This window comes from Nicotiana tomentosiformis, chromosome 2, assembly GCF_000390325.3.
Source record: "Nicotiana tomentosiformis chromosome 2, ASM39032v3, whole genome shotgun sequence".
Classification (NCBI taxonomy): domain Eukaryota; kingdom Viridiplantae; phylum Streptophyta; class Magnoliopsida; order Solanales; family Solanaceae; genus Nicotiana; species Nicotiana tomentosiformis.
The window spans coordinates 99,728,844-99,800,932 of record NC_090813.1 but is presented as its reverse complement, the minus strand read 5'-3'; the positions used below and the strand labels follow the sequence as shown (position 1 = coordinate 99,800,932).

General features: G+C 41.2%; 4 protein-coding genes across 4 annotated transcripts; all 4 read right to left on the bottom strand.

Moving 5' to 3' along the window:
* Nucleotides 1-23,903: 23,903 nt before the first annotated feature.
* Nucleotides 23,904-24,488, bottom strand: LOC138905315 (uncharacterized). Its single transcript, XM_070193828.1, has one exon. It carries the CDS (start codon nt 24,486-24,488, stop codon nt 23,904-23,906), a length of 585 nt encoding a protein of 194 aa, XP_070049929.1.
* A 449-nt stretch (nt 24,489-24,937) lies between these two features.
* LOC138905314 (uncharacterized) lies at nt 24,938-25,684 on the bottom strand. The gene is made up of 2 exons (XM_070193827.1): nt 25,678-25,684; nt 24,938-25,560 (listed from the first exon to the last, which is right to left on the bottom strand). Exons 1-2 carry the CDS (start codon nt 25,682-25,684, stop codon nt 24,938-24,940), a joined length of 630 nt encoding a protein of 209 aa, XP_070049928.1.
* Nucleotides 25,685-61,899: 36,215 nt separating this feature from the next.
* Nucleotides 61,900-62,211, bottom strand: LOC138905313 (uncharacterized mitochondrial protein AtMg00860-like). The gene has a single exon (XM_070193826.1). It carries the CDS (start codon nt 62,209-62,211, stop codon nt 61,900-61,902), a length of 312 nt encoding a protein of 103 aa, XP_070049927.1.
* Nucleotides 62,212-62,622: 411 nt separating this feature from the next.
* On the bottom strand, nt 62,623-64,110 carry LOC138905312 (uncharacterized). The gene is made up of 3 exons (XM_070193825.1): nt 63,903-64,110; nt 63,028-63,131; nt 62,623-62,877 (listed from the first exon to the last, which is right to left on the bottom strand). Exons 1-3 carry the CDS (start codon nt 64,108-64,110, stop codon nt 62,623-62,625), a joined length of 567 nt encoding a protein of 188 aa, XP_070049926.1.
* Between the last annotated feature and the right edge of the window lie 7,979 nt (nt 64,111-72,089).

Below are 72,089 nucleotides of genomic sequence, written 5' to 3'. Positions count from 1 at the left end.
CTTGTTATACATTGGGAATCGAGGAATTTAAATGATACTACAGATGTGGTGCAGGATGTTTCTCCCTGTGAATTTGCTTTAGGATATTGTCGTCGCCTTGTGGAAGGCCGTTCTGTCGTTTCAGCTCAATATCAGTATTACCTAAGGTTTTGAGAGTTGGCATTGATTGTTATGACGATTCGTGCGTTGCTATCGCACAGTGTTTATGTAATTGTAGGATGCTTGTCTATGCATTGAGGCAATGAATGACTTGGAAGGAGGTTTACTCAGTGCATAATTCAGAGATTTGGTATATTATTTCCGGTGGAGGAAAGGCAATCAGACTATAAATGTTCAGGTTTGGGTTGATGGAGTAACGAGACTTGGTATTTTTGAGTGTGGTGGAAATTTTATCTGTGATGTGGTGTCGTCGTACTTGTTGAACGCGTTAAGGTTCGCCGGTGTCATGGTCTTCATCAATTTGCCTTCGGGGAAGAGTAGTGTGACATGGTGCCGGAGAAGCGGTTGTCAGAGACAATGCAGTGTAGTAATTTCGTAATTTAAATGGGTATTTCTTATGCTGACAGCACGAGGAGGATGATCTTCGGGAAGGTTTAAAGTTGGCGGCAATCTGTTGATTCGGGTGCTACAGAGATGAATTTTGACTTAAGGCAACAACTGGGAAATGAAGGGTAAGGAAGGACATGTGGGAGGTGTCTTGCGGTGGTTAAACTTCTAGAAGGCCAAGTATAAGGAAACAGAAGTCGGGTAGTTGCTTAAAGGAGAGGGTTTGACCAAAGTGGGAGAGTGGTAGAGTAACATACGGGTTCTGTGGTGGGATAGCCATACACCTTGGGGGAAGTTAGAGTGATAGGGAATTCATGGTGGACAGTGACTATGTCTAGGTGCTTGATTTGGAATATTGGCTGCTATATTGAGGAAGATTGGGTGCGATAGGAATGAGTTGCTCGATATGAAGAAGGATACAACATGACTTTGGATTGGAATGTATCGTCGAATATTTAGTTGATGTCAATGGGGAGTGAACGAGCTTGTACAGCTGGTGAATGAGCATGGGTTCAGGATGGTTTAAGGATTTCATAGTAATGGTACTTAGTGCAGCATCGTTGGAAGGTGTCGGCATGGACTTTCCACAGGTGAGTCATCTCCTGTGAGCAGGCTGGTAGTTGCGTGGTGTCGATGAAGCCTCTACAAAGGATTTTTCTGGCTATCCAGTAATAGGTCGAATATGTGAATGTAGCTAATGATTCAGAATGTTCATGAAATTCTTGACATAAAGATTTCGAGGAATTTGGCAGGTTGATTGTGCAAAATCATGTTAATGGAGGATAAGGAGTCTCGGTGGGTTCCAGAGTTATGCAATGGTAGCTTCAAGCTAAGTGGGAGAGCCCCACCGTCTATGATTGGATTACATGGTTATCTGCTTGTGAGGTTTCTGGTTATCAGCATATTGGTGGGTTACTACAACTAAAGAAAGAGAACATCAGTGGTGATTTGAGCCAAGGATTTGAGGAATGTGTGCTACAGTTGGTCTTATCGATTCATGTTCGGTCTTTGGGAAGATTTGGAGTTTATACTTTGTGTAGATGAGATTTATAAGGAAAGTGATTCAACCGGGTGCTTCTTTGAGAGGGTGTTCATGTGCTATCAGAGCCTTGGGGTTTGATTATATTCGGGACCAAGTCAGAGTGGGTGACTCTCAACAACGATCCTATTGGATTCAAAAGTTAAAGTGTGGTGGCTAAGGATTTCAAGTCTGTAGTATGGTTAAGTATCAAGTTGTTGCAGCGGATTATAAAAAGGGGCTTGGAGTGTTCTATGTTATCTTCGGTATGCAGTGTAGCAGTGGAAGAATGGGAGAAAATAACTTCGGAATCATAGGGAAATTAACATAATGAGTGTACCCGTTGAAGATGTGAATATGCGCACAAGGAAAGTATGTGATGGTTCGTGGGTTTTGAGACAGCACGGTCTCGTGAAATAAGGTCACTCCGGATGAGTGCGGATTTGGGTTCGTTATGTTTAAATGGAGCTATTATTATTCCTAAGGAAAGTCCAAAGTAAATTAGAAGAAGTCGGATTCGGTTAGCAATGGTTGAATTGGCATGATGGTGGCAATGATCAGTTCCTTCAGTGTGTTAAGTATACATGTGATTTGTGGCGGTACGTGCGAGGTTTGACGGCCGTTGTAATTGATCTTATTTGGAGGCATTCGAGTATTATAGCCTGTTATATGTAGATGGAGCCCGAAAGAATTATGGTGATTTAGACCACCACTCGATGTTTGTATTTTCTGCGGTTATGGGAATTCAGTCACATGGGGAAATGGTTCTCCTGAAATGAGTTAAGTGAAAAGTTTCTATATGATGCATTGTGTACCCTATTGGTGGTTCAAGAGTTATGATGAAATTCTTGTATTCTTGCGTATTGGTATGTTAGGTCCAGTGAACGGCATGGGAATTGGAAGTTGAGGATCAAGGTTGTAGTTGATGTCGACAAGAATGTCACGAGCTCGAATAAGTAGGGAAGAATTCAGATGCTTAGAGTAAGATGGTATTGTCCTTAGCGTCACCTGAGATCGGTGTCCTGTGTAAGAGGCTTTGTGTACTGATTTGCAGTTTCTTGATTTGCTTTTCAGCATTAGTGTGACTGGTGGTATGGATGTGCAGACTTGTTACCTGGTGCGGAGGGTTGTGGGAGTGTATCCCACGGGAAGATTGTATAAGTGTGACATGTAGTCACTTGATTGATTAAAGATTGAAACCAAGTATGGATATTTGGTACTATCGCTAATGTGAGAGTTTAGGCCTGAAAAATGCTCTATTCAGTTGGTTGTAAGTTGTAGAAGTTTGTTCCAGATTCGACGGTTGTTCTTGTATGTCATGGGAAAAAGGTCATTGTGTATCCTTGAGAGGGTATTTGCCCAAGCATGTTATGATCAGAATCGGTTTGGGGTCCGTTGATGGGTCCAGATGTGGATATGTATTCTACACCAGCCTGGTGTGTTCATTTAGCATAGCATTCCTTATGGAGGAGCATTCGGGCATGGGATGTTAATTTTGTCGCCAGCTATTTCATGTACTACTCTATTGTGCCATGTGGGTCGTGAGTCGGCTTGATTAATTGTACAATATGTTGAGGTTAGCGGTGGTGTTATATGAGCAGAATGGCTCTCGAGATGCAGATTATATATCGCACCTTAGTTGTGCTCGGGTTTTATTGTGTATGACGCTACCCGTCTCCTCAGGATTTGTATTATGCACTTGGCGTGCTTATGGTTGATATTCGGGTATTTCGTAAGGTATAAACATTTCTGGCTTGATGGGTATTGCCCACTTATTACTATGTGCGGATCAGGTGGCACGCCACCACAGAGATGTTGTTTGGATCGGGTTGCACAACGTAACGGGTATCATGATTGGATCGGGTTGCACGCCGCAACGGTGTAATGTGTGGATCGGGTTGCACGCCGTAACAGTGTGATGTTGAGTACACTTCCCTATACCTATTCTTGTGTGTTATGCTTCTCAGTTCATGGGGAAGGTTCATAACATCTTTTCGGTTGTTTAAATTAGTTACGTGGGTTGAGTAGTCCTTTCCAGAGTTCGTTTTCCTTATGTACCACATTCGGGTTTGTGGATCGTTGGCACATGGTGGCATCATATGAGACCTTTGGTAGTGTTTGTGGCGGCTTATCGCCGGAACGACTTGTACTGGGTGAGACAAGATTTTTTGGACCTGGGATCAGTGCGATCAGATTTATATGAAGCATATTATAGAGCAGATATCGTTATTTGTTTCATAATGTGGTAATGGTTCTTGTCAAGAAGAGAAACCCAATGATTTGTTGACTCTGCAGTTGGTTATGAATTTTCGTGCATCTCTTCCGTCGTGGCAGTATTTAAAGAGTTGGATCAGGACTTGTACGTGTCATGAAGTGTATTGTGAGCATCAGATTCGTGGAGTTTCGGCTATTGTTATCGGAGGATGTTATTTTGGTCATGTGAATTATGCGGTGCATGGTAAGAATTTAGTAAGGGTATACAATCGTGTTTGGTGCAGTGTGTAGTGATTAATACGGTATTCGTATGTTGGAAACATGTCTAGTAGAGAATTCCGGATGTTGGAATTTGACTCTAAGACTTACTTGACTAAATAAAGAGGAAGATATTCAGATTGGCTCAATCTAATATGCTCAACTGGGTTGTGGTAGCACGGGTAGGCGCACGAGGTGTTGACCAACGATTTCAGAGAACTCCAGAGTAGTTCTAAGCAAGTTCGAGGACGAACGTATGTTTAAGTGGGAGAGAATGTAACGATCGGACCGGTCGTTTTGAGCTCCAGCGCGCCGTTTGGGAGTTTGAGTCTTTGAGTAGTTTCACTTCAGGTATTATGACTTGTGCGCGTGGTCGGAATTTGATTTCGGAAGTTCGGAGTTGATTTGGAAAGAAGATTCTAATTTTGGAAGCTTTAAGTTGGAGGAATTGACCAAAGTGTGATTTTTAAGTAAATGACCTCGAAATCGAGATTTGATTGTTCCAACAGGTTCGTATGGTGATTTTGGACTTGGGCGTATGTCCGGATCGGATTTTGGATGACCCAGGAGCGTTTCGGCGCCTATTGTGGAAGTTGGCATTTTTGGAAAAATTTCATAAATTTGAGTTGAAGTGCATTTCAATGATATCAATGTCCATTTGGGATTCCGAGTCTGGGAATAGCTCCGTATGATGATTCTGGTCTTAGGAGCGCATCCAGAAGTGGATTTGGAGGTCCGTAGGTCATTTTAGGGTCATTTGGGCGAAAGTTGGAAATTTGGTTAATTTTAAGAAGTTTGACCGGGAATGGACTTTTTGATATCGGTGTCCGATTCTGATTCCGAAAGTTGGAATAGGTATGTAATGTTGAATGTGACTTGTGTGCGAAATTTGAGGCCAAACGGACGTGATTTGATAGGTTTCGCCATCGATTGTAGAAGTTCGAAGTTTCAAAGTTCATTAAGTTTGAATTGGAGGGCGATTCATGTTTTTAGCGTTGTTTGATGTGATTTAAAGGCTCGACTAGGTCCGTAATATGTTTTGGGACATGTTGGTATATTTGGTTGAGGTCCCGAGGGTCTCGGGTGGATTCCGGATGGTTAACAGATAGAGTTTGGACTTGGAAGAAATGCTAAGGCAGCTGGTATCTGGTGTAACCACACCTGCGAGGTTTTGGCCGCAGGTGCGGAGCCGCAGAAGCGGACGCGCATATGCGCTTCATGGGGCACAGATGCGGGGATTGTTGGGCAGAGCTGGAGCCACACCTGCGATGGAATTTCCGCAGGTGCGGCTGGTGTACCGTAGATGCCGAAAGTCGGGCTGAACAGAATGTTTTTTAAAGCGGGGTTTGGGTTCATTTCACCCATTTTTTATTTGGTTGGGCGATTTTTGGAGCTCTTGGAAGGGAGAGTTTCTTCATCTATGTCAAGGTAAGTGATTCTCACATATTGCAAGTTAAATACTTGGATTATATATGGATTTAGACTTGAAAATTTGTAAAAATTTGGGGTTTTGGTAGAAAACCTAGAAAATGGATATTTTTGGATTTTGACTGTGAAAATGGGCATGGAATTTGGAATAAATTATATATTTGAGTTCGTGGTGTCATGGGTAAAGCTTATCTTCGAATTTTTTTGGAATCGGAGCACGTGAGCGCGAGGGTGATTTTTATCGACTTTTCAAGCGGAGTTAGGGTTTGCACATTTATTGACTAGTTTTGGAGCGTTGGGCATCGGTTTGAGTTGTTGGAAGGTCTTGGGATCCGGTTATGGAATTTCGGAGCGAGATAAGTCTCCTTTCTAACCTTGTAAGAGGGAATTAACCCCATAGGTGAATCAAATCATTAGGTGCTCCTATTTGTGGGGGCTACGTACGCACGAGGTGACGAGAGTCCGTGCGTAGCTACTATTATGCTTATGTCCGGGTAGTCTAGGACCTATATCATATTGTACTTGCGATGTTGTTCCCTACTTGGAAAATTAATTGTTTAAAACATTTAGAAACTCGATAAAGGAATTGTAAAAAGTTTAAACTTCATTTACTTGACCATTAAATAGGAATTCAGAATTTTTGGAATATTTGCCCCTTAATAAATCTTGAATTGGTTGTTTAATGTACTTTTTTGTGGAGCGGGCTGAACGCCTCGGCAAGTTAAATAGATGCATCTATGGTTCACGCCGTTCAACCCCGGCAGTGCACAGTTTAAATATTTATGTTGGAGCGGGCCGTACGACCTCAACATGATTTGCGCATGATATATTTTTGGAATTGATAATAATTGATATTGCTTTCAATGGCCCGAGATACAAAAAATGTTAAATGACAAAAATAAATTTGGAAATTTCTTATGAACAAAAGAATTGTTTACTTATTTCATGATATTGAGCTTACAACCGTTCTACGTAATCCATGCTTAATTATATCATTGACATTTTATTTTTAGCCCATAGTTAGTGTTAAAGTCGACCCCTCGTCTCTACTTCTTCGAGGTTAGGCGGGATACTTGCGGGGTACGCGTTGATTTACGTACTCGTACTACACTTGCTACACATTTTTGTGCAAGTGCATATATGTCTAGTGGCCTTGTGGGCACAGAGGCGCGATTATTGCGGGGATTTAGGTGAGCTACATTCGACGTTACGAGTCCGCAGGCTGCAGAGTCTCCTTCAGAGTATTTATATTTCTCCTGTCCGAATTTGTATTACGGACAGATGTTGTATTTTATTTTACATTCCTAGTCGAGGCTCATGCACTTGTGACACCGGGTTTTGGGGATATTATGGGTTGCACTGTATTGAAATTGTTGTAAAATACTATTATTCACACTGTAGATTCCATATTTTACTGTTTAATTGAAGAAAAATATGATTTCTAAAATATTAAGATGAGAACCAAATTAAGTATTTATTTTTGGCTAGCCTGACAGCGGTGTCCGGTGCCATCATGACTATTAATAGATTTTGGGTCGTGACACGTGAGTTGTCTATGCGGTTGTGATAGAGAAATTAGCACGAAGTGCCGTGTAAATATGAAAGTGGGGTGAGACCCGTATTTTTTTGATTATGAAATGAGGTGTCACAGGGTGACTTTTATTCGAAAGATATTTATTTAAAGGTAGTATATTCGAAATAAATTTATTAGAAAGTATTATATCTTCAAGGCGTGAACAATAGTGCCGTACAAATAGTGCCGCCAAATCTTCAAGGCGTGAACAATAGCTGCTAACTCAAGGTCATGGACATGATAGTTCTTCTCATGAGGCTTCAACTGGCGCGAAGCATAAGCAATCACTCTACCCTCCTGCATCAGAACACACCCAATACCGATCCACGAGGCATCACAATACACTGTGTAAGAACCAAAAGCTGATGGTAGAAATGAAGCCGTGGTCAAAGCAGTCTTGAGCTTCTAAAAGCTCTCCTCGCACTCCTCCGACCACCTGAAAGGAGCACCCTTTTGGGTCAATTTAGTCAAGGGCGATGCAATATATGAGAAACCCTCCACAAAACGGTGGTAATAACCAGCCAAACCGAGAAAACTCCGAATCTTCATGGCTAAGGACGGTCTGGGCCAACTCTGAACCGCCTTTACCTTCTTCGGGTCTACCTGAATATCCTCAATGGATACCATGTGTCACAAGAATGCCACCGAACTGATCCAAAACTCACACTTGGAGAACTTTGCATAAAGATTCTCCTCCCTCAACCGCTGTAACACAATCCTCAGATGCTGGGCATGCTCCTCCTAGATGTGAGAGTACACCAGGATATCATCAATGAATACAATAATGAATGAGTCAAGATAAGGCTGAAACACATTGTTCATCAGATGCATGAACGCTGCTGGGGCGTTGGTCAGCCCAAAAGACATCACAAGGAACTCATAATGGCCATATCGGGTTTCTAAAAGTTGTCTTAGGAATATCTGAGTCCCGAATCTTCACCTGGTGATACCGTGACCTCAAATCAATCTTGGAGAACACCCTCGCTTCCCGAAGCCGGTCAACTGCCTGTAATCAATGCAGATTCTCATAGTACCATCCTTCTTCTTTACAAATAGAACTGGTGCACCCCAAGGTGACATGCTAGGCCGAATAAACCCCTTATCAAGGAGTTCCTGAAGCTGCTCCTTCAATTCCTTCAACTCCGTTGGTGCCATACGATACAGTGGAATAGAAATGGGCTGAGTGCCCGACACCAAATCAATACCGAAATCAATATCTCTGTAGGGCTGCATGCCCGACAGGTCTGCAGGAAACACATCCGGGAAATCTCGCACCACCGGAACAGAATCAATAGCAGGGGTCTCTGCACTAACATCCCTCACAAAGGCCAGATAAGACAGACAACCCTTCTCAACCATCCGCTGAGCCTTCAAATATAAAATCACTCTACTGGGAACATAGTCTATAGAGCCACTTCACTCAACACTGGCATCGCCAACGTCACAGTCTTAGCATGACAATCTAGAAAAACATGACATGACGACAACCAATCCACACCCAAAATCACGTCAAAATCGACAATACTAAGAAACAAGAGATTGACTCTAGTCTCCATACTCTCAATAGTCACCACACATGACCGATATACACGGTCCACAATGACAGTAAAACTAGAGACTCACGGGGCATATCCTGAAAATGAGCGAAATACGAGAACACATATAAATAAGTGGAACCAGGGTCAAATAATATAGAGGCATCTCAATGGAAAACTGAGACAATACCTGTAATCATATCATCCGAAGCAATGGCATATGGTCTGGCAGGAAGAGTATAGAAATGGGCCTGGCCGCCCCCAGATCGGCCTCCCCCTCTCGGGAGGCCCCTAGCTGACTGGGATCCACCCCGAGCTGGCTGAGCTGGTGGTGAAAAAACTGGTGCTGATGTCATAGAATGGTTCCTCTGCCGACCAGGACCTCCCACTAGGCGGGGACACTGCCTCCTCATGTGACCAAACTCTCCACACTTATAGCAACTCCTCGGTGCTGGGGACTAAAGGGAGACCCGGGCACCAGGATAACTGGTAGAAGGACCTGGCATAGACGAGACCTGACCCGATGGAGCACGGGACAAAATCTGAGCTGGGAGAGCACCGAGAGATTAACGGCCCTGCTAATGACTGTGTGAACCATGTCCAGATGATGCACCACGGTGAACTCGGTGAGCCGTCTGAGCATGTCTGAAAGGACGACCTCTACCGCGGTGGAACTGACCCCTAGAAGGAACACCGCTAAATCCACCCTAACCATGAGGCCTCTTGGCCTCCCTCTCGACCCGCTCCTGGCTGCGAATCATCTCAATATGATGAGCAATGTCGACAACCTCATAAAAAGTAGCACCAAACACTCTCTCTCTAGTCATAAGCAATCGCAGCTAAAAAGTGAGGTCATCTATGAACCTCCTGATCCTCTCCCTGTATGTGGGAACCAACCAGATAGCATGACGGGCCAACTCTAAAAATCTCATCTCACACTGCGTCACGGACATATCACCCCGACAAATCTGCTCGAACTGCCTACGTAGCTCCTCTCTGCGGGACTGTGGCATGAACCTCTCTAGGAATAGACCGGATAACTGCTGCCATGTAAGGGGTGCTGCACCGACCAGCCTACGCTTCTCGTAAGACTCTCACGAACTGAAGGCAGCCCTAGAGAACTAAAAAGTAGTGAACGAGACCCCACTGGCCTCTAGAATACCTGCGGTACGGAATATCCTCATGTACCTATCCAAGAAGCCCTATGTATCCTCTCCCTCGGCACCACTGAAAGATGGAGGCTGGAGTCTCCCAAACCTCTCCAATTGACGTTGCTCATCATCAGGCATGACGGGAACCACATAGTCCTCAGCAGCTCCAACCGGCTGGGCAGGTGGTGCTCCCGGTGTCTGGAATCCCTATACCACTTGCTCTAGTGTGCGGGCCGCGGGAGTCTGAGCACCTCCCCCTGCCTGAGAAGTAGTTGCTGCGGCCAGAACAGAGATCGCTTGAGCAAGACTCGTACATACGGTCAGGAACTTAGCTAAGGCCTCCTGAAGGCCTGGAATCACAATAGGCACAGGTAGTGCCTAAGCTAGCCCCACAGGCTCGTCCACAACGGGAGCCTGCACCTGAACTGGGGCAACTGGTGGATCAGCAGGTGCTACCCTAGCTGCGGTGCGAGCTACACCTCTTCCCCTACCGTGGCCTCTACCGCGACCTCGGCCTCTCGCGGCCTTGACTGGTGGTACTTGTGGCTATCCATCCTGCCCCGTAGTATGCGTCTTCACCATCTGTGAGAGAATTAGAACAACATAAATTTAGTTACCAGAATCAAAAGATTCGCATGACAAGAATTCAAGAATGTGAAGTTTCCTAAGGGTTCGGCAGCCTCTCGAAGATAAGTACAAATGTCTCCGTACTGATCCGCAAGACTCTACTAAACTTGCTCATGACTCGTGCGACCTATGCAACCTAGGATCTGATACCAACTTGGCACGACCCAAAACCTAACCCGTCGTGATGGCGCTTATCGTGATACTAGGCAAGCAAACATTTCCAAAATACTTTCAAAAGTTAACAGAAATGAATTAAGACATTTAAAATGATCGAAGTTTTTCATAAAAACGGGGTAAAACCCAATAGCATAAGTGCGGAAAAATTAGCGCGACATCGGGGTGTCACTGAGTACATGAGCATCTATACCAGGAGCAATCTAATACAACATCTAAGGAATAAAAACTGAAATGCGATAAAGATAATGAAGGAGAGACAAGGCCTACGAACACCATGCAGCTACCTAGATAGTCTTCGGAATCAACTGCTCAACTATCAACACCTACTATGACTGGGAACACCTGGATCTGCACACGAAGTGAAGGGTGTATCGTGAGTACAACCAACTCAGTAAGTAACAAAAATAAATAAGGAACTGAGAAGGTAGTGACGAGCTATACAAATACAATTCATTTTCAGTAGTTTCAGCAAAGAATAGACATGCTTTCAAATCCGGCAGTTTAAGTCAACTCAGTTTTATACAGTTCAAGTTCAGGTGACCCGAATATAAAATCTTTCAGAAATTTCACAACAATGACAGATAGCAACTAAGTGCATCAATAAATGAAAAACAACTACAGCCTCTCAGGGCAACAGTCACTCAACTAGTCATAACAGCTCAATCACTCGACTCTCAGCCCTCAGTACTCACACTCAATAGGTACCTGCGCTCACTAGGGGTATGCAGACTCCGGAGGGGCTCCTTTCAGCCCAAGCACTATATCGCTGCGGCGTGTAGCCCGACCCAATCATATAAGTAGCCATAAGGCTCGTTGCGGCATGCAACCAGATCCACAGTCCATAAATAGCTATAAGGATTATTGCGGTGTGCAACCCGATCCATATACCCTCACATAGCTCACAACTCGGTACTCATGCCCTTATCTCAGTCACTAACCTCTCTAGCCTTCTCGGGCTTTCAGAAATCATACAAATCAGCCAAAAGAGATAATATCAAATATCAACAAGAAAACAAGAAGAAATGGAGATATGACACGTAAGTCAAACTGTGATTGAGTACAAGACATCAAATAGCGGCTAATTGAACAAGAACCCGACCGCTGAGGGTCCCAACAGTGACATCATATGGCTTAAGCACGACATGAATGACAGTCAAATTTCTAGAAGACAGAGAGAACAGGTATTAACAATAAGTTATTCGACTTTATAGACTCACAGGACGGACCAAGTCACAATCTCCCACGGTGCACGCCCACACGCACATCACCTAGCATGTGCGTCACCTCTAAAATAATCACATCATTCCAAAAATCCGGGATTTCATACCTTCAGGACCAGATTTAAAACTGTTACTTACCTCAAGCCGTGCAAAATCCTACTCCAAAATGCCTTTGTCCCTTGAATCAGTCCCCAAATGCCCCGAATCTAGCCACAAGCAGTACGATACAATTACTATTGGCTAAAAGAATCAATTCCACAAGAAAAACATGAAATTGTAAGCCAAAATCCGAAATAGGCTCAACACGGCCCCCGAGACCATGCCTCGAATTCCAACAAAAGTCACAAAATACGAACACTCATTCACTCACGAGTCTAACCATACAAGAATTACTCAAAACCGACCTCAAATCACCTTCCAAAACTTGAAATTATAGCCTATGAAGTTTCTACCATTTCCTCCTAATTTTCCAACTCAAATCCCTAATTAGAAGCTGAAAATAGCAATAGATTCATGAAATATAGTCCAATCTGAGTTAGAACAAATTACCCCAACAATCTCCTTAAAGAAATATCGAAAGATCGCCTCACACCGAGCTCTCCAACTCCCAAAATTGGAATGGGAAATCAACCCTCAAAATCTTATTTTTCTGCCCAGTAAACTCGCTTTTGCGAGCCTTCAACCGCACCTGCGGGAAATCCATCACAGGTGCAAAAATTACTTAAATGGCTGGGACTACATCTGTGAGCTTTGGGCCGCACCTGCAAGCCCGCTCCTGTGGTTTGACTTCCTCTTCTGTGACCCTTGCCCAGGCCGCCCATACCGCTCCTACGACCATCACTCAGCATCTGCGGATGCGCAGATGCGACTCCCTTCTCGCACCTGCGCTCGCATACCTTCTTGACCAAAAGCGCACCTGCACCCTTCATATCGCATTTACGATCCCGCACCTGCGGTCTCCCCACCACAGGTGCAAAACACCAGAAACCAGCAAAGCTTCAGCAATTGCATAAGTCTAATATTTTATTCGCTAAGCACCCGAACACACCCGAGGCCCCCGGGACCTCAACCAAACATACCAACCATTCCTAAAATACCATACGAACTTAGTCGAGCCCTCAAAGCATGTCAAACAACGCTAAAAATACGGATCACCCTCCAATCCAAACTTAATGAACTTAAAACTTCAAATTTCTACAACTGATGCCGAAACCTACCAAACCACATCCGATTGACTCCAAGTTTTGCACATGAGTCATATTCAACATTACAGACCTACTCCAACTTTTGAAATCGGAATTTGACCCCAATATCAAAAAGTCAACTTCCGGTCAAAATCTCTAAAAAATTGACTTTCGCCATTTCAAGCATGAATTAGCTACAGACCTCAAATTCACAGTTTGGACGCGCTCCTAAGTCCAAAATCACCCAACAAAGCTAACGAGATTGACGGAACTGCATTCCGGAGTCGTCTTATTACAGTTCCGACTACGGTTAAAATTTTAAGACTTAAGCTTCCGTTTTAGGGACTAAGTATCCCAAAATACTCCGAAACCAAAAACAAACTTTCTGGCAAGTCACATAAGCAGAAACAAACACGGAAAAGCATAAAATAAGGGATCGGGTATAATACACTCAAAATGACCGGCCGGGTCATTACAGCCTCGTTCAGTGACTTAAGGTCCCGAGAAGCTTCGTAATATGTATTATGACTCGCGTGTGTGGTCGAGTTTGGTTTTCGGAAGATTCAGAATTTAATTTAAAGAACAATTCTTATTTTTTGAAGCTTTAATGGAAAGAGTTGACCAGAGAGTTGACTTTTGCGAAAACGAGCCCAGAATAGAATTTTGATGATGTCAATAGCTTTGTATGGTGATTTCAGGCATAAATTGAATTTTTTATAACGAGTTCGAATTTAGATTCAAGAAATTGGAACAACTCCATTACGCCATTTATTACTCGCGTGCAAAATTTAAAGTCATTCTGGATTGATTTAATACGTTTAGGGAAAAATTATAGAATTTGGAAATTTCATAACTCATAATTCGATTTGAGGCACGATTCGTAGTTTCAGCATTGTTTGATGTGATTTGAGGCCTCGACTAAGCTCGTATTATATTTTGGGACTTGTTGGTATGATTTGACGGGGTCCCGATATAACGACCCGATTTGTCGTTTTAAGAATTTACATTTCGTTCGGTAGCTTAAGGTCTCAAGATGCTTTGAAATGTGTTTTATGACTTGCGAGGGTGGTCAAGTTTGGTTTTCGGATGATTCGGGATTTAATTGAAAGAACAATTCTTGTTTTGGAAGTTTAAGCTGAAATAATTGACTGGATGGTGAATTATGTATGAACGACCCGAAATGGAATTTTGATTATTCCAATAGCTCCGTATGGTAATTTTGGACTTAGGAGCGTGTCCGGAAAAGTTTTTGGAAGTCCGTAGTGAAATTGTGCTTGAAATGGCAAAAAATGAATTTTTGGGAAGTTTGACTGGGGAGTTGACTTTTTGATATCGGAGTCGGAATCCAGTTCTAAAAATTTTCATAGATCCGTTATGGCATTTATGACTTGTGTGCAAAATTTGAGGTCAGTCGGAATTGATTTGATAGGTTTCGGCATCGAATGTAGAAGTTGGAAATTCTTAAGTTCCTTGAGCTTGAATTGGAGTATGATTCGTGGTTTTAGCATTATTTTATATGATTTGAGGTTTCAACTAAGTTCGTATGATATTTTAGGACTTGTTGGTGTATTGGGTTGAGGTCCCGAGGGCCTCGGGTGAGTTTCGAAGTGGTTTCAGATCATTTTTTAACTGCTATTTTTTTTTTTGGATAGCAATGTGCGAAATTTTTGATGCGTTGAGCTAACTTTGGAAGCTTATATCTCACAATATAAAAGGAATCTGGAAATTATCAAAACATAAAAGTTGTAGCTCTTTGATTCTAATTTCTAGAATAATAAACCATTCATAATTCGGACATTTGTATAAAAAGTTATGATCGATTGACTGAAATTGATACTGCAGATTTTGGATACAGCAGTGTGCATCCCCAAAATTTTTTGCTGCACAGGACTGACTTTGGGAGCTTATATATCGCAATATATAAGGAGTTGGGCGATGAGTAAAACATAAAAGTTATAGTCCTTTGTATCTAGTTTGTAGAAATTTAAACTGTTTGGCAGTTGGAGTTGAGTACAAGAAGTTATGGTTGATATACTAGAGGCTATTGAGGAAGAGTTTTGGAAGAGTTTGATATTTTTAGCATAAGCATGTAATGATCCAAAGGTCCATTTTTAGTTCTAGAGATTGAAATTCGATTTTGAGACTTTCGAAATTTTGATAATGAATTATAGGAGTGATATGGAAAGTTTGGTCTAATTTCATCAAGTCGCCATTGGGTTTTTAGCGCGAAACATGAGTTAATTGTTTAACGAGCGAAATTTCTATCACATTGATCAAATGAGCTCCGAATTGAGTTTTGATTGAACGACTAGGTTCGTAGTATTATTTTTGACTCATGGGAAAAAGAATCGTCGAATTCCGAGTTAGTATGATGTAGATAAAGCATTTTTAGTGAAAATAATAACTGTTGGTGCAAGCAAGTTCTGATGTGGACTTTTAGTGACAAAATATGGACTTTTAGTGACGGAAAATGGACTTTGTGACGGATGGACAGAAACGTAAGGACCAAAAATGGTCATTTCCTTCATTTCATTTTAGATTTTTGGAGCATGGTTCTTGGGTGATTTTGAGGATTTCTTCACGACTTCTACTTGGGTAAGTGTCCCATATCCAAAAGTGATTATATTTCATAAATCCATGGTTATATTCATCATTTATTTTGGACTTAAATTGAAGAAATCAAGATTTTTGCAAAACTTTTCAAGAACAAAATTTTTAGATTTGGAGGTCGAGTTTTTATCGGAATTTGATAAAATTGATATGGGTGGACTCGTAATTGAATGGGTTGTCGGATTTTGTGAGTTTCATCGGATTCCAAGACATGGGCCCCATGAGCGTTTTTTGAGTTAAATTTTAGATTTATTTGGAAAATTAGTATTTTCATATGAAATTAATTCCTATAATTAGTATTGACTGAATTGAATTAATTTTGATAGATTTGAGTTGTCCGGAGGTCAATTCAAGCAAGAAGGCAATCTTGGAATATTGGCCTAACGTCAAAAAAGTAAGTATCTTGCCTAACCTTGAGTGGACAAAATTACACCTTAGTCATCGATCCTTATGTGCCATTTGTGAAATGTGAAAAGCCGTGTACGCGAGGTGACGAGTACGTACTCGGGCTTATATGTGCAAATTCTATTGGGTTAAAGTCTTAGGCATTATTGTGTAGTAAATTGGATAATTGTTAGCATTTATTAAATCATCTATTTGCCATGCCTAAATCCTTGTTTGTTGAATTTGCTTTTATATGACAATTTGATGTGATTGTTACTTGAATATTTATGTAAATTTCGTGAGTTTGTTGATTTGATATTTTCTGGAAATAATTATATTATGAATTTTTCATCTGCAAATAATTAATCAACTAAGCTTAAACTGAGGCGTTAATATAATTATCAAGAATTTGGATTAATGAAAGGGTTGCCTTATACTAAGTATTTTCTATCTTTGTTGATTATTTTTGAGGTTTTATATATGTTGTGTGGAGCCTTGGGCTATTTTTGACAAATTTATTGATTTTACTATATCATTGGAATTGGTTGTGGTTATTGGGCAAATTGTGATAGGAATTGATTGTATTGTGTTGTCGTGATAATATTCCGTGTAAATTGTTGTGTGATTTGAGTTATTATTATGAAGATATAAGGGTGACATTTTACTGTTGATATTATGTGGGTATAAGGGTGGCATTTCACTGTGGTTATATGTGTTGGGATATTTCTGGGCGGTGTGATAAGGGTGGCTATTATACGGAGCGATAAGGGTGGCTATAGGAGTGATAAGGTTGGCCCATTAATATTGTCAAGGCGGAGGGATAAGGGAGGCTATTATAGGAGTGGTAATTGTGGCTATAGGAGAGATAAAGGTGGCTATTATTGGTAATTTTTATGTGATGATGTGGGGTTATTGCGTTGATAATTTTCATGTGATGTTGTGATTTTCCTTGTGTTTATTTTTATATATTGTGCAATTTTTCTTGTTATGTAGGTAAACTTGATAATAGTCTGATCTACGTTGAAATTGGGAGCCTACGGCTATTGCCATGCGGATTATGAAATAAAATGTGGGCGCAAGGTGTCGTGAGTAAATAATGATGATATTGGCACGCGAATTGTCCGTGCAGTTGTGATATGAAATGTGTGCACGAGGTGCCGTGAGTAAATGATGATGATATTGGCACGTGAGTTGTCTGTGCAGTTGTGATAGAGAAATTGGCACGAGGTGCCGTGGAAATATGAAAGTGGGTTGAGACCCGTATTTTATGATTTTGAAATGAGATGTCCTAGGGTGACTTTTATTCGAAAGATATTTATTTGAAAGAGATTTATTTGAAAATATTATATTTGAAAGATATTTATTTGAAGGGAGTATATTCAAAATATTTTTTTTTGAAAGTATTATATCCTGAAAATTATTATTTGAAAAATATATAGGTGAAAGATTTATATTAGAAGGGCTTTATTAATTGGTTGTACTTGTATTCATTATTTATCGAGCAATATTTATGGTGTTGTTGTTGCCCTACTGTATATATCACTGGTTGATTATTGTTGCCATCATTGTTATTTGTTTCCTATTATTTCTGTATACTATATTGTACAGGTTATTAGACTAGTGAGTGTCTTGACTGTACCTCGTACTACTGCACTGAGGTTAGTCTTGATACTTACTGGGTACCGACTGTGGTGTACTCATACTACACTTCTGTACATTTTTGTGCATAGCCAGGTATTGGAGATATCGGACTCGGGCAGAGTTAAAGTGTGATCGCAAGGATTCAAGGTAGAGCTGCTTCGTCGTCACAGTCCCTTTCCATTTTATTGTACTGTTAATTATTAATAAAATATTATTGAATATTCGATCCTTGAGATCATTTCATATATTCAGTTAGAGTTCGTGACTCAGTATTACTAGTCTTGGGAGGTTGTTTGTAATTATTTTCGATGTTAGTTTCTATTAAAAAAATGGCATGGATTGTAATTATAACCGGCTTACTTAGTCTTAGAGACTAAGTGCCATCACGACGCCTGTGGTGGGATTTTGGGTCGTGACACCCGAGGGGCTTGGGTGTATTTTTGGATCATTGGTTGAGAGACTAGTAAAGTTAAGAAATTTGGGAGTTTGACCATGGTCAATACCTGTCATGACCCAATTCCATTTTAGGCCGTGATGGCGCCCAACACCATTACTAGGCAAGCCAACACCGAACAATCTAGTGATTTTCCTATTTTAATAAGTTTTTCCCAAGTAAATAACTTTCCTTAATTTACTAGATTTAGTAAGAAACAGATTTAAATTAATAAAATGAAAGTAGCTGAATGTATTTATGGCCATAGGAATAAAACCAAAATCACAAGTCTACTAGTGTGTGCCAAGATGTGGTGTCACAAGTGTGTGAGCTACTAGTAGAATATACAAAAGATATCTACTCTACTATCTGAAATAGAAGAGACATGAATAAATCAAAAGAGAGACTCCGGCTGCTGTTGAACGGCTCGGAAGGGCAGCTCACCGTGTGGTCTCGGACCAAAAGTCAAGCGTGCGCGCCGCACTCATAACCAGATGTACCTGCCTCGGATCTTGCACATCAAGTGCAAAAGTGTAGTGTGAGTACATAAATAACATGTACCCAGTAAGTATCTAGTCTAACCTCGAAGAAGTAGTGACGAGGGGTCGACTTCGACACTTACTATGGGCCAAAAATATAATAGTATGAAGTTCTAATTAAACATGATATATAGAATGATAATAGAACTCAGAGCATGCAAAATAAGTAAACAATCCTTCCACTTCAAGTAAGAACCAAGTCATTTCTCTCGTCTAATCCTTTCACCTTACAAGTCCATGGAACAATATTAAATATAAAGGCGTTCAATATCTTTACGCACGAATTATGCCGAGGACGTACGGCCTGATCCAAATATACATATAGATATAATGTGCACTCCAAAGGGTCGAACGGCCCGAACCATAAATACAACAATTAACTTGCCAAGGCGAACGACCCGCTCCCATGAGATTAGTGGAAATTTACCCCGCTCGCGGAATATACTTGCGAAGCGGTTGAATATAGATTTTCTCAAGTTATCGTAATATTCCTCAATTCTTTTTCAAAATATGAAATTCAGCTAGGAACCTTTAAAATATTGAAATCCTCAACCTCCGCTTTAATCCAAAAAAATTAGTAAGCATAGGCAAGCAATGATATCAACAAAAACATAGCGTAAACCTAAATCTATCCGGACATAAGCATGAATAGTAGCTACGCACAGACTCTCGTCACTTCGTATGTACGTAGCCCCCACAAATAGAAGTACATAATGATTAAGTTCACCTATGGGGTTAATTCTATATTACAAGGTTAGAAAAGATACTTACCTCGTTTCAAGGCCTACTTTCCCGTCCAATAATGTGCTCACCCTCAATTTGGTGCCGAATCAACCCAAAACTAATCAACTAGTATATAAACTAATAAATTCATGCTCAAAAGTTCGTATTCTAACTATTAAAGCGATTATCCAACCCCAATTGAAGAATTCCCAAAATTCACCTCCGGGCCCACGTGCCCGGACTTCGGAAATTTTCGAAGAAAATTGTAACCCATAACCTCATGAACTTAAATATATGATTTTTACAAAATTCCATAACAAATTCCGTGGTTAAATCTCATTTTTGTCAAAAACCTAGGTTTTCGCCTAAACCCATGATTTTCACTAATTTACATGTTATAATATACCCATGAACTATGTATTAAACTCACATTGTGTGGAAATTACTTACCTCAAAGTGCTAGGTGAAATCCCCTCTCCAAGAGCTCCAAGAATCGCCCAACAATGAAAGAAAATGAGCCAAAATAGCCTAAGTCCCATTTTTAAAAGATGATTCTGCCCAGGGGTCCTCATACACGATCGCGGCCAAGCTCTCGTGATCGCGATGGATAAACTGAAGAGCCCGGGAAAAGGCTCTACGCGAATGCGAGAGGACCTACGTGAACGCAATGGACTGGGCCGCCTACTCCTCGCGAGCACGGGGCTCAACACGCGAACACGTAAGGTAATTGGGTTGCCCAGGCCCAGGCTTCTACGCGAACGCGGCCTACTCAATGCGAACGCGAAGGCCAAAGGGCCCGGGCCTCTATAAACTTGTCCATGCGTATACGAACGCGAAGGACAAAAGCCTCCAATCCCCAAATCCTTCACAGCGTACGCGAGGATCTGTCCGCGTTCGCGAAGAAGTAAACCAGAACAGAAAATCTGGTGTTTTCAACTTGACTCCGGGCGGTCCGAAACACACCCGAGCCCCTTGGGACCCCGTCCAACTACACCAACAAGTCTATAAACATAATACGAACTTTCTCGAACTCTCGAAACGCATAAAATTACAACAAAACAAGGAATCACACCCTAAAACGGAATTGAACCAAAATATGAATTCCATGTTTCCAAATTGCTCCGAGCGCACCGAATCATACTTAGACTACTCGGAATGACACCAAATTTTGCGTGCAAGTCTTAAATGAAATTATGGAACTATTCCCTTTCTTGGAATCCCATTTGGACCTCGATATTACAAAAAGCTACTCCAAACCACATTTAAAGAACTTCAAAACCTTCCAAAAACAAACTTTCACTATTAAGCGTCAAAATGCTCCCGGGTCATCCTAAACCCGATCTGAACATACGCCAAAGTTCGAAATCATCATATGAACCTATTGGAAGCGTAAAATTTCCATTCTGAGGTCGTTTACTCAAAACGTTGGCCGAAGTCAAACTTAGCCTTTTTAGCCAACCTTAAGGAACCAAGTGTTCCGATTTCAACCCCAACTCTTCCAAATCCCGAACTAACTATCCCCGCAAGTCATAAACAGTAAAAGCACATACGAGAAGTCTTTTTAGGGGAATGAGGTTCTACAAAGCAAAACAACCGGTCGGGTCATTACATTCTCCACCTCTTAAACAAACGTTCGTCCTCGAACGGGTTCAGAATCATACCTGGAGTGCTGAATAAATATGGATATCTGCTCCGTATGTCCTCCTCGGACTCCCAAATCGCCTCCTCGACTAGTTGGACCCTCAATTGGACTTTTACCGCATAAATCTTCTTGGACCTTAACTGGCGAACCTGCCTATCCACAATAGCAACTGGCTCCTCCTCATAACCAAGGCTCTCATCTAATTGAATCGTGCTGAAGTCTAACACATGTGACAAGTCGGCATGATACCTCCGAAGCATAGACACATGGAAAACTGGATGAACTCCCGATAGACTGGGAGGCAAAGCAACCTCCCCAACTCGTCTCAACACCACAAATAGGCCTATAAACCTTGGGCTCAACTTGCCTTTCTTTACGAATCTCATAATCCCCTTCATCGGCGAGACTTTCAAGAGAACCTTCTCGCCTACCATAATTGATAAATCACGCGCCTTCTGATCCGCGTAACTCTTCTGTCTGGACTGTGCTGTGCGAAGTTTCTCCTGAATCAACTTTACCTTTTCCAAGGCGTCCTTCACCAAATCAGTACCATATAACTTAGCCTCACCGGGCTCAAACGACTTGATGGGAGAACGATATCGCCGACCATATAAAGCCTCAAATGGAGCCATCTCGATGCTGGACTGATAGCTATTATTGTAAGCAATCTCGGCCAAAGGCAAAAACTGATCCCACTGTCCCCCAAAGTCAATCACACATGCCCTCAACATGTCCTCCAAGATCTGAACTATCCGCTCCGACTGCTCGTCGGTCTGTGGATGAAATGTTATGCTGAGCTCTACATGGGTCCCCAACTCACTCTATACTGCTCTCCGAAAATGCGAAGTAAACTGAGGACCTCTATCTGATATGATGGAAACAGGCACTCCATGCAGCCGAACTATCTCTTGGATATAAATCTGGGCCAATCTCTCTGAAGTATATGTAGTCATCATAGGAATGAAATGTGCCGACTTGGTCAATCGGTCTATAATGACCCAAACTCCATCAAACTTCCGCAAAGTCCATGGCAACCCAACTACGAAGTCCATAGTAATGCATTCCCACTACCACTCAGGAGTAGTCATCTGTTGGAGTAGGCCTCCTGGCCTCTGGTGCTCATACTTAACCTGCTGGCAATTTAGACATCTGGCTACATACCCAGCTATGTCTTTCTTCATCCGCCACCACCATTATACTGCCTCAGGTCGCGGTACATCTTTATAACACTTGGTTGAATGGAATATCGAGAACTGTACGCCTCCTCTAGAATCCTCTCCCTCAAGCCATCAACATTTGGAACACTTAGACAACCCTGGAATCGCAGAACACCATCCTTGCCGATATAAACCTCCTTGGAACTACCCTGCAGTACCGTCTCTCTGAGAACTGTCAAGTGCGGATCATGAAACTGTCGAGTCTTAATCTGCTCCAATAGTGAATACTGGGCAACGATGCATTCAAAAACTCGGCTGGGCTTTGAAATATCAAACCTCACAAGTCTGTTAGCCAAATTCTGAATGTTTAAGGATAGTGGTCTCTCCTCCGCTGAAATGAATGCCAAACTACCCATACTCTCTGCCTTCCTTCTCAAGGCATCCGCGACCACATTCGCCTTTCCCGGATGATTAACAATGGTAATGTCATAGTCCTTAAGTAAGTCAAGCCACCTACGCTGCCTCAAGTTGAGATTCCTTTGCTTGAACAAATGCTGCAAGCTGCGATGATCAGAGTAAACCTCACAGGACACCCCATAAAGATAATGCCTCCAGATCTTAAGAGCATGAACAATAACGGCCAACTCCAAATTGTGCACAAGATAATTCTTCTCGTGGGGCTTCAACTGACGTGAAGAATATGCAATAACTCGCCCTTCCTGCATCATTACACAACCCAATCCAATGCGTGAAGCATCGCAATACACAGTATACATCCCCGAACCGGAAGGCAACACTAGGACTGGTGCTGTAGTCAAAGCTGTCTTGAGCTTCTGGAAGCTCGTCTCGCAATCATCGGACCAACGAAACTGAGCACCCTTCTAGCTTAATCTAGTCAAAGGTACTGCAATAGATGAGAAGCCCTCAACGAACCCGCGATAATAACCTGCTAACCCCAAGAAGCTCATGATCTCAGTCGCCGAAGTAGGACGAGGCCAACTCTGAACTACCTCAATCTTCTTGGGATCCACCTTAATACCCTCGCCTGATACAACATGCCCCAAGAATGCCACATAATCTAACCAAAACTCACACTTGGAGAACTTAGCATATAGCTTCTGTTCCCGCAAGGTCTGAAGCACCACTCTCAAGTGCTGCTCGTGCTCCTCCATGCTATGTGAGTAATCAAAATGTCATCAATGAAGACAATGATAAACGAATCAATATAAGGCCTGAACACCCTGTTCATCAAGTCTATAAAAGCCGTTGAGCATTAGTCAAGCCGAAGGACATCACCAGAAACTCATAATGGCCATATCTAGTACGAAAAGCAGCCTTCGGAACATCCGAGTCCCGAATCTTCAACTGATGATACCCCGAACTCAAGTCGATCTTAGAGAACACCCTAGCACCCCGCAACTGGTCAAACAAATCATCAATATGCTACAAGTGGGTACTTGTTCTTGATGGTAACTTTGTTCAATTGGCGGTAGTCAATGCACATCTGCATAGTCCCACCTTTCTTCTTCACAAATAGCATTGGGACACCCTAAGGTGATACACTTGGCTTGACGAACCCCTTTACTCGCAACTCCTCAAGCTTCTCCTTCAACTCCTTCAACTCTTTCGGAGCCATACCGTACGGGGGGATAGATATAGGCTGGGTACCTGGAGCTAAGTCAATAGAGAAGTCGATATCATGATCTGGTGGCATGCCTAGAATATTAGAAGGAAACACATCGGAGAATTCCTGAACTACTGGTACTGAATCAATCGCCGGAGACTCTGCAGTAGTATCCCGAACATAGGCTAGATAAGCCAAACAACCCTTCTCGACCATGTGTCAAGCCTTCATAAAAGAGATAACCTGACTAGATGCACTGATAGACAAACCCTTACACTCTAATCTAGGCAACTCTGACATCGCTAAGGTAACTGTCTTGGCATGGAAATCAAGGATGACGTGATATGGGGATAGCCAGTCCATGCCCAGGATGACCTCAAATTCGGTCATATCAAGCAACAGAAGATCCGCTCTAGTCTCATATCCACAGAATATGACCACACAGGACCGATAAATCCGATCCACAATAGCAGAATCCCCCACTGGAGTGGACACATAAACAGGAGTACCCAAGAACTCACGAGGAATATCCAGAAAATGAGCAAATAGAGATGACACAAACGAATAGGTAGACCCTGGATCAAATAGTACTAAAGCTCCCTTACCACAGACAGAAATAATACTTGTAATCACGGCATCTGAGGCTACTGCATCTGGTTTGGCCGGAAAAGCATAGAATCTGGCTGGAGCGCCACCTGGATGGCCCCCGCCTTCTTGAACTCCACCTTTGGGACGCCCCCTACCTACATGCCCTCCTCCTCTGGGCGGCCGGACGGCTGGTGCAGCTACTGGTGCTGAAATCATTGGTTGCTAACTCTGTTGCACTGCCTTGCCCCGTAGTCTGGGGCAATGTCTCTTCATATGACTAGGATCCCCGCACTCATAACAACCTCTCGGAGCGGTGGACTACTGCCCTGAAGTCTGACCTTGATGGCCCAAATACCCACCAGGAGAATCCTGAAGAGCGGGTGGCAGTATGAACTCTCTGGAATGGCACTAAAATAGGCACTGGAAGAACCCTGATGACCGGAGTACCCACTGGAAGAACACTGAAAAGCTGGCGGGCGGTAAGAACTCTCCGGCATAGCACTGAAGTAGGGTCACGATGGAACAACCCGAGGAGGTGATGGTGCTGAATATGGGGGCCTGCTGGGCTGACCCCTCCCAAAATGACCTCTGTCCCCAGCTTGGGCACCTCTAAACTCTCCACAAAAATGGGACCTCTTGTCCCGCTGCATCTGCTCTCTACCCCTCTAACGGTAACCCTCAATCCTCCGAGCAATCTCCACTACCAACTGATAAGAAGTCTCTATCTCAACCTCCCGAGCCATACTATTTTGAATACTAGAGTGAAACCTTGCAACAAACCTCCGCACTCGTTCCGCCTCAGTGGGAAGTATCATCAGTGCATGGCATGATAGCTCAGATAAGTTGGTCTTATAATCGGTCACTGACTTCTGACCCTGCTGGAGCTGCTTAAACTGAAGCCGCAACTCTTCCCTCTGAGAGGGTGGAATATACATGTCCAAGAATAGACGTGTAAACTGGTCCCCAGTCATGGGAGGAGAACCTGCTGGTCTACCAAGGAGATTTGATTTCCACCACCTACGTGCTCTGTTGTGTAACTGAAAGGTAGTGAAATCCACCCCGTGAGACTCCAATATGCTCATGTTGTGCAATTTGTCCTCGCACATATAAATGAAGTCCTGGGGGTCCTCATGTTGCTCACCCCCAAAAACCGGAGGGTGAAGCCTGGTCCATCTATCCAGTAGCTTCTGCAGCTCGACGGTCACATCTGGTCTAGGCTCAGGTACAGCTGCTGCAACTGGCTGGGCTCCTCCCACGGGTAGTGTGCCCAGGGTCTGATATACTGCAGCTGCATGCCCAAGAGCCTGAGCAGTAGGGGTCTATGCTCCCCATCCCTCCTGAGACATGGCTGGGTCTGCTGGAAATAAACCAGCCTGGGTCATAGAATCCATGAACCACAACATACTGCCCATGACCTCCTGAAAGCCCGGTGCTGACATGAAATCAACTTGGGCTGGCTCTGCTGCGGGCACCTCGCCCTACTCCTCATCATTGAGATCTTTCACTGGATCGGCTAATGGTGAAATTGGGGAAACTCTGGGACATCCTCGTCCCCTACCTCGGGCTAGTGCCCTCCCCCGACCTCTAGCAACAGGGGGAGCAGCTCCCCCCGGGTCCGGAATATCTGCTGCGCGTGTTCTCACTATCTGTGAGAGAGTAAGAGAAGAAACTTAGTACACCATCAACTGCACGATAGGAGATGAATAAAGAGTGGTTTCCTAACACCCTATTGCTTCTCAAAGATAAGTACGGACGTCTCCGCACCAATTCGCAAGACTCTATTAGGCGTGCCTATAATTTGTGAGACCTACGTGAATCTAGTGCTCTGATACCATGTTTTCATGACCCAATTCCATTTTAGGTAGTGATGGTGCCCAACACCATTACTAGACAAGCCAACAGTGAACAATCTAGTGATTTTACCATTTTAATAAGTTTTTCCCAAGTAAATAACTTTCCTTAATTTACTAGGTTTAGTAAGAAACAGATTTAAATTAATAAAACAAAAGCAGCTGAATGTATTTATGGCCATAGAAATAAAACCAAAACCACAAGTTTACTAGTGTGTGCCAAGATGTGGTGTCATAAGTGTGTAGGCTACTAGTAGAAAATACAAAATATCTCTACTCTACTGTATGAAATAGAATAGACAGAAATAAATCAAAAGAGAGACTCTTGGCTGCTACTAAATGGCTCGGAAGGGCAGTTCACCGTGTGGTCTCGGACCAGAAGTCAAGCGTGTGTACCAGACTGATAACTGGATGCACCTGCCTTAGATCTTGCACATCAAGTGCAGTAGTGTCGTGTGAATACATAAACAACATGTACCCAGTAAGTATCTAGTCTAACCTTGAAGAAGAAGTGACGAGGGGTCGACTTCGACACTTACTATGGGCCAAAAATATAATAGTATGAAGTTCTAATTAAACATGATATATAGAATGATAATAGAACTCAGAGCATGCAAAATAAGTAAACAATCCTTCCACTTCAAGTAAGAACCAAGTCATTTCTCTCGTCTAATCCTTTCACCTTTCAATTCCACGGAACAATATTGAATATAAAGGGGTTCAATATCTTTACGCACGAATTATGTCGAGGACGTACGACCCGATCCAATAACCTGCCGAGGCGAACGACCTGCTCCCATGGGAGTAGTGGAAATTTACTCCGCTCGCGGAATATACTTGCAAAGCGGTTGAATATAGATTTTCTCAAGTTATCATAATATTTCTCAATTCTTTTTTTAAAATATGAAATTCAGCTAGGAACCTTCAAAATATTGAAATCTTCAACCTCCTCTTTAATCCAAACAATTAGTAAACATAGACAAGCAACGGTATCAACAAAAACATAGTGTAAGCCTAAATCTACCCGGACATAAGCATGAATAGTAGCTACACATGGACTCTCGTCAATTCGTACGTACGTAGCCTCCACAAATAGAAGTACATAATGATTAAGTTCATCGGTGGGGTTAATTCCCTCTTACAAGGTTAGAAAAGAGACTTACCTCGTTTCAAGGCCTACTTCCCCGTCCAAGAATGTGCTCACATCCTCAATTCGGTGCTGAATCAACCCAAAACTAATCAAATAGTATATAAAGTAATCAATACATGCTCAAAAGTTCATATTCTAATTGAAGAATTCCCAAAATTCACCCTCGAGCCCACGTGCCCGGATTTCGCAAATTTTCAAAGAAAATTGTTACCCATAACCTCATGAACTCAAATATATGATTTTTACTAAATTCCGTAACATATTCCGTGGTTAAATCTCATTTTTGTCAAAAACCTAGGTTTTCACTAATTTACATGTCATAATCTACCCATGAACTATGTATTAAACTCACATTGTGTGGAAATTACTCACCTCTAAGTGCTAGGTGAAATCCCCTCTCCAAGAGCTCCAAGAATTGCCCAACAATGAAAGAAAATGAGCCAAAATAGCCTAAATCCCATTTTTAAAAGATGATTCTGCCCAGGGGTCCTCATACGCGATCGCGGTCAATCTCTCGCGATCGCGATGGCTAAACTGAAGAGTCCGGGAAAAGGCTCTACGGGAACGCAAGAGGACCTACGCAAACGCGATGCACTGGGCCACCTAATCCTCGCGAACACGGGGCCCAACACGCGAACGCATAAGGCAACTGGGTTGCCCAGGTCCAGGCATAGGCTTCTACGCAAATGCGGCATGCTCAATGCGAACGCGAAGGCCAAAGGGTCCAGGCCTCCGCAAACGCATCCCTGCATATGCGAACGCAAAGGGAAAAACCATCCAGTCCTAAAATCCTTCACCGCAAACGCGAGGATCTGTCCGCATTCGCGAAGAAGGAAACCAGAACAAAAAATCTGGTGTTTTCAATTTGACTCCAGGCGGTCCGAAACACACCCGAGCCCCTTGGGACCCCGTCCAACTATACCAACAAGTCTATAAATATAATACGGACTTGCTCGAACTCTCGAAATGCGTAAAACAACAACAAAACCAAGAATCACACCCCATAACCGAATTGGACCAAAATATGAATTCCAAGTTTTCAAATTGCTCCGAGCGCGCCGAATCATACTTAGACTACTCGGAATGACACCAAATTTTGTGTGTAGGTCTTAAATGACATTATGGAACTATTCCCGGTCTCGAAATCCCATTTGGACCTCGATATCATAAAAATATACTCCAAACCATATTTAAAGAACTTCAAAACCTTCCAAAAACAAACTTTCACTATTAAGCGTTGAAACTCTCCCGGGTCATCCAAATCCCGATCCGAATATACGCTCAAATCCGAAATCATCATACGAACTTATTGGAACCGTCAAATCTTAATTCTGAGGTCGTTTACTCAAAACGTTGACCGAAGTCAAACTTAGCCTTTTTTGCCAACCTTAATGAGCCAAGTATTCCGATTTCAACGTGAACTCTTCCAAATCCCGAACTAACCATCTCCGCAAGTCATAAATGATAAAAGCACGTATGAGAAGTCTAATTTAGGGGAACAGAGTTCAAGAAGGCAAAAAAATTGATCGGGTCTTTACAATATCGGGTCAAGAAGACCTCTTTTCAGTGTTTTGAGTGCGCGAGCAGGTCCGTATCGTGTTTTATGATTGAAATTCATATATGATTTGTGTCCGGGAGGTTCCGGATGAGTTTTGGAGTGGTTTCGAATCATTTCGGAGAAGTTTGAGTTTGCTGGTTTCTGGTGAGGTACTAATCATTCGCAATTGCGAACAATTTATCGCAATTGCGAACACTGTTCATTCGCAATCACGAACAATTTATCGCAATTTCAATGATTTTTGGATTTTAGTGCAGTTCGCAATTGCGAACAATGTATCGCAATTGCGAACACTGTTCATGGGAGTTTACTGTTCATTCGCAAATGCAAAATTTTTGTCCGCAAATGCGAACTTGGGCAGAAACTTAAGGATTGAAAATCTGTCATTTCTTCATTTTCGATTGGGATTTTTGGAGCTCAGTTTTGGGGCGATTTTGAGGATTTCTTCACGACTTCGACTGGGGTAAGTGTTCTATATCTGAAAGTAATTATATATTAATCTATGGTTATATTCATCGCTTAATTCGAGTTTTAATGGAGGAAATTGGGATTTTTGTAAAACTTTTAAAAAATAAAAATTCAAGATTTGGAGGACGATTTGTTATTGGAATTCGATAAAATTGGTATGGTTAAACTCGTATCGGAATGAGTGTTCGGATTCCATGAAAATTCTATCGGGTTCCGAGAGGCGAGCTCCGCATTGACTTTGGTTGACTTTTTAAAATAAAATTTTAAGTCGATGTTTTATTATCCAGAATTGTTTTCGATGAATTTTAATAAAGTTATACAATTAATTTGGATAGATTTGAGCTGTCTGGAGGTCAATTCAAGCAAGAAGGCGATTTTGGAATTTGGCATAACTTCAAAAAAGTAGGTATCTAGCCTAACCTTGAGTGGGAGAATTACCCCTTAGGCATCGAGTCTTATGTGCCATTTGAGAAATGTGAAAAGCCGTGTACGTGAGGTGACAAGTACGTACTCGAGCTTATATGTACACATTTTATTGGGTTAAAGTCTTAGGCATTACTATGTAGTAAATTGGATAATTGTGGGCATTTATTAAATCATCTATTTGCCATGCCTCAATCCTTGTTTGTTGAATTTGTCTTCACATGACATTTTGATGTGATTGTTACTTGAATATTTATCTTAATTCCGTGAGTTTCTTGATTTGATATTTCCTGGAAATAATTATATTATGGATTTTTCCATCTGCAAATAATTAATGAACTAAGTTTAAACTGAGTTGTTAATATAATTATGAAGAATTTGGATTAATGAAGGCATTGCCCTATGCTGAGTGTTTTTTTATCTCTGTTCATTTTTTTTGAGGTTTTATATATGTTGTGTGGAGACTTGGGCTATGTTTGACAAATTTATTGATTTTACTATATCATTGGACTTGGTTATGGTTGTTGGGGAAATTGTGATAGGAATTGATTGTGTTATGTTATCGTGATAATATTCCGTGTAAATTGTTGTGTGATTTGAGTTATTATTATGAGGATATAAGGGTGGCATTTCACTGTTGATATCATGTGGGTATAAGGGTGGCATTTCACCGTGGTTATATATGTTGGGATATTGTCTGGGCGGAGTGATAAGGGTAGCTATTATACGGAGCGATAAGGGTGGCTATAGGAGCGATAAGGGTAGCTATTGATATTGTCAAGGCGAAGGGATAATGGAGGCTATTATAGGAGTGATAAGGGTGGCCATAGGAGCGATAAGGGTGGATATTGTGAGGGATGATACGTGATGACGTGGAATTATTGTGTTGGTAATTTTTATGTGACGATGTGGGGTCATTGCATTTGTAATTTTCATTTGATATTGTGATTTTCCTTGTCTTTATTTTTATATATAGTACAATTTATCTTGTTGTTGGTAAATTGATAATAGTCTTATCTATGTTAAAATTCGGAAGAATGTAGCTATTGCCAGGCGGATTATGAAATGAAATGTGGGCACAAGGTGCCATGTGTAAATAATGATGATATTGGCACGTGGATTGTCCGTGCAGTTGTGATATGAAATGCGAGCACGAGGTGCCGTGAGTAAATGATGATGATATTGGCACGTGAGTTGTCCATGCGGTTGTGATAGAGAAATTAGCACGAGATGCCGCGTAAATATGAAAGTGGGCTGAGACCCGTATTTTTATGATTTTGAAATTAGGTGTCACAGGGTGACTTTTATTCGAAAGATATTTATTTAACGGAATAATATTTGAAAGAGATTTATTTGAAAGAATTTTATTCGAATGATATTTATTTGAATAAAGTATATTCGAAATATATTTATTGGAAAGTATTATATCCTGAAGATTATTATTTCAAAAACATATAGGCGATAGATTTATATTTGAAGGACTTGATTAATTGGTTGTACTTATATTCATTATTTGTTGAGCAATATTTATGGTGTTCTTGTTGCCCTGTTGTGTATAATACTGGTTGATTATTGTTTCCATTATTGTTATTTATTTCCGATTATTTTTGTATACTATATTGCATAGGTTATTAGATTAGTGAGTGTCTTGACTCTGCCTCGTCACTACTCTACTGAGGTTAATTTTGATACTTACTGGGTACCGGTTATGGTCTACTCATACTACACTTCTGTACATTTTTTTGCAGATCCAGGTATTTGAGATATCGGACTCAGACAGAGTTAGAGTGTGATCGCAAAGATTCAAGGTAGAGCTGCTTGGTCGTCGCAGGCCCTTGGAGTGTTCTATTTTATTGTACTGTTAATTATTAATAAAACAGTGTTGAGTATTCGATTCTTGAGATCACTTCATGTATTCAGTTAGAGCTCGTGACTCAATATTACCAGTCTTGGGAGGTTGTTTGTAATTATTTTCGCTGTTGGTTTTGACACATGTATTATAATTATATGTTTGATAAGAAAAAAATTTGGCTTGAATTGTAATTATAATCAGCTTACTTAGTCTTTGAGACTAAGTGCTATCACATCGCCTGTGGTGGGATTTTGGGACATGACAAGTTGGTATGAGAGCTCTAGGTTCATAGCTTCTTCGAGTCACAAACGAGTGTAGTAGCGTCTTGCGGATTGGTACGGAGACATCTGTACTTATCTTCGAGAGGCTACAGAACTATTAGGAAATTTCCATTTCTTTCATTCATGTCGTGCGGAATTTGTTGAATTTGGAGTTTGAGCCTTTGTATCTCTATTTTCTCACAGATGGTGAGGACACGTGCTACCGGGTCTGCTAAGCAGGCACCCGCATATTCTGCTAGGGCCGCTAGAGTCCGAGTCGAGGTAGAGGCCGAGGAAGGGCACGTGCCGCAACTAGAGCACCTGTCACAGCAACAATTGAGGAGCCGCCAGTAGCTCCAGTTGGTGGACAGGTACCAGAAGCCCATGTTGTTACCCCCGAAATTCAGGAGACTTTAGCATAGTTCTTGAATATGTTTGGTACGTTAACTCAGGCAGGATTGATCTCTGCTGCACCAAATATTTCACAGATTAGGGGAGTAACTCAGACTCCAACCCCTCGTATTCCAGAGCAGCGAGTTCACATTGGTCAGGTTCCGGGTGTAGTACCGGTACAACATTTTATTTCGGTTCAGCCTGAGGTCAGGCCAGAGGAATCAGAAGAAGAATAAAAGAGACTAGAGATATTTAAGAGGTATAGTCCACCTACTTTTAGTGGCACATCTACTGAGGATGCTCAGGGATTTCTAGAAAAGTGTCACCGTATTCTCCGCACCATGGGTATTGTGGAAGTGAGCGGAGTTGCCTTTACCATATTTCAGTTGTCAGGAGCAGCGTATCAGTAGTGGCAAGTCTATGAAGAAGGTAGACCAGCCGATGAAATACCACCTACTTGGGCTCAGTTTTCAGAGATGTTTTTGAAAGAGTTTTTTCCCCAGACTCTCCGAGATGCGTGATGCATAGAGTTTGAATGGTTGCGTCAGGGCACTATGACGGTGTCATAATATGCTATCAGGTTTAGTGAGTTAGCCTGACACGTATCTATCTTGGTACATACAGTTAGAGAGCGGGTCCGCAGATTCATTGAGGGGCTCGATTATGATCTTAAAATATGCATGGCTCGAGAGTTGCAAACTGATACCCCATTTCAGCAAGTAGTGGAGATTGCGAGCAGGATTGAGGGTATTCTAGGTGAGGAAAGGGAGTCTAAGGAGGCCAAAAGCTTTCAAAGCTCTAGAGGGTTCAGTGGATTTTACTCTTCAGCTATGATCCATTATGGCGGAGGCTCGAGCAGTCGGCCAGCTTAGTCCGCATATTAGATTACTCGGGGTGCTTCAGTAAGTTCTTACAGTACACTACCGACACAAAATTCTTTTAGTGGTTATTCGAGTTATACTGCACAGACCCAGTACGAGCAGTTGTGACCTTATAGGGGTTGTTATGAGTGTAGAGATACTAGGCACATCATGAGAGATTGTCCCAGACTTGGGAGGGGTGGATTCTATCAGAACACTCAGGCTACGGCCCCTAATGCAGTTACTACCCCACGTGCACAGCCAGTTAGGGGTGGAGGACAGGCGGGTATAGGGCATGCTAGAGGGGGAGGCCCAACCCGTTGATATATTTTCTATGGTGTGGCTGAGGCCACTACACCAGATGGTGTCGTTACAGGTATGAGCCTGATTTGTTATAAAAGGATATTTTTCCTTAATTTGATTTGGTTTTGAATATTGAGGTGAGTCCTCCTATTATGCACCGCTGATGGGTGAGCTTCGTAATTTTGTGACCCACTTATATGTTTATCCCTATTGGGAGATTCGATGATGTTAGCCCGTGTCTATCATTTTTATTTTGTACACTATCGAGGACTATAATTCCAAAAGTGACTTCCTATTACTCTCTACAAGGGGGTTTTGATGTGATTTTGGAATAATTGAATTCAGTTTTATGAATTATATGTGGGGTTCATTATGTGTTGTGAAAATTATTTTCGAAATTTATTAAAAAGAAGAAAGAAAGGAAATGGAAAATTTCAGTTGGCACAATATGCAAAATACTTGTGATTCAGAGTTGAGGATGAGATCCTCACATTTTTTATATGATGTGAAATATTTGAACTGGGCTACAAGCCGCGGTGGAAGTTATATACGAACGATGTCCTTGTGGTGAAAAACTTATGAGTTTAAATTCTCCCTTTGTGAAATTAAAATTGTACTATAGTATTAATAGGGAGTCATGCCTGCTAGGCTTATTTGATAATTCTTTTATATGTTTCTGTGCATATTTAGCCATATTCGTGTTGTAAACATTGAGTGTTAGCCTATAAGGCGAGTGTCTAGGTGGCGTTAAATGTGACTTGTTAATTCAGATAAATAATTATGAGGTCATCATGCTTCGCGTGTTGCTGTCAATGTTACGAAAAGTTGAAATGAGATTTTGGTTAATATGTGATTAATTGAGGATGCTGGAATTAAATTATGAATGACTATTATGATCAGAGATGTGGTTATGGACATATGTATAATGTGTGCGTAGGCACGAGTTTCTATAGCTGGGTGAAACTAATACCAGGTGTTAATATGGAAAATAAGGCCTTTTGAAAATGTTTGGAGTGTAAAGAATTGGTTTTAAAGTGTATAAATGTGGATCAAAGAAGTAATCTCAACTGAGATGGTATTGTCGAACCCCTGTTAAATTTATGGTGACATAGAATCATCCGCGAGTATATGTGCAGTAAATACATCAGTAAATTAAGTTCTTAGAAAGACTCTTGGCACGTTCGAGGACGAACGTATGTTTAAAAGGGGGGGAATATAACGATTTGACTTGTCGTTTTAAGAACTAACGCCCGTTCAGCAACTTAAGGTCCTGAGAAGTTTTGTAATATGTATTATGACCCACGTGTGTGGTCGAGTTTGGTTTCCGAAAGATTCAGAATTTAATTTAAAGAACAATTCTCATTCTTTGAAGCTTAAATGGAAAGAGTTGACCAGAGAGTTGACTTTTGAGTAAACGACCGCGGAATAGAATTTTGATGATGTCAATAGTTTTGTATGGTGATTTCGGACATAGGCGTGTGTCCGGATTTGGATTTGGAAGTTCGTAGGTCAATTCGACGTATTTTGGCGAAAGTTGAAAATATAAGATTTTTGGAAAGTACAACCGAAGGTCGAATTTTTTATAACGAGGTCGGATTTTGATTCCGGAAATTGGAACATCTCCATTACGTCATTTATGACCCGTGTGCAAAATTTAAAGTCATTCCGGATTGATTTAATACGTTTCGGCGCAAATTACAGAATTTGGAAATTTCATAACTCATAATTCGATTCGAGGCGCGATTCATAGTTTTGGCATTGTTTGATGTGATTTGAGGCCTCGACTAAGTTCGTATCATGTTTTGGGACTTGTTGGTATGATTTGACGGGGTCACGAGGGACTTGGGTGTATTTTTGTATCATTGGTTGAGAGACTAGTAAAGTTAAAAAATTTGGGAGTTTGACCATGGTCAATATCGGGTCAAGACGACCTCTTTTCAGTGTTTTGAGTGCGCGAGCAGGTCTGTAGCGTGTTTTATGATTTTGATGCATATATGGTTTGTGTCCGGGAGGTTCCGGATGAGTTTCAGGGTGGTTTCGGATCATTTCAGAGAAATTTGTGTTTGCTCGTTTCTGGTGAGGTACTGTTCACTTGCAATTGCGAACAATTTATTGCAATTGTGAACATTGTTCATTGAAGGTTACTGTTCATTCGCAATTGCGAATAATGTATCGCAATTGCGATGATTTTTGGATTTTAGTGCAGTTCGCAATTGCGAACACTGTTCATGGGAGGTTACTGTTTATTCGCAAATGTGAAGTTTTTGTCCGCAAATGCGAACCTTGGTAGAAACTTAAGGATTGAAAATCTGTTATTTCTTCATTTTCGATTGAGATTTTTGGAGCTCGGTTTTAAGGCCATTTTGAGGATTTCTTCACGACTTCGACTGGGGTAAGTGTTCTATATTCAAAAGTGATTATATTTCATGAATATATGGTTATATTTATCGTTTAATTCGAGTTTCAATGGAGGAAATTGGGGTTTTTGTAAAACTTTTCAAAAATAAAAATTTAAGATTTGGAGGACGATTTGTTATTGGAATTCGATAAAATTGGTATGGTTGAACTCGTATCGGAAAGGGTGTTCAGATTCCGGGAAAATTCTGTCGGGTTCCAAGAGGTGAGCCCCGCATTGATTTTGGTTGACATTTTGGAATAAAATTTTAAGTCAATGTTTTATTATCCAGAATTTTTTCCGATGAATTTTAATAAAGTTATACAATTAATTCGGATAGATTTGAGCTGTCAGGAGGTCAATTCAAGAAAGAAGGCGATTTTGGAATATCGGCATAACTTCAAAAAGGTAAGTATCTTGCCTAACCTTGAGTGAGGGAATTACCCCTTAGGCATCGAGTCTTATGTGCCATTTGAGAAATGTGAAAAGCCGTGTACGCGAGGTGACGAGTACGTACTCGGGCTTATATGTGCAAATTTTATTGGGTTAAAGTTTTAGGCATTAATGTGTAGTAAATTGAATAATTATTGAAATTTATTAAATCATCTATTTGCCATGCCTCAAACCTTGTTTGTTGAATTTGTTTTTACATGACAATTTGATGTGATTGTTACTTGAATATGTATGTAAATTCCATGAGTTAGTTGATTTGATATTTTCTGGAAATAATTATATTATGGATTTTTGCATCTGCAAATAATTAATGAACTAAGTTTAAACTGAGGTATTAATAATTATCAAGAATTTAAATTAATGAAGGCGTTGACCTATACTGAGTATTTTCTATCTCTGTTGATTGTTTTTTAGGTTTTATATACGTTGTGTGGAGCCTTGGGCTATTTTTGACCAATTTATTGATTTTACTATATTATTGGAATTGGTTATGGTTGTTAGGCAAATTGTGATAGGAATTGATTGTGTTGTGTTGTAGTGATAATATTCCGTGTAAATTGTTGTGTGATTTGAGTTATTATTATGAGAATATAAGTGTGGCATTTCACTGTTGATATCATGTGGGTATAAGGGTGGCATTTTACCGTGGTTATGTATGTTGGGATATTGTCTGGGCGGAGTGACAAGGGTGGCTATTATACAGAGCGATAAGGGTGGCTATTGATATTATCAGGGCGGAGGGATAAGGGAGGCTATTATAAGAGTGATAAGGGTGGCTATATGAGAGATAAGGGTGGCTATTGTCAGGGATGATACGTGATGATGTGGAATTATTGTGTTGGTAATTTTTATGTGACAATGTGGGGTCATTGCGTTGGTAATTTTCATGTGATGTTGTGATTTTCCTTGTGTTTATTTTTATATATTGTGCAATATCTTGTTGTTGGTAAATTGATAATAGTCTGATCTATGTTGAAATTTGAAAGAATGTGGCCATTACCAGGCAGATTATGAAATGAAATGTGGGCACGAGGTGCCGTGAGTAAATAATGATGATATTGGCATGTGAACTGTCCATGCAGCTGTGATATGAAATGTGGGCACGAGGTGCCGTGAGTAAATGATGATGATATTGGCATGTGAGTTGTCCGTGCGGTTGTGATAGAGAAATTGGCACGAGGTGCCGTGTAAATATGAAAGTGGACTGCGACCCGTATTTTTATGATTTTGAAATGAGGTGTCATAGGATGACTTTTATTTGAAAGATATTTATTTGAATGAATTATATTTGAAAGAGATTTATTTGAAAGAATTTTATTGGAAAGATATTTATTTGAAGGGAATATATTCGAAATATATTTATTGGAAAGTATTATATCCTAAAGAATATTATTTGAAAAACATATAGGCGAAAGATTTATATTTGAAGGACTTGATCAATTGGTTGTACTTGTATTCATTATTTATTGAGCAATATTTATGGTGTTCTTGTTGCCCTGTTGTATATATTACTGGTTGATTATTGTTGCCATCATTGTTATTTATTTTTTTATTATTTTTGTATATTATATTGCACATATTATTAAACTAGTGAGTGTCTTGATTGTACCTCGTCACTACTCCACTGAGGTTAGTCTTGATACTTACTGGGTACCGACTTTGGTGTACTCATACTACACTTCTGCACATTTTTGTGTAGAGTCAGGTATTTGAGATATCGGACTCGGACAGAGTTAGAGTGTGATCGCAAGGATTCAAGGTAGAGTTGCTTGGTCGTCACAGTCCCTTGGAGTCTTTCTATTTTATTGTACTATTAATTATTAATAAGACAATATTGAGTACTCGATCCTTGAGATCACTTCATGTATTCAGTTAGAGTTCGTGACTCAGTATTACCAGTCTTGGGAGGTTGTTTGTAATTATTTCCATTGTTGGTTTTGACACATGTATTATAATTATATGTTTAAAAAGAAAAACAATTGGCTTGAATTATAATTATAATGGCTTACTTAGTATTAGAGACTAAGTGTCATCACTACACCTGTGGTGAAATTTTGGGTCGAGACAATTCCCTATAACAAATAGTACTTACATGTACTTAGTATTAACACCAAATGAAAGAATTTAACCATAAACGCCAAAATAAATTGTAACACTTTCGGCATGTAAGGGCCATGGGACATGGGCCTATCCGAAGAGAATCAATGGGTTGTTTGATGTTCAAAAATTCTTGTTTGGGTAATTCTTATCATCCAAATATAATATTTTTTTTATGTAAAGACAAAATACACTTATACACATTACTTAACACGATTAAGGATAATACTTTATAATTAGAATACACGTCTTCCGTTCATTTGCTGTGTAATTCTGAGTGTCTCTCAACTTCTTTTTTCCATTATGCAACCTAGTATTTGCTAGTTGTACAAGTCAATTAGACATTCACAACCATCGAAGAAAATTTGCGCATTTTTTCACGAGAAATTACTAAACGGTGTCATCCCTTCCTGGAAGATTTTCTGAACTAGCGACACAAGGAGAAATGTTACTCCCTATGTTACAAAGTTTTTGACGTTACTACAATTTGTAAGTCAAAATTTTTTTCCATTGATTCTGATTACATAAGAAGTTATAAAATAATTATAATTGTAATTATAAGAAAAATATTGTTAATATATTTTATTTAATATCTTAACGTGTATTTATTCGAATAATATTCGAATTCACTCTAAAAATTAGATAATTTAGATTCTCATGCTCCAACTATCACAATTCCTTTTGGATAGAAAGAATAATAAAATATCGTAGAATTATTTCTACCCAAGATTATTCAACATCCGACAATATTATTACTCCATGTGTAGCTGTTGGGTGTTGTCCTGATTTTCTTACCATATTTAATTTCCTATTTCTTGAAGGAAAGGACGAGATATTTACCATAATTGGGTTTTCCTCTTTGTAGAAGGAAATTATAATTGGGTGTTGTCCTGATTTTCTTCATATTTCAGAAAACCCTACATATTTTTTGTGTTTCTCTTTGATATTCTTACTCTCTTCTTTCTCCAAGATTTCATTACTCACCTTCTTTCTCCAAGATTTCACTAGTTCAAGTGTTCAACAATACTCTTAAGCTTCCAATCGTTCTATACTTCTATTGCTTTGTAAAATCTTATCTAAGATCAAAAATATCTCAAGAAAGATTAGATAGGTTGGCGATATTATCAATCGAGCAAGAATTATTAGAGAAATCGATTATAAAAAAATTATTAACAACTTTATATCTCAAAAAGTTAGAAAAATAAACTTCAAATAAAAATATATTTTAAAACTTTCTTTTAAAAATTTAGGCTTCGTATCAAACTTTCTTTTAAAAAGCGTGGTTGATATTCTTGATGATGGCTATCGATGGAGAAAATATGGACAAAAAGCTGTCAAGAACAACAATTACCCAAGGTAATTTCGTTTGTCCCAACACTTCCTTATCCTTCTTAAAATGGAGTAGTTGTTATGTCTCATCATATACTTAATTTATCTTTAGTTTTACTGTTAATGAATGAAAAATTTAAATTGTGATTTAGTGCCCTTATTATCACGGTATACCTTCGGTTTTCTTATTTTTTTGTTATTGTTGCTGTTTTTTTTAATGACTTTTCCACTACTGTATTTCTTTTCAAAACTGTTGTGACTATGCTTTCCTTGAGCCAATCGAGGGTCTATTGAAAATACTCTCTTTACCTTTACAAGGTAGGAGTAAGATTTGTGTACACAGTACCTTTCCCATACCTCACTTGAGGAATTCGACTGAGTTTGTTGTTATTGTTGTTATCGTGGTATATATACCACGCCAGTACTCAAAAATACATAAACATTCTTCGATCTTACGTAAGATGCTACTTATAGTCACTTTTCTAATTAAGTTAGAAATATTATATGAGATAGCAGTCATAGCCCGTATACATGTTTTAATTTCGAACAAAGGAACTAAACAGAAGAGATGAGGGAACAATAGTCTTTCTAGTAATTTCTTTTATCATTTTTTGGTGAGCTAGTCAGATTTTGATTGTTAATTATAATTAGAAGGGAAAATTTGGTATTTATAAATATAAGATCTTGCGGGTCTTAATAATTAGCTGAGTCTTATTGTTGTATATCATGCTTAATTAGAATTTCATATTATCATGTTTTTGGCCCTAGTAAGCGTCGGAGTCGACCTCTCGTTACTACTTCTTCGAGGTTAGGCTAGATACTTACTGGGTACATATTATTTATGTACTCACGCTAAACTTCTGTATTTAATTATACAGGATCTGAGGCAGGTGCATCTGGTTACCAGTCTGGTGCGTAGATTTGATCCCCATCTTGAGTCTTCACGGTGAGCTGTCTTCCGAGCCGTCCTGCAGCAGCCAGAGTCTCCCTTATGTTTTATTTTGTTTCTATCTATTTTATTTCAGACAGTAGGCTAGGGTTCTTTGGTATATTCTACTAGATTGCCCACATACTTGTGACACCAGGTCTTGGCACACACACTAGTAGACTTATAATTTTGATTTTGTTTACATGATTACAATTTGTACTCGTTTGCTTCCGTTTAATTATGTCACATTGGCAAATTTCTAAATCTCTTTAACAAATGAAGAAATGTTATCCACTTGGTATTTTATTTAAACGGGAAACTATTAGTTTGATCAGTGTTGGCTTGCCTAACAATGGTATTGGGCGCCATCACGGCCTAAGGTGAAATTGGGTCATGACAATATGGTACCAGAGCACTAGGTTCATGTAGGTCTCACAAGTTATGGGCAGACCTAGTAGAGTCTTGTGGATCGGTGCGGAGACGTCCGTACTTATCTTCGAGAGGCTATAGGGTTTTAGAAAATTACTCTTTATTCATTTCCTATCGTGCAGTTGGTGGTATACTAAAACCCTTTCTCTCATTCTCTCACAGATGGTGAGGACGCGTACAACGGACATTTCAGACTCGGGAGGAGCTGCTCCCCTCGTTGCTAGAGGCCGAGGCAGAGGTCGGGGGAAGGCACCAGCCCGAGGTAGGGGACGAGGGTGTCCCATAGCTGTCCCGGTATCACCACCAGAGGATCCATTGGGGGATCCCATCATTGAGGAGTAGGGCGAGGTGCCTGCCACAGAGCTAGCCCATGTAGATTTCATGTCAGCACCAGGTTTTCAGGAGGTCATGAGCCGTATGCTGCGGTTCATGGACACTATGACTCGGGCTGGTTTATTTCCAGCAGAACCAGCCACATCTCAGGCGGGAGGGGAAGCGTAGACCCCTACTGCCCAGGCTCCGGGACATGCAGCTGCATTATATCAGACTCCGAGTACACTACCCATTGGCGGAGCCCAGCCAGTAGCAGTGGTTGCACCTGAGCCTAGACCAGTTGCGGATGCGATCCGCAGAAGCTGTTGGACAGATGGATTAGGCTACACCCTCCTATCTTCGGGGGCGAGCATCATGAGGATCCCCAGGAATTCATTGATCGGTGCAGGGACAGACTGCACAACATGATGATATTAGAGTCCCATGGGTTAGATTTCACTACTTTCCAGCTGGAGGACAGGGCCCGTAGATGGTGGCAGTCTTATCTTCTTGGCAGACCAGCGGGTTCTTCTCCCATGACTTGGGACCAGTTTACACAGCTTTTCTTGGACAAGTATATTCCACCCTCTCAGAGGAAAGAGTTGTGAGGTCAGTTCGAGCAGCTCGAGCAGGGTCAGATGTCAGTGACTGATTATGAGGCGAGATTCTCTGAGTTGTCTTGCCACGCACTTATGATACTTCCTACCGATGCAGAGAGAGTGCAGAGATTTGTTGCGGGGTTGCACCCCGGTATTCGGGCTAGTATAGTCCGGGAGGTTGAGATGGGTACTGATTATCAGCTAGTAGTGGAGATTTCTCGGAGGATTGAGGGCTACCGCCAGAGGGGTAGAGAGCAGATGCATCAGGGCAAGAGGACCCGTTTCTCTGGAGAGTTTAGAGGTGCCCCGACTAGGGGCAGAGGTCAGTTTGGGAGGGGTCAGCCTAGCAGGCCCATATATCTAGTACCACCACCTCCTCGGGGTGCTCCAGCGCGACCCTATTTTAGTGCTATGCTAGAGAGTTCTTATCGCCCACCATCAGGGTTCTTCCAATGCTTATTTCAGTGCCATGCCGGAGAGTTCATACCGCCCATCAGCCATCCAGGGTTCTTCTAGTGGGTATTCAGGCCATCAGGGTTAGACTTCGGGGCAACTGTCTATGGTACCGAGAGGTTGTTACGAGTGTGGAGATTCGGGTCACATGAAGAGAATCTATCCCAGACTACGGGGCAAGGCAGTACAGCAGGGTCATCAGCCCATGTTTGCAGCACCAGCCATCCGACCACCCAGAGGTGGGGGACATGTGGGTAGGGGTCGTCCAAGAGGTGAAGGCCAGGCAGGGGGACGTGAGCAAGTTATTGTTCAGCCAGGTGGAGGCCAGCCAGTCGGCGCTCAAGCTAGATTCTATGCTTTTCCGTCCAGACCAGATGCAGTGGCCTCAGATGCCGTGATCACAGGTATTATTTCTGTTTGCGATAGGGATGCTTTGGTATTATTTTATCCAGGGTCTACCTATTCATATGTATTATCTCTGTTTGCTCATTTCATGGATATTCCTCGTGAGTCCTTGGGTACTCCTGTTTATGTATCCACTCCTGTAGGCAATTCTGTGATTGTGGATCAGATCTATCAGTCTTGTGTGGTCGCATTCTGTGGTTACAAGACTAGAGCATACCTTCTATTACATGATATGACTGACTTTGAGGTCATCCTGGCATGGACTGGTTATCCCCATATCACGCCATCTTTGATTGCCATGCCAAGATTGTTACCTTAGCAATGCCAGACTTGCCAAGATTGGAGTGGAAGGGTTCGTCTGTCCGAAGGCTCGACATATGGTCGAGAAGGCTCGACATATGGTCGAGAAGGGTTGTTTGGCTTAACTAGCCTATGTTCGGGATACCACCGCAGAGTTATTGACGATTGATTTAGTGCCAGTAGTCCGGGAGTTAGCCGATGTATTTCCTTCTGACCTTCCAGGCATGCCACCAAATCGTGATATTGATTTCTGTATTGACTTGTTTCCAGACACTCAACCTATATCCATCCCACCATATCGTATGGCTCCGAAAGATTTGAAGGAGTTGAAGGAACAACTTGAGGAGTTGCTAGCGAAGGGGTTCGTCAGGCCGAGTGTATCACCTTGTGGTACACCAGTATTATTTGTGAAGAAGAAGGATGGGACTATGCGGATGTGCATTGATTACCGCCAGTTGAACAAAGTCACCATTAAGAACAAGTACCCGTTGCCACGTATTGATGATTTGTTTGATCAGTTGCAGGGTGCTAGGGTGTTTTCTAACAACGACTTGAGATCGGGATACCATCAGTTGAAGATTCGGGACTCAGATATTCCGAAGACTGCCTTCCGTACTAGATATGGCCATTATGAGTTTCTAGTGATGTCTTTCGGCCTGACTAATGCCCCAATAGCATTTATGGATTTGATGAACAGGGTATTCATGCCTTATATCGATTCCTTTGTTATTGTCTTCATTGATGACATCTTGATTTACTCACATAGCCTGGAGGAGCATGAGCAGCATTTGAGAGTGGTGCTTCGGACCTTGAGGGAATAGAAGCTATATGCTAAGTTCTCCAAATGTGAGTTTTGGTTAGATTATGTGGCATTTCTTAGGGCATGTGGTATCAGGCGAGGGTATTGAGGTGAATGCCAAGAAGATTGAGGCGGTTTAGAGTTGGCCTTGTCCTACTTCGGCGACTGAGATCAGGAGTTTCTTGGGGCTAACAGGTTATTATCGCCGATTTGTGGAGGGATTCTCATCCATTGCTGCACCTTTGACTAGATTGACCCAGAAGGGTGCTCCATTCTGTTGGACCGATGTTTGTGAGGCGAGCTTTCAGAAGCTCAAGACAACTTTGACTACAGCACCAGTTCTAGTATTGCCTTCCAGTTCGGGGATGTATACGGTGTATTGCGACGCTTCACGCGTTGTCTTGGGTTATGTATTGATGCAGGAGGGGTGAGTTATTGCATATGCTTCACGTCAGCTGAAGCCCCATGAGACAAATTATCTTGTGCATGATATAGAGTTGGCCGTGATTGTTCATGCTCTTAATATCCGGAGGCATTATCTATATAGGGCACCTTGTGAGGTTTACACTGATCACCGCAGTTTGCAACACTTGTTCAAGCAAAGAGATCTCAATTTGAGACAGCACAGATGGCTTGAGTTACTGAAGGACTATGACATCAGTATTCTTTATCATCCGGGCAAGGCGAATGTATTCGCGGATGCCTTGAGCAGGAAGGCAGAGAGCATGGGTAGCTTGGCATTCATTTCAGCAGAGGAGAGGCTACTAGCTTTGGACATTCAGTTCTTGGCCAATAGACTTATGAGGTTGGATATTTCAGAGCTCAGCCGAGTTCTTGCATGTGTTGTTGCACAGTCTTCACTATTAGAGCAGATCAAGGCTCGACAATTTGATGATCTGCACTTGGCAGTTCTCAGGGAGACGGTACTATAGGGTGTTGCCAAAGAGGTTTCTATTGGTGAGGATGGTGTCTTGCGACTCCAGGGTCATCTATGTATCCCTAATGTCGATGGCTTGAGGGAGAGGATCCTAAAGGAGGCACACAGTTGTCGATATTCTATTCATCCAGGTGCTACGAAGATGTATCAGGACCTGAGCCAACATTATTGGTGGCGGCGGATGAAGAAAGACATAGTTGAGTATGTAGCTAGGTGCCTAGATTGCCAGTAGGTTAAGTATGAGCACCAGAGGCCAGGTGGCTTACTCCAGCAGATGACTATATGAGAGTGGAAACGGGAACGCATTACTATGGACTTCATAGTTGGGTTGCCGCAGACCTTGCAGAAGTTCGATGCAGTTTGGGTCATTGTTGACAGGTTGATCAAGTTAGCACACTTCATTCCAGTTTCAACTACTTATACTTCAGAGAGGTTGGCTCCGATTTATATTCGGGAGATAGTTCGGTTGCATGGTGTGACTGTTTCCATCATATCAGACAGAGGCCCTCAGTTCACTTCGCATTTCTGGAGAGCCGTATAGAGTGAGTTGGGGACCCGTGTAGAGCTCATCACTGCATTTCATCCACAGACCGACGGGCAGTCATAGCGGACAATCCATATCTTGGAGGACATGCTCAGAGCATGTGTGATTGACTTTGGGGGACTGTGGGATCAGTTCTTGCCTTTGCCCGAGTTTGCTTACAATAACAGTTATCAGTCCAGCATCGAGATGGCTCCATTTGAGGCTTTATATGGTCGGCGATGTCGTTCTCCTATCGAGTGGTTTAAGCCCGGCGAGGCAAAGTTATATGGTACTGATTTGATGAGGGATGCCTTGGAAAAGGTAAAGTTAATTCAGGAGCGAATTCGCACAGCACAGTCCAGACAAAAGAGTTACGCGGATCAAAAGGCGCGTGATGTATCATTTATGGTAGGCGAAAGGTTCTCTTGAAAGTCTCGCCGATGAAGGGCATTATGAGATTTGGGAAGAAGGGCAAGTTGAGCCTAAGGTTTATAGGCCCATTTGAGGTGTTGGTGCGGGTTGGGGAGGTTGCTTATGAGCTTGCTTTACCTCCCAGCCTATCAGGGGTTCATCCGATTTTTCACGTGTCTATGTTTCAGAGGTATCACGCTGACTTGTCACCTGTGTTATACTTCAGCACTATTCGGCTAGATGAGAGCTTGGGTTATGAGGAGGAGCCAATTACCATTATTTCTAGACAGGATCGCCAGTTGAGATCCAAGAGGATTTTTGCCGTAAAGGTCCAGTGGAGGGGCCAACCAGTCGAGGAGGCGACCTAGAAGTCCGAGGATGACATGTGGAGCAGATATCCACACTTATTCAGCATTTTAGGTATAATTCTAAACCCTTCGAGGGCGAACATTTGTTTAAGAGGTGGAGAATGTAACGACCCGATGGGTCATTTTTCTTTCTAGAACCTCATTCCCCTAAATAAGACTTCCCGTACATGCTTTTATTGTTTTATGACTTGCGGGAATGGTTAGTTCGGGATTTGGAAAGTTTCGGGTTGAAATCGGAACACTTGGTTTCTTAAAGTTGGCTGAAAAGGCCAAATTTGACTTCTGTCAACATTTTGAGTAAACGATCTCGGAATCTGGATTTGACGGTTCCAATAGGTACGTATGATTATTTCGGACTTGGGCATATGTTCAAATTGATTTTTGGATGAAGTGAAAGTTGGTTCTTGTAGGTATTAAAAGTTCTTTAAATTTGGTTTAGAGCGGGTTTTGCTGATATCTAGGTCCAAACAAAATTCCGAGATTAGAAATAGTTTTGTAATGTCATTTAAGACTTGCACGTAAAATTTGGTGTCATTCCGAGTAGTTTAAGTATGTTTCGGCACATTGGAAGTGAGTTGAAGAACTTGAAGTTCTTGTGTTTGATTCAATTGGTTTTGGGGTGTGATTCTTTGTTTTAATGTTGTTTCAGGTATTCTGAGAATTCGAGCGAGTCCGTTTTATGATTTCAAACTTGTTTGTATGTTCGGGCGGCACCCCAGGGGACCCCGGGTATCAATCGGACGAGGCTCGGATCAAGATGAGAATTTGGAGCAGCAGGTGATGCACCAGATCTGTCAAAACCACACCTGCGCTTGGTCAGCCGCAGGTGCGAGCTCGTAGGGGTAGGCCAAGCCTCGCAGAAGCGACCAAAGGAGGGCAGCCCAGGTTCCGCAGATGCGGCCCGTCCTCCGCAGAAGCGGGTACCCGTCCGTAAAAGCGGTTCCAGCCGTCCCGGTGAATTTTTTAGAAGCGGACCCTTGTCCACAAAAGCGAGGGCGCAGGTGCAGCCCTATGACCGCAGGTGCGTAAACCGCTGGAGGCAGTGAGCCTCATTAATTACTTGCTAGGACCATTTTTATCACATTTTCTTCTACTCTTGGGTGATTTTGAGAGCTTCTTAGGAGGGGATTTTGACCTAGCTTTGTGAGGTAAATAATTTCTTCTAAATATGAGTTTAGTACATATATTATGGGTAGGTTTCCACATGAGAATTGGTAGAAATCATGAGTTGAGATGAAAAACCTAGGGTTTAATAAAAATGAGATTTTACCACGAAAATGATTATGAAACTTAGTGAGAATCATATATTATGTTCCTAAGGTTATGGGTAACAACTTTCTTCAAAAATTTCCTGAATCCGGGCGTGTGGGCCCGATAGTGAATTTTATGAAGCTCGCAATTTTGGTTGGGTAATCACTTTAATAGTGGAGATATAAACTTTTGAGCAATAGCTTGATCGATTTATATTATGTTTGGCTAGTTCCGATTCGTTTGGCATAAAATTTGGAGGTTTAAACGCATTCTTAAATTGGGAAGTAAGCTTTGAGACGAGGTAAGTCTCTTTTCTAACCTTGTAAGAGGGAACTTACCCCATGGGTGAGCTTAATTAATATGTGGTGTTGTTTGCGGAGGCTACGTACGCACGAAGTGACGAGAGTCCGTACGTAGCTACTATTCCTATTTATGTCCGAGTAGTTTTAGGCTTACACCATGCTTGTGGACACCGTTATTTGATCATAATTGCTAACTGTATCAAATGGAACTGAGTTGAGGATTTTTAAGGATTTAAAAGCTCCAAGTCGAATTGTCTTTATTTTGAAAGGAATCAAGGAAGAGTTATGATTTATTGATAAATTTATATTTGAATGCGTCGCATGTATGATTCGCGACCGAGGTAATAGATGCATTTATGGTTCGCACCGTTCGACCCTCGGCAGTGCACAATTTACATTTATGTTGGAACGGACCGAACGTACTCGGTGGTATTCGTGTGTGATAATAAAAACTGGAAGTTCCTTTCATAATCAGTATAAATTCATTTTTTGTGTGTTCATAGGTTTTAAATGAAGGAAGTGATTCAAGCTCTTAAATATTTCTGAAGACTTGCTCAGTTGTTTCTTGTTCTGGGTCTTATTGCTATATATCATGCTTAATTAGAATCTCATAATATCATGTTATTGGCCCTAGTAAGTGTCGGAGTTGACCCCTCGTTACTACTTCTTCGAGGTTAGGCTAGATACTTACTGGGTACATATTATTTGTGTACTCACGCTACACTTTTGTAGTTAATTGTACAGGATCTGAGGCAGGTGTATCTGGTTACCAGTCTGGTGCGCAGATTTGATCCCCATCTCGAGGCTTCATGGTGAGCTGTCTTCCGAGCCGTCCTGCAGCAATCGAAGTCTCCCTTATGTTTTATTTTATTTTTGTCTATTTCATTTCAGATAGTAGTCTAGGGTTCTTTTGTATATTCTACTAGATTACCCACATACTTATGACACCAGGTCTTGGCACACACACTAGTAGACTTATGATTTTGGTTTTGTTTACATGACTACGATTTGTACTCGTTTGCTTCCGTTTAATTATGTCACATTGGAAAATTTCTAAATCTCGTTAACAAATGAGGAAATGTTATCCACTTGGTATTTTATTTAAACGGGAAACCATTAGTTTGATAAGTGTTGGTTTGCCTAACAATGGTGTTGGGCGCCATTACGACCTAAGATGGAATTGGATCGTGACAGTATCAATTTATATTTGTACAAAAAAATATAATATAAATTATAATGTGAATATTATGTAAATATTCTATTAATTTATTTCACCTTATAAGAAAATTAAAAGAAAGACAGAAGGGCAGAAAATAGGAGAGTTAGTGTGTTAGTGACTTGACTCCTAGAATCTTGAGTGAATATGTAGAATTTCTGTTAAGTGACGAAGGGAAGGAAAATAAGAGAGTTTAAATAGAATCGAGAAGATACTGACTAGGGTTTTGCCTATCACTTGGGAGAGAAAAATCAACTCCATTCAGGAATCAAAGAATATTGCCACTCTCCCACTGGATGAATTAATTGAAAATCTCACTGCCTATGAACTTAAGAGACAAACCATGAAAATGGATGTACCTAAGAAGGAAAGGAGCTTGGTACTCAGATATTTGCGTGTGATTAATGGTTAAAGGTTGGTAAGTTAAGACTTATTTGGAACATTTTTGTAAGATTCTTGTAACGACCTGACTTGTCGTTTTAAGAATTAATGCCCCTGTAACGACCCAAAACCTAACCCTTCGTGATGGCGTCTATCGTGATACTAGGCAAGCCGACATTTCCAAAATACTTTCAATATTTAACAGAAATGAATTAAGACATTTAAAATGATCGGAATATTTCATAAAAATGGGGTAAAACCCAATAGCATAAGTTCGAAAAAATTAGCCCGACATCGGGATGCCACTGAGTACATGACCATTTATACCAGGAGCAGTCTAATACAACATCTAAGGAATACGAACTGAAATGCGATAAAGATAATGAAGGAGAGCCAAGGCCCGCGAACGCCATGCAGCTACCTCGATAGTCTCCGGAATAAGCTGCTCAACTATCAACACCCGTTATGACAGGGAACACGTGGATCTGCACATGAAGTGCAGGGTGTAGCGTGAGTACAACCAACTCAGTAAGTAACAAAAATAAACAAGGAACTGAGTAGGTAGTGATGAGCTATACAAATACAGTTCATTTTCAATAGTTCCACCAAAGAATAGACATGCTTTCAAATCCGGCAGTTTAAGTCAACTCCGTTTTATACAGTTCAAGTTCAGGTGATCCAGATATAAAATCTTTCAGAAATTTTACTACAATGACAGATAGCAACTAAGTGCATCAACAAATGAAAAGCAAGTATAGCCTCTCATGGAAACAATAGCTCAACTCATCACAAAAGCTCAATCACTCGGCTCTCAACCCTTAGTACTCACACTCAATAGATACTTGCGCTCACTGGGGGTGTGCAGACTCCGGAGGGGCTCCTTTCAGCCCACGCGCTATATCGCTGCGGCATGCAGCCCGACCCAATCATATAAGTATCCATAAGGCTCATTGCGGCGTGCAACCTGATCCACAATCCATAAATAGCCATAAGGCTCGTTGTGGCGTGAAACCCGATCTATATACCCTCACATAGCTCACAACTAGGCACTCAGGCCCTATCTCAGTCACTAACCTCCCCAGCCCTCTCGGGCTTTTAGAAATCATACAAATCAGCCAAAATAAATAATATTAAGTATCAATAAGAAAATAAGAAGAAATGGAGATATGACACGCAAGTCAAACTTGGTTGAGTACAAAACAGGAAATAGCGGCTAATTGAACAAGAACCCATCCGTTGAGGGTCCCAACAGTGATATCATATGGTTTAAGCACGGTTTCTAACATGATTGACAGTCAAATTTCTAGAAGACAGAGAGAACAGGTATTAACAATAAGCTATTCGACTTTACAGGGTCACAGAATGGACCAAGTCACAATCCCCCACGCTGCACCCCCACATGCCCGTTACCTAGCATGTGCGTCACCTCCAAAATAATCACATCATACGAAACATTCGGGTTTCATACCCTCAGGACCAGATTTAAAACTGTTACTTACCTCAAGCCGCGCAAAATCCTACTCCGAAATGCCTTTGCCCCTCGAATCAGTCCCCAAATTCCCTGAATCTAGCCAAAAGCAGTACGATACAATTAATATAGGCTAAAAGAATCAATTTCAAACGAAAAACACGAAATGGTAAACAAAAATCCGAAATAGGCTCAACCCGGCCCCCGGGCCCACGCCTCGAATTCCGACAAAAAATCACAAAATACGAACACCCATTCACTCACGAGTATAACAATACAAGAGTTACTCAATCTGACCTCAAATCACCTTCCAAAACGCGAAATTATAGCCTATGAAGTTTCTACCATTTCCCCCCAATTTTCCAACTCAAATCCCTAATAAGAAGATAAAAATAGCAATAGATTCATGAAATATAGTCCAATCCGAGTTAAAATCACTTACCCCGAAAATCTCCTTGAAGAAATCTCGAAACATCACCTCACACCGAGCTCTCCAACTCCCAAAATCGGAATGGGAAATCAACCTTCGAAATCTTATTTTTCTGCCCAGTAAACTCGCTTCTGCGAGCCTTCAATCGCACCTGCGGGAAATCCATCGCAGGTGCGAAAATGACTTAAATGGCCGGGATGGCATCTGCGAGATTTGGGCCGCACCTGCGAGCCCGCTCCCGCGGTTCGACTTCGGCATCTGCGACCCTTGCCTAGGGCCCACACCACTACTGCAACCATCACTCCGCATCTGCGAATGCGCATATGCGGCTCCCTTCTCGCACTTGTGCTCGCAGACCTTCTTGACCAAAAGTGCACCTACGCCCTTCACATCGCACGTGCCCTCCCCCACCTGCCGTTTCCCCACCACATGTGCAAAACACTAGAAACCAGCAAAGCTTCAGCAATTGCATAAGCCTAATATTTCATCCGCTAAGCATCCGAACACACTCGAGGCTCCCGGGACCATAACCAATCATACAAACCAGTCCTAAAATACCGTACGAACTTAGTCAAGCCCTTAAAACATGTCAAACAATGCTAAATACATGGATCACCCTCCAATCTGAAGTTAGATGACTCCAGAGTGTTTTAAAACTTCAAATTTCTATAACCGATGCCGAAACCTACCAAACCACATCCGATTAACCCCAAATTTTGCATATAAGTCATATTCAACATTATGGACCTACTCCAACTTCCAGAATCGGAATCCGACCCCGATATCAAAAAGTCAACTTCCGGTCAAAATCTCCAAAAAATTGACTTTCGCCATTTCAAGCCTAAATTAGCTACAGACCTCAAATTCACAGTCTGGATGCACACCTAAGTCCAAAATTACCAAACGGAGCTAATGGGACCGACAGAACTCCATTCCGGAGTTGTCTTCTCACAGTTCTGACTATGGTCAAAATTTTAAGACTTAAGCTTCCGTTTTAGGGACTAAGTGTCCCAAAACACTCCGAAACCAAAAACAAAACTTCCCGGCAAGTCACATAAGCAGAAACAGACACGGGGAAAGTAGAAAATAGGGGATCAGGGCTAATACACTCAAACGATTGGCCAGGTCATTACAGCCACGTTCAGCGATTTAGGGTCCCGAGAAACTTCGTAATATGTATTATGACCTGCGTGTGTGGTCGAGTTTGGTTTCCAAAAGATTCGAAATTTAATTTAAAGAACAATTCTCATTTTTTGAAGCTTATATGGAAAGAGTTGACTAGAAAGTTGACTTTTGAGCAAATGACCCCAGAATGGAATTTTGATGATGTCAATAGCTTCGTATGGTGATTTCGGACATAGGCGTATGTCCGAATATGGATTTGAAAGTTTGTAGATCAATTCGACACATTTTGGCGAAAGTTGGAAATATAAGATTTTTGGAAAGTTCATTTTTTATAACGAGGTTGGATTTAGATTCCGGAAATTGGAACAACTCCATTACATCATTTATGACTCGCGTGCAAAATTTAAATTCATTCCGGATTGATTTAATATGTTTCGGCGCAAATAATAGAATTTGGAAATTTCGTAACTCATAATTCGATTTGAGGCGTGATTCGTAGTTTCGGAATTGTTTGATGTGATTTGAGGTCTCGACTAAGCTCGTATCATGTTTTGGGGCTTGTTGGTATGATTTGACGGGGTCCCGATGTAACGACCCGACTTGTTATTTTAAGAATTTACGTTACGTTCGGTGGATTGAGGTCTCGAGCATCTTTGAAATGTGTATTATGACTTGCAAGGGTGGTCAAGTTTGATTTTCGGATGATTCAGGATTTAATTGAAAGAATGATTCTTGTTTTGGAAGCTTAAGTTGAAATAATTGACCGGATGGTGAATTATGTATAAACGACCCCAAAATAGAGTTTGGATGATTTCAATAGCTAATATGGTGATTTTGAACTTAGGAGCGTGTCCGAAAAATGTTTTGGAAGTCCGTAGTGAAACTTTGCTTGAAATGGCGAAAGTTGAATTTTTGGGAAGTTTGACCAGGGAGTTGACTTTTTGATATCAGAGTCGAAATCCAGTTCTGAATATTTTCATAGATCCGTATGTTATTTATGACTTGTGTGCAAAATTTGAGGTCAATCGGAATTGATTTGATAGGTTTCAGCATCGAATGTAGAAGTTGGAAATTCTTAAGTTCCTTAAGCTTGAATTGAGGTATGATTCATGGTTTTAGCATTGTTTTATGTGATTTGAGATTTCAAATAAGTTTGTATGATATTTTAGGACTTGTTGGTGTATTGGGTTGAGGTCCCAAGGGCCTCGGGTGAGTTTCGGGGTGGTTTCAGATCATTTTTTAACTGCTGGTTTTTTTTTTTTTACAGTAATGTGCGAAATTTCTGATGCGTAGAGCTGATTTTGGAAGCTTATATCTCAATATCTATAAGGAATCTAGAAATTATCAAAACATGAAAGTTGTAGATCTTTGATTCTAGTTTCTATAATGATAAACCGTTCATCATTCAGACATTTGTACCAAAAGTTATGATTGACTGAATCTAGTACTGCAGATTTTGGATACAGCAATGTGCATCGCCAGAAATTTCTGCTGCACAGGGCTGACTTTGGGAGCTTATATCTTGCAATCTATAAGAATTTGGGAAATTAGTAAAACATTAAAGTTGTAACCCTTTGTATCTAGTTTGCAGAATACAAGAAGTTATGATTGATATACTACAGGCTGTCGGGGAAGAGTTTTGGAAGAGTTTGATGTTTTCATCATAAGCATGTAATGATCCAAAGGTCTATCTTTAGTTCTAGAGATTAAAATTCGATTTTGAGACTTTCGTGATTTTTATAATGAATTATAGGAGTGATATAGAAAGTTTGGTCTAATTTCATCAAGTCGCGATTGGGTTTTTAGCGCGAAACATGAGTTAATTGTTTAACGGGCAAAATTGGTATCGCATTGAGAAAATAAGCTACGAATTGAGTTTCGATTAAACAACTAGGTCCGTAATATTATTTGTGACTCATAGGAAAAAGAATCGTCGAATTCCGAGTTAGTATGATGGAGTTAGAGCCTTTTTAGTAAAAACAATAACTGTTGGTGCAAGCAAGTTCTGGTGTGGACTTTTAGTGACGAAAAATGGACTTTTAGTGATGGAAAATGGACTTTCAGTGATGGATGGGCAGAAACTTAAGGACCAAAAATGGTAATTTCCTTCATTTCGTTTTGGATTTTTGGAGCACGGTTATTGAGCGATTTTGAGGATTTCTTCATGACTTTGACTTGGGTAAGTGTCCTATATCCAAAAGTGATTATATTTCATAAATCCATGGTTATATTCATTATTTATTTTGGATTTAAATAGAAGAAATCAAGATTTTTGCAAAATTTTTCAAGAACAAAAATTTTAGATTTGGAGGTCGAGTTATTGTCGGAATTTGATGAAATTGGTATGGGTAGACTCGTAATTGAATGGGTTGTCGGATTTTGAGTTTCGTCAGATTCCGAGACGCGATTTTTGAGTTAAATTTCGGATTTTATTGGAAAATTAGTATTTTCATATGGAATTAATTCCTTTAATTAGAATTGACTGAATTGAATTAAGTTGGATAGATTTCAGCTGTTCGGAGGTCAATTCAAGCAAGAAGTTTATTTTGGAATATCGACCTAACTTCAAAAAAGTAAGTATCTTACCTAACCTTAAGTGGGAAAAATTACCCCTTAGGCATCAAGTCTTATGTGCCATTTGTGAAATGTGAAAAGCCGTGTACGTGAGGTGACAAGTACGTACCCAACCTTATATATGCAAATTTTATTGGGTTAAAGTCTTAGGCATTATTGTGTAGTAAATTGGATTATTGTTGGCATTTATTAAATCATCTATTTTCCATGCCTAAATCCTTGTTTGTTGAATTTGTTTTTATATGATAGTTTGATGTGATTGTTACATGAATATTTATGTAAATTCTGTGAGTTTGTTGATTTGATATTTCCAAAAAATAATTATATTATGGATTTTTCATCTGCAAATAATTAATGAACTAAGCTTAAACTGAGGCGTTAATATAATTATCAAGAATTTGGATTAATGAAGGTTATACTGAGTATTTTCTATTTCTGTTGATTGTTTTTGCGGTTTTATATACCTTGTGTGGAGCCTTGGCCTATGTTTGAGAAATTTATTGATTTTACTATATCATTGGAATTGGTTGTGGTAATTGGGCAAATTGTGATAGGAATTGATTGTGTTGTGTTGTCGTGATAATATTCCGTATAAATTATTGTATGATTTGAGTTATTATTATGAGGATATAAGGGTGACATTTCACTGTTGATATTATGTGGGTATAAGGGTGGCATTTCACTGTGGTTATGTGTGTTGGGATATTGTCTTGGCGGAGTGATAAGGGTGACTATTATACGGAGAGATATGGGTGGTTATAGGAGCGATAAGGGTGGCTATTGATATTATCAGGGCGGAGGGATAAGGGAGGATATTATAGGAGTTATAAGGGTAGCTATTGTCAGGGATGATATGTGATGATGTGAAGTTATTGTATTGGTAATTTTTATGTGATGATGGTGGGTTATTGCGTTGATATTTTTCATGTGATGTTGTGATTTTTCTTGTATTTTTTTTTTATATCTTTTGCAATTTGTCTTGTTGTTTCGGTAAACTTGATAATAGTGTGATCTATGTTGAAATTGGGAGCCTACGGCTATTGGCAGGCGGATTATGAAATGAAATATGGGCACGAGATGCCGTGAGTAAATAATGATGATATTGGCACGCAAATTGTCCGTTCAGTTGTGATAGACACGAGGTGCTGTGAGTAAATGATGATGATATTGGCACGTGAGTTGTCCGTGCGGTTGTGATTGAGAAATTGGCCCGAGGTGTCGTGGAAATATGATAGTGGGCTGAGACCCGTATTTTATGATTTTGAAATGAGGTGTCCGAGGGTGACTTTTATTCGAAAGATATTTATTTGATAGAATTATATTTGAAAGATATTTATTTGAAAGTATTATATTTGAAAGATATTTAATTGAAGGGAGTATATTCGAAATATATCTTTTTGAAAGTATTATATCCTGAAGATTATTATTTGAAAAACATATAGGTGAAAGATTTATATTAGAAGGACTTGATTAATTGGTTGTACTTGTATTCATGATTTGTTGAGCAATATTTGTGGTGTTCTTGTTGCCCTACTGTGTATATCATTGGTTAATTATTGTTTCCATCATTGTTATTTGTTTTCTATTATTTTTGTACACTATATTGCATAGGTTATTAGACTACTGAGTGTCTTGACTGTACCTCATGACTACTCCACTGAGGTTAGTCTTGATACTTACTGAGTACCGACTGTGGTGTACTCATACTATACTTTTGTACATCTTTGTGCAGAGCCAGGTATTGGAGATATCGGACTTGGACAGAGTTAAAGTGTGATCGTAAGGATTCAAGGTAGAGCTGATTCGTCGTCGCAGTCCCTTGGAGTCTTTCCATTTTATTGTACTGTTAATTATTAATCAAACAGTATTGAGTATTCGACCATTGAGATCGTTTCATGTATTCAGTCAGAGTTCGTGACTCAGTATTACCAGTCTTGGGAGGTTGTTTGTAATTATTTTCCGCTGTTAGTTTCTATTAAAAATGGCTTGGATTGTAATTATAATCGGCTTACTTAGTCTTAGATACTAAGTGCCATCATGACGCCTGTGGTGGGATTTTGGGTCGTGACACCCGAGGGGCTTGAGTGTATTTTTGGATCATTGGTTGAGAGACTAGTAAAGTTAAGAAATTTGGTAGTTTGACCATGGTCAATATCGGTCACGACCCAATTCCATTTTAGGTCATGATGGCGCCCAACACCATTACTAGGCAAGCCAACAGTAAATAATCTAGTGATTTTCCTATTTTAATAAGTTTTTCCCAAGTAACTAACTTTCCTTAATTTACTAGGTTCAGTCAGAAACAGATTTAAATAAATAAAACGAAAGAAGATGAATGTATTTATGGCCATAGGAATAAAACCAAAATCACAAGTCTACTAGTCTGTGCCAAGATCTGGTGTCACAAGTGTGTGGGCTACTAGTAGAATATACAAAAGATCTCAACTCTACTGTCTGAAATAGAATAGACAGAAATAAATCAAAAGAGAGACTCCGACTGCTGCTGAACGGCTCAGAAGGGCAGCTCACCGTGTGGTCTCGGACCAGAAGTCAAGCATGCGCACCGGACTGATAACCAGATGCACCTATCTCAGATCCTGCACATCAAGTGCAGAAGTGTAGCGTGAGTACATAAACAACATGTACCTAGTAAGTATCTAGTCTAACCTTGAAGAAGTAGTGACGAGGGGTCGACTTCGACACTTACTATGGGCCAAAATTATAATAGTATGAGGTTCTAATTAAACATGATATATAGAATGATAATAGAACTCATAGCAGGCAAAATCAGTAAACAATCCTTCCACTTCAAGTAAGAACCAAGTCAATTATCTCGTCTCATCCTTACACCTTTCAAGCCCATGGAACAATATTAAATATAAAGGGGTTCAATATCTTTACGCATGAATTCTGCCGAGGACGTACGGCCCGATCCAAATATACATATAAATATATTGTTCACTACCAAGGGTCGAACGGTCCGAACCATAAATATATCAATTAACCTGCCTAGGCAAACGGTCCGCTCCCATGAGAGTAGTGAAACTTTACCCCGCTCGCGGAATATACTTGCGAAGCGGTTGAATATAGATTTTCTCAAGTTATCATAATATTTCTCAATTCTTTTTCAAAATATGAAATTCAGCTAGGAACCTTTAAAATATTGAAATCCTCAACCTCCGCTTTAATCCAAACAATTAGTAAGCATAGAAAAGCAACAGTATCAACAAAAACATGGTGTAAGCCTAAATCTACCCGGATATAAGCATGAATAGTAGCTACGCACGGACTCTCGTCACTTCATACGTACGTAGCCCCCACAAATATAAGTACATAATGATTAAGTTCACCTATGGGGTTAATTCCCTCTTACAAGGTTAGAAAAGAGACTTACCTCGTTTTAAGGCCTACTTCCCCTTCCAAGAATGTGCTCATACTCTTAATTCAGTGCCGAATCAACCCAAAACTAATCAAATAGTATATAAACTAATCAATACATGCTCAAAAGTTCGTATTCTAACTATTAAAGCGATTACCCAACCCCAATTGAAGAATTTTCAAAATTGACCTCGGGGCCCACGTGCCCGGATTCCGGATATTTTTGAAGAAAATTGTTACCCATAACCTCATGAACTAAAATAGATGATTTTTACTAAATTCCATAACAAATTCCGTGGTTAAATCTCATTTTTGTAAAAAAAAAACCTTGGTTTTCATCTAAAGCCATGATTTTTACTAATTTACATGTTATAATCTACCCATGAACTATGTATTAAACTCACATTGTGTGAAAATTACTTACCTCAAAGTGCTAGGTGAAATCCCCTCTCCGCGAGCTCCAAGAATCACCCAACAATGAAAGAAACTAAGCCAAAATAGCCTAAGTCCCGTTTTTAAAAGATGATTATGCCCAGGGGTCCTCATACGCGATCGAGGTCAAGCTCTCGTGATCACGATGGCTAAACTGAAGAGCCCAGGAAAAGGCTCTACGCGAACTTGAGAGGACCTATGCGAATGCGATGCACTGGGCTGCCTACTCCTCGCGAATGCGAGGCCCAACACACAAATGCGTAAGGCAACTGGGTTGCCCAGGCCCGGGCTTCTACGCAAACGCCGCCTGCTCAATGCAAACACGAAGGCCAAAGGGCCCAGGCCTCCGCGAACGTGTCCCTGTGTATGCAAACGCGAAGGGCAAAAACCTCCAGTCCCCAAATCCTTCACTGCGAACGCGAGGATCTGTCCGCGTTCGCGAAGAAGGAAACTAGAACAGAAAATTTGGTGTTTTCAACTTGACTCCGGGCGATCCGAAACATACCCGAGCCCTTTGGGACCCCATCCAACTATACCAACAAGTCTATAAACATAATACAGACTTGCTCGAACTCCCGAAATGCGTACAACAGCAACAACACCAAGAATCACACCCCAAAACCGAATTGAACCAAAATATGAATTTCAAGTTTCCAAATTGCTCTGACCTCGCCGAATCATACTTAGACTACTCGGAATGACATCAAATTTTGCGTGCTAGTCTTAAATGACATTACAGAACTATTCCCGGTCTCAGAATCCCATTTGGACCTCGATATCACAAAAACCTACTCTAAACCACATTTAAAGAACTTCAAAACCTTCCAAAAACAAACTTTCACTATTAAGCACCGAAATGCTCCCGGGTCATCCAAAACCCGATCCGAACATACGTCCAAGTCCGAAATTATCATACAAACCTATTGGAACCGTCAAATCTCGATTCTGAGGTCGTTTACTCAAAACATTGACCAAAGTCAAACATAGCCTTTTTAGCCAACCTTAAGGAACCAAGTGTTTCGATTTCAACCCGAACTCTTCAAAATCCCAAACTAACCACCCCCGCAAGTTATAAAACAGTAAAAGCACGTACGAGAAGTCTTATTTAGGGGAACGAGGTTCTAGAAAGCAAAACGATCGGATGGGTCGTTACATTCTCCATCTCTTAAACAAACGTTCGTCCTCGAAAGGGTTCAGAATCATACCTGGAGTGCTGAATAAGTGTGGATATCTGCTTCGCATGTCCTTCTCAGATCCCAAGTCGCCTCCTTGACTGGTTGTCCCCTCCACTGGACTTTTACCGCATAAATCTTCTTGGACCTCAACTGGCCAACCTGCCTATCCACAATGGCAACTGGCTACTCCTCATAACCCAGGCTCTCATCTAATTGAATCGTGTTGAAGTCTAACACATGTGACAAGTCGGCATGATACCTACGGAGCATAGACACTTGGAAAACCGGATAAAATCCCGATAGACTGGGAGGAAAAGCAAGCTCATAAGAAACCTCCCCAACTCGTCTCAACACCTCAAATGTGCCTATAAACCTTGGGCTCAACTTGCCCTTCTTTCCGAATCTCATTATCCCCTTCATCGGTGAGACTTTCAAGAGAACCTTCTCGCCCACCATAAATGATAAATAATGCGCCTTCTGATCCGCGTAACTCTTCTGTCTGGATTGTGTTGTGCGAAGTTGCTCCTGAATCAACTTTACCTTTTCCAAGGCGTCCTTCACCAAATTAGTACCATATAACTTAGCCTCTCCGGCCTCAAACCACCCGATGGGAGAATGACATTGATAATCATATAAAGCCTCAAATGGAGCCATCTCGATACTAGACTGATAACTGTTATTGTAAGCAAACTAGGCCAAAGGAAAGAACCGATCCCACTGTCCCCCAAAGTCAATTACACATGCCCTCAACATGTCCTCCAAGATCTGAACTGTCCGCTCCGACTGCCCGTCAGTCTGTGGATGAAATGCTGTGCTGAGCTCTACACAGGTCCCCAACTCACTCTGTGCTGCTCTCCAGAAATGCAAAGTAAACTGAGGACCTCTATGTGATATGATGGAAACAGGCACACCATGCGGCTGAACTATCTCCTAGATATAAATCTAGGCCAAACTCTCTGAAGTATACGTAGTCATCACAGGAATGAAATGTGCCAACTTGGTCAATCGGTCTACAATGACCCAAACTGCATCAAACTTCCGCAAGGTCCGCGACAACCCAACTACGAAGTCCATAGTATTGTGCTCCCACTTCCACTCAGGTATAGTCATCTGCTGGAGCAGGCCTCCTGGCTTCTAGTGCTCATACTTAACCTGCTGGCAATTTAGGTATCTGGCTACATACTCAACTATGTCTTTCTTCATCCGCCGCCACCAATAATACTGCCTCAGGTCGCGGTACATTTTTGTAGCACCTGGATGAAAGGAACATCGAGAACTGTGCGCCTCATCTATAATCCTCTCCCTCAAGACATCAATATTTGGAAAACATAGACGACTCTGGAGTCGCAGAACACCATCCTTGCCGATAGAAACCTCCTTGGCACTACCTTGTAGTACCTTCTCTATGAGAACCAGCAAGTGCGGATCATCAAACTGTCGAGTCTTGATCTGCTCCAATAGTGAAGACTGGGCAATGACGCATGCAAGACCTCAGCTGGGCTCTAAAATATCCAACCTCACAAGTCTGTTAGCCAAAGTCTGAATGTCCAAGGCTAGTGGTCTCTCCTCCGATGAAATGAATGCCAAGCTACCCATACTCTCTGCCTTCCTGCTCAAGGAATCTGCGACTACATTCGCCTTACCCGGATGATAAAGAATGGTGATGACATAGTCCTTCAGTAACTCTAGCCACCTACACTGCCTCAAATTGAGATCCCTTTTCTTGAACAAATGATGCAAGCTGCGATGATCAGAGTAAACCTCACAGGACACCCCATAAAGATAATTCCTCATAATCTTAAGAGCATGAACAATTGCGGCCAACTCCAAATCGTACACAAGATAATTCTTCTCGTGATCCTTCAGCTAAAGTGAAGCATATGCAATAACTCGTCCCTCCTGCATCAATACACAACCTAAGCCAATGCATGAAGTGTTGCAATACACAGTATACATCTACGAACCGGAAGGCAACACTAGGACTGGTGCTGTAGTGAAAGCTGTCTTGAGCTTCTGGAAGCTCGTCTCGCAATCATCGGATCAATGAAACTGAGCACCCTTCTGGGTTAATCTAGTTAAAGGTGCTGCAATAGATGAGAAGCCCTCCACGAACCGGCGATAAAAACCTGCTAACCCCAAGAAGCTCCTGATCTCAATCGCCGAAGTAGGACGAGGCCAACTCTGAAGTGCCTCAAACTTCTTGGGATCCACCTTAATACCCTCGCCTGATACAACATGCCCCAAGAATGCTGCATAATCTAAATAAAACTCACACTTGGAGAACTTAGCATATAGCTTCTGTTCCCACAAGGTCAGAAGCACCAATCTCAAGTGATGCTCGTGCTCCTCCATGCTACGTAACTAAATAAAAATGTCATCAATGAAGAAAGGGACAAACGAATCAATATAAGGCCTGAACACCCTATTCATCAAGTCCATAAATGCCGCTGGGGAATTAGTCAAGCTGAAGGACATCACCAGAAACTCATAATGGCCAGATCTAGTACGGAAAGCAGTCTTCGAAACATCTAAGTCTAGAATCTTCAACTGATGGTACCCCGACCTCAAGTCGGTCTTAGAGAACACCCTAGCACCCTGCAACTGGTCAAACAAATCATCAATATGCGGTAGGGTGTACTTGTTCTTGATGGTAACTTTGTTCAACTGGCGGTAATCAATGCACATTTGCGTAATCCCATCTTTCTTCACAAATAGCACTGGGGCACCCCAAGGTGATACACTTGGCCTGACGAACCCCTTTGCTCACAACTCCTCAAGCTGCTCCATCAACTCTTTCGGAGCCATACAGTATGATAGGATAGAGATAGGTTGGGTACCTGGAGCCAAGTCAATACAGAAGTAGATATCATGATCTGGTGGCATGCTTGGAAGATCAGAAGGAAACACATCGGAGAACTCCCGGACTACTGGTACTGAATTAATCACCGGAGACTCTACAATAGTATCCCGAACATAGGCTAGATAAGACAAACAACCCTTCTCGACCATGTGTCGACCCTTCATAAAAGAGATAACCTGATTAGATGTAGTGACAGACAAACCCTTTCACTCTAATATAGGCAACTTTGGCATCGCTAAGGTAACAATCTTGGCATGTCAATCAAGGATAGGTTGATATGGGGATAGCCAGTCCATGCCCAGGATGACCTCAAAGTCAATCATATCAAGCAACAGAAGATCTGCTCTAGTCTCATATCCACAAAATGTGACCACACAGGACCGATAGATCCTATCCACAACAACAGAATCGCCTACATGAGTGGACACACAAACAGGAGTACCCAAGAACTCACAAGGAATATCCAGAAAATGAGTAAATAGAGATGACACATACGAATGGGTAGACCCTGGATCAAATAGTACTGACGCTCCCCTACCGCAGACAAAAATAATACCTATGATCATGGCATCTGAGGCCACTGCATCTGGTCTGGCCGGAAAAGCATAGAATCTGGCTGGAGCGCCACTTGGCTGGCCCCTGCCTGCTTGACCTCTACCTTTGGGACGACCCCTACCCACCTGCCCTCCGCCTCTGGGCGACCAGATGGCTGGTGCGGCTACTGGTGCTGAAAGCATGGGTTGCTGACTCTACTGCACCGCCTTGCCCCGTAGTCTGGGGCAATGTCTCTTCATGTGACTAGGATCCCCGTACTCATAACAACCTCTCAGAGTGGTGGACTACTACCCTGAAGTCTGACCCTAATGGCCCGAATACCCGCCAGGAGAACCCTGAAGAGTGGGTGGGCGGTATCAACTCTCTGGCATGGCACTGAAATAGGCACTAGAAAAACCCTGATGACAGGAGTACCCACTAGAAGAAACCTGAATAGCTGACGGGCGGTAAGAACTCTCCGGCATAGCACTGAAGTAGGGTCAAGCTGGAACACCCCGAGGAGGTGGTGGTGCTGAATATGGGGGCCTGCTGGGCTAACCCCTCCCAAGATGACCTATGCCCCCATTTGGGGCACCTATGAACTCTCCAGAAAAATGGAACCTCTTGTGCCGCTGCATCTACTCTCTACCCCTCTGACGGTAACCCTCAATCCTCTGAGAAATCTCCACTACCAAGTAATAAGAAGTCCCCATCTCAAACTCCCGAGCCATACTAGCCTGAATACTAGAGTGCAACCCTGCAACAAACCTCCGCACTCGTTCCGCCTCAGTGGGAAGTATCTGAAGTGCATGGCGAGACAACTCAGAGAATCTGGCCTCATAATCGGTCACTGACATCTGACCCTGCTGGAGCTGCTCAAACTGAAGCCGCAACTCTTCCCTCTGGGGGGGTGTGGAATAAACCTATCTAAGAATAGGCATGTAAACTGGTCCCAAGTTATCTGAGGAGAACCTGCCGGTTTGCCAAGGAGATAAGACTTCCACCACTTACGTGCTCTGCCCTCTAATTGAAAGGTAGTGAAATCCACCTTATGAGACTCCAATATACTCATGTTGTGCAGTATGTCCCTACACCTATCAATGAAATTTGCCTCTGTGGCAAGTATCTATCCAATAGCTTCTGTGGCTCGCCAGTCGCAGTTGGTCTGTGCTCAAGTACAACTGCTGCAACTGGCTAGGCTCCGCCTATGGGTAGTGTGCCTGGGGTCTGATATACTACCGCTGCATGCCCAAGAGCCTGAGAAGTAAGGTTCTGTGCTCACCCTCCCGTCTGAGATGTGGCTGGGTCTGCTAGAAATAAACCAGCCTGGGTTATAGAATCCATGAACCGTAGCATACGGCCCATGACCTCCTGAAAGCCCGGTGCTGACATGAAATCAATCGGGGCTGGCTCTGCTCCTCATTAATGAGATCCTCCACTAGATTGGCTAGTGGTGCAACACGGGCAACTCTGGGACGTCCTCGTCCCCTACCTTGGGCTGATGCCCTACCCCGGCCTCAGCCTCAGCCTCTAGCAACAAGGGGAACAGCTCCTCCCGGATCCGGAACATATGTCGCGCGCGTTCTCACCATCTGTGAGAGAGTAAAAGAAGAAACTTAGTACACCATCAACTGCACGAGAAAAGATGAATAAATAGTGGTTTACTAACACCCTATAGACTCTGGAAGATAAGTACAGACGTCTCTGCACCGATCCGCAACACTCTATTAGGCCTGCCCATAACTTGTGAGACCTATGTGAACCTAGTGCTCTGATACCATGTTATCATGACCGTATTCCATTTTAGGCCGTGATGGTGCCCAGCACCATTACTAGGCAAGCCAACAGTGTACAATCTAGTGATTTTCCCATTTTAATAAGTTTTTCCCAAGTAAATAACTACCCTTAATTTACTAGGTTTAGTAAGAAACAGATTTAAATTAATAAAATGAAAGCAGCTGGATGTATTTATGGCCATAGGAATAAAACCAAAATCATAAGTCTACTAGTGTGTGCCAAGATCTGGTGTCACAAGTGTGTGGGCTACTAGTAGAATATACAAAAGATCTCAACTCTACTGTCTGAAATAGAATAGACAAAAATAAATCAAAAGAGAGACTCCGACTGCTGCTGAACGGCTCGGAAGGGCAGCTCACTGTGTGGTCTCGGACCAGAAGTCAAGATTGCGCGCCAGACTGATAACCAGATGCACCTGTCTCAGATCCTGCACATCAAGTGCAGAAGTGTAGCGTGAGTACATAAATAACTTGTACCCAGTAAGTATCTAGTCTAACCTCGAAGAAGTAGTGATGAGGGGTCGACTTCGACACTTTCTATGGGCCAAAAATATAATAGTATGAAATTCTAATTAAACATGATTTATAGAATGATAATAGAACTCATAGAAGGAAAAATAAGTAAGCAATACTTCGACTTCAAGTAAGAACCAAGTCAATTCTCTCGTCTAACCCTTTCACCTATCAAGTCCATGGAACAATATTAAATATAAAGGGGTTCAATATCCTTACGCATGAATTATGTCAAGGACGTACGGCCCTATCCGAATATACATATAAATATAATGTGCACTGCTGAGGGTCGAACGGCCCGAACCATAAATACATCCATTAACCTGCCAAGGCAAACAGTCTGCTCCCATGAGAGTAGTGGAAATTTACCCCGCTCGCGGAATATACTTGCGAAGCGGTTGAATATAGATTTTCTCAAGTTATCATAATATTTCTCAATTCTTTTTCAAAATATGAAATTCAGCTAGGAACCTTTAAAATATTGAAATCCTCAACCTCCACTTTAATCCAAACAATTAGTAAGCATAGACAAGCAACGGTATCGACAAAAACATGGTGTAAGCCTAAATCTACCCGGACATAAGCATGAATAGTAGCTACGCACGGACTCTCGTCACTTCGTACGTACGTAGCCCCCACAAATATAAGTACATGATGATTAAGTTCACCTATGGGGTTAATTCCCTCTTACAAGGTTAGAAAAGAGACTTACATCGTTTCAAGGCCCACTTCCCCGTCCAAGAATGTGCTCACACCCTTAATACGGTGCCGAATCAACCCAAATCTAATCAAATAGTATATAAGCTAATCAATACATGCTCAAAAGTTCGTATTCTAACTATTAAAGCGATTACCCAACCCCAATTGAAGAATTCCCAAAGTTCACCCCGAGGTCCACGTGCCCGAATTCCGGAAATGTGTGAAGAAAATTGTTACCCATGACCTCATGAACTCAAATATATGATTTTTACTAAATTCCATAACAAATTCCGTGGTTAAATCTCATTTTTGTCAAAAACCTAGGTTTTCACCTAAAACCATGATTTTCACTACTTTACATGTTATAATCTACCCATAAACTATGTATTAAACTCACATTGTGTGGAAATTACTTACCTCAAAGTGCGAGGTGAAATCCCCCTTTCCAAGAGCTCCAAGAATTGCCCAACAATCAAAGAAAATGAGCCAAAATAGCCTAAGTCCCATTTTTAAGAGATGATTCTGCCCAGGGGTCCTCATACGCGATCGCGGTCAAGCTTTCGCATTCGCGATGGCTAAACTGAAGAGCCCAGGAAAAGGCTCTATGCGAACGCGAGAGTACCTATGCAAACGCGATGCACTGGGCTGCCTACTCCTCGCTAACGCAGGGCCCAACATGTGAACGCGTAAGGCAACTGGGTTGCCGAGGCCCAGGCTTCTATGCGAACGCGGCCTACTCAATGCAAACGCGAAGGCCAAAGGGCCAAGGCCTCCGCGAACGCGTCCCTGCATATGTGAACGCGAAGTGCAAAAACCTCCATTCCCCAAATCCTTCACCGCGAACGCGAGGATCTGTCTGCGTTCGTGAAGAAGGGAAACTAGAACAGAAAATCCTGTGTTTTCAACTTGACTCCGAGATATCCGAAACACACCCGAGCCCCTTGGGTCCCCATCCAATTACACCAACAAATCTATAAACATAATACGGACATTCTCGAACTCTCAAAATGCGTAAAATAACAACAAAACCAAGAATCACACCCCAAAACCGAATTGAACCAAAATATGAACCAAGTTTCCAAATTGCTCCGATCGCGCCAAATCATACTTAGACTACTTGGAATGACACCAAATTTTGCATGCAAGTCTTAAATGACATTACGGAACTATTCCCAGTCTCAAAATCCCATTTGGACCTCGATATCATAAAAATCTACTCCAAACCACATTTAAAGAACTTCAAAACCTTCCAAAAACAAACTTTCACTATTAAGCGTTGAAACGCTCCCAGTTACCCCAAAACCTGATCCAAACATACGCCCAAGTCCAAAATCATCATACGAACCTATTGGAACCATCAAATCTCGATTCTAAGGTCGTTTACTCAAAACGTTACCCGAAGTAAAACTTAGCCTTTTTAGTCAACCTTAAGGAACCAAGTGTTCCGATTTAAACCCGAACTCTTCCAAATCCCGAACTAACCACCCCCCGCAAGTCATAAAACAGTAAAAACACGTAAGACAAGTCTTATTTATGGGAACAGAGATCTAGAAAGCAAAATGACCGATCGGATCTTTACAATATTGGGTCAAGACGACCTCTTTTTAGTGTTTTGAATGCGCGAGCAGGTCCGTAGCGTGTTTTATGATTTAAATTCATATACAGTTTGTGTCTGGGAGGTTACGGATGAGTTTCGGGGTGGTTTCTGATTATTTTAGAGAAGTTTGAGATTGCTGGTTTCTGGTGAGGTACTGTTCATTCGCAATTGTGAACACTGTTCATTCGCAATTGCGAATAATTTATCGCAATTGCGATGATTTTTGGATTTTAGTGCAGTTCGCAGTTGTGAACAATGTATCGCAATTGCAAACACTGTTCATGGGAGGTTACTGTTCATTCGCAAATGCGAAGTTTTTGTCCGAAAATGCGAACCTGGGCAGAAACTTAAGGATTGAAAATCTGTCGTTTCTTCATTTTCGATTGGGATTTTTGGAGCTCGGGTTTTGGGCGATTTTGAGGATTTCTTCACGACTTCGACTGGGAAAAGTGTTCTATATACAGAAGTCATTATATTCCATTAATCTATGGTTATATTCATCGTTTAATTTGAGTTTTAATGGAGGAAATTGGGATTTTTGTAAAACTTTTCAAAAACAAAAATTCAAGATTTGGAGGACGATTTATTATTGGAATTCTATAAAATTGGTATGGTTGAACTCGTATTGGAATGGGTGTTCGGATTCCGTGAAAATTCTATCGCGTTCCGAGAGACGAGCTCCGCGTTGACTTTGGTTGACTTTTTAGAATAAACTTTTAAGTCGACGTTTTATTATCTGAAATTGTTTCCGATGAATTTTAATGAAGTTATACAATTAATTTGGATAGATTTGAGCTATTTGGAGGTCAATTCAAGCAAGGAGATTTTGGAATATCGGCATAACTTCAAAAAGGTAAGTATCTTATCTAACCTTGAGTGGGGGAATTACCCCTTAGGCATCGAGTCTTATGTGCCATTTGAGAAATGTGAAAAGTCGTGTACGTGAGGTGACGAGTACGTACTCGGTCTTATATGTACAAATTTTATTGGGTTAAAGTCTTAGGCATTACTGTGTAGTAAATTGGATAATTGTTGGCATTTATTAAATCATCTATTTGCCATGCCTCAATCCTTGTTTGTTGAATTTGTTTTTACATGACAATTTGATGTGATTGTTACTTGAATATTTATGTAAATTCCGTGAGTTTGTTGATTTGATATTTCCTGCAAATAATTATATTATGGATTTTTCCATCTCCAAATAATTAATGAACTAAGTTTAAACGGAGGCATTAATATAAATATCAAAAATTTGGATTAATGAAGGTGTTGCCCTATACTGAGTATTTGCTATCTTTGTTGATTGTTTTTGAGGTTTTATCTATGTTGTGTGGAGACTTGGGCTATTTTTGAGAAATTTATTGATTTTACTAGATCATTAGAATTGGTTGTGGTTGTTGGGCAAAATGTGATTGGAATTGATTGTGTTGTGTTGTCGTGATAATATTCCGTGTAAATTATTGTGTGATTTGAGTTATTATTATGAGGATATAAGGGTTTCATTTCTCTCTTGATATCATGTGGGTATAAGGGTGGTATTTCACCGTGGTTATGTGTGTTGGGATATTGTCTTGGCGGAGTGATAAGGGTAGCTATTATACGGAGCGATAAAGGTGGCTATATGAGCGATAAGGGTGGCTATTGATATTATCAGGGCGGAGGGAAAAGGGAAGCTATTATAGGAGTGATAAAGGTGGCTATAGGAGAGATAAAGGTGGCTATTGTCAGGGATGATACGTGATGATGTGGAGTTATTGTGTTGGTAATTTTTATGTGATGATGTGGGGTTATTGCGTTGATAATTTTTATGTGATGTTGTGATTTTCCTTGTGTTTATTTTTATATCTTGTTCAATTTGTCTTGTTGTTTCGGTAAAATTGATAATAGTCTGATCTACATTGAAATTGGGAGCCTACGGCTATAGCCAGGCGGATTATGAAATGAAATATGGGCACGAGGTACCGTGAGTAAATAATGATGATATTGGCACGCGAATTGTCTGTACAGTTGTGATATGAAATGTGGGCACGAGGTGCCGTGAGTAAATGATGAAAATATTGGCACGTGAGTTGTCCGTGCGGTTGTGATAGAGAAATTGGCACGAGGTGCCGTGAAAATATTAAAGTGGGTTGAGACCCGTATTTTATGATTTTGAAATGAGGTGTCCCAGGGTGACTTTTATTCAAAAGATATTTATTTGATAGAATTATATTTGAAAGAGATTTATTTGAAAGTATTATATTTGAAAGATATTTATTTGAAGGGAGTATATTCGAAATATATTTTTTTGAAAGTATTATATCTTAAAGATTGTTATTTGAAAAACATATAGGTGAATGATTTATATTAGAATGACTTGATTAATTGGTTGTACTTGTATTCATTATTTGTTGAGCAATATTTATGGTGTTCTTGTTGCCCTACTATGCATATCACTGGTTGATTATTGTTGCCATCATTGTTATTTGTTTCATATTATTTTTGTATACTATATTGCACAAGTTATTAGACTAGTGAGTATCTTGACTTTACCTCATCACTACTCCACTGAGGTTAGTCTTGATACTTATTGGGTATCGACTGTGGTGTACTCATACTATACTTCTACACATTTTTGTGCGAGCCAGGTATTTGAGATATTGTCTCTTTCCTCTTGTACCATGCATGTGGAAAGTTCCTTGCCTTTTCCCTTGAACCGGGTATGAATTCTTAAATCCATTTACCTCGACCAGGATCAACTCCTTCTATGACCCAGGAAAAAGCTAAAAGTAAAGCAGTCATTAGGCCAGAGCTAGTTTCACAGCTACCAATTCGCACCCGCGGATCAAAGAATACCAATAAAATCTTGATTTAGCATAAGCAAGGTATGAGAGAGGCCTTACGAGGGATCTTTCCCACTTAATAGATTCATTACTTCGTTACAGCAGTTGTGGGTACCTGCCATTCAGAGATGCTATCAGAGTAGGAAAGTTATCCAAGTTCTCCTGCCTAGTTTAGATAAAGCACCCCTTATCGCCCCACGGCCTCTAGTTAGGACACAAAGCTTATTCGAGTAGAGTTAGAGTGTGATCGCTAGGATTCAAGGTAGAGCTCCTTGGTCGTCGCAGTTTCTTGGAATCTTTCCATTTTATTGTACTGTTAATTATTAATAAAACAGTATTGAGTATTCGATTCTTGAGATCACTTCATGTATTTAGTTAGAGTTTGTGACTCGATATTACCAGTCTTGGGAGATTGTTTATAATTATTTCCGTTGTTGGTTTTGATACATGTATTATAATTATATGTTTAAAAAGAAAAAATGGCTTGAATTGTATTAGAGCTCTAGGTTCATAGGTTCTACGAGTCACGAACGAGTCTAGTAGAGGCTTGCGGATCGGTACAGAGACGTCTGTACTTATCTTCGAGAGGCTACAAAACTGTTAGGAAATTTTCACTTCTTTCATTCATGTCGTGCGGAATTTATTGAATTTTGAATTTGTGCCTTTGTATCTCTATTCTCTCACAGATGGTGAGGATACGTGATACCGGGTCAGCTGAGCAGGCACCCGTGCATTCTGCTAGGGCCGCAAGTGCCCGGGGCCGAGGTAGAGGCCGAGGAAGGGCATGTGTCGCAACTAGAGAATCTGTCAGAGCAGCAGTTAAGGAGCCGCCAGTAGCTCGAGTTGGGGGACAGGTACCAGAAGCACCTGTTGTTACCCTCGGACTTCAGGAGACTCTAGCACAGTTCTTGAATATGTTTGGTATGTTAATTCAGGCGGGATTGATCTCTGTTACACGAAATATTTCTCAGATTGGGGGAGTAATCAGACTCCTACCACCCGTATTCCAGAGCAGAGAGATCATATTGGTCAGGTTCCGAGTGTAGTACCGGTACAACCTGTTATTCCGGTTCAGCCTGAGGTCAGGTCAGAGGCATTAGAAGAAGAACAAAAGAGACTAGAAAGATTTAAGAAGTATAGTCCACCTACTTTTAGTGGCACATCTACTAAGAAATATAGTCCGCACCATGGGTATTGTGTAAGTGAGCGGAGTTGCCTTTACCACATTTTAGCTGTCAGGAGTAGCGTATCAATGGTGGCAAATCTATAAAGAAGGTAGACCAGCCGATGCAATACCACCTACTTGGGCTTAGTTTTAGAGATGTTTTTGAAAGAGTTTGTTCCCCAGACTCTCCGAGATGCATGGCGCACAGAGTTGAACGGTTGAATCGGGGAACTATGACATTGTC

Coding starts and splice junctions, on each gene's coding strand:
- LOC138905315 (XM_070193828.1), bottom strand. CDS start 24,488: ATGATTTCAGCACCAGTAGCTGCACCAGCCGTCCGGCCGCCCAGAGGA.
- LOC138905313 (XM_070193826.1), bottom strand. CDS start 62,211: ATGGAGGAGCACGAGCATCACTTGAGATTGGTGCTTCTGACCTTGTGG.
- LOC138905312 (XM_070193825.1), bottom strand. CDS start 64,110: ATGTCAGTGACCGATTATGAGGCCAGATTCTCTGAGTTGTCTCGCCAT. Junction 63,132..63,902: donor TGAGGGTTACCGTCAGAGGG/GTAGAGAGTAGA, acceptor CCACTCATGTAG/GCGATTCTGTTGTTGTGGAT. Junction 62,878..63,027: donor TTGATATGATTGACTTTGAG/GTCATCCTGGGC, acceptor TCTTTTATGAAG/GGTCGACACATGGTCGAGAA.